The 72,089-nt window shown below is 39.3% G+C and overlaps 1 protein-coding gene and 1 long non-coding RNA gene across 2 annotated transcripts; both read right to left on the minus strand.

Moving 5' to 3' along the window:
• Nucleotides 1–9,015: 9,015 nt before the first annotated feature.
• LOC130922518 (uncharacterized) lies at nucleotides 9,016–29,721 on the minus strand. Its single transcript, XR_009064517.1, has 4 exons — nucleotides 29,605–29,721; nucleotides 29,162–29,392; nucleotides 25,680–25,778; nucleotides 9,016–9,353 (listed from the first exon to the last, which is right to left on the minus strand). It is a non-coding gene; the product is annotated as an uncharacterized LOC130922518 (long non-coding RNA).
• Nucleotides 29,722–44,800: 15,079 nt separating this feature from the next.
• On the minus strand, nucleotides 44,801–56,350 carry sall1a (spalt-like transcription factor 1a). The gene is made up of 3 exons (XM_057851274.1): nucleotides 55,561–56,350; nucleotides 48,086–51,489; nucleotides 44,801–46,039 (listed from the first exon to the last, which is right to left on the minus strand). Exons 1-3 carry the CDS (start codon nucleotides 55,631–55,633, stop codon nucleotides 45,590–45,592), a joined length of 3,927 nt encoding a protein of 1,308 aa, XP_057707257.1. The 5' UTR covers nucleotides 55,634–56,350; the 3' UTR covers nucleotides 44,801–45,589.
• Nucleotides 56,351–72,089: the final 15,739 nt, after the last annotated feature.

The following is a 72,089-nucleotide window of genomic DNA, read 5'->3' on the forward strand; positions in this document are numbered from 1 at the left end:
GAGGTTCGCCAAACTTTCACCCGACATTTAATAGACTCTTGGTGGCATCCAGACGGGCTTTCACCAGCTGTCCTCCCTTGTTCTCACAATTTCCGGAGATGGTGCTTGTCATTTTCTACCGGTAGCCAGGCCACAGGCTAACGCTAGCCGCTAACGCTAGCGGCCGCTAGCGGCTAACGCTACAAATGAACGTGATGGAGTCGGATAGCGGCTCTAACCTTGTCGAAACGGCTGAATTTAATGAGTGGATTGGGCATGGACTGCATCTAGCAATTACTATGTCGCGTTATTTTGTATCTCACTGTGTGTGATTTCTCTGATAGCTTTTGTGATGGTAAAGCATTCAGCATAAAGCACAAATGGCCCCAGCTATTTTTCTGTATGTGTTTAATTCTGTGTCATTATTGCTATCATAAAATCTTAAGTGTTTCATTTGCAGAAGATCAATATAGCTTTAATGTGTGTCTGTCTGTCTGTCTGTTTGGGGGTTCATGTATGTGTGCATTTATTAAAAAATGCACTGGGGGGGGGGGGGGGGACCCTGAAACCATAAAGTAAACACTTGTATTGAATAATTATGTCACAGCAGCCATTAACAATAAATTGTCTTTTTGAAGTGTACTGTTCGAGCTGCAAGTCATTTGTGTTACAATGACATGTTTGCACAGGCATATCGATTTTGACAATGTACATTGTTCAAACCATACACTCTGTTATAAATGCTCATACTTGAATTCTTATTGTTTGCAATTCATTTGTATAAACCTAATGTCTAGACTGCATGTACATTTGTTAAATATATCAAATTGAATGCTGGTAACTAAATCAACAAGAAACTGTTAATCTGTATTGCATGCATTGATTCAGATTTTCAAATTATATAACAGTCCGCTTGGACGACTTTATCGTCATTTATCGTTATCGAGATAAATCTGCTCCATTTATCGTGATACATGTTTAAGGCCATATCGCCCACCCCTACTCTGTATCCCAAAATGTTATCGATATGCTCCTGCCAAGAATCGAGATATCGTTTTAAAAATGTGTCAATATCTAAAAATAAATAAATAAATAAATAAAAAAGAACCAACAAGTTGATACCATAACCTTCCACCAGAATAGTGTCTCAGTTAACTCTAAGGCTGCATTGACGGTGCACGATGCCCAAACCTTTTAGACTAGGGGTTCAGGGCATTTACAGGTCACTTGTAGTTCATTTTAGGGCATTTATAGGTCACTTCCTGTTTAGTTTGAGTCACTGCCTATTCATTTGGGTGATTCCCAGGTCACTTCATGTTCTGTAACTCAAAATCAACAGGAAGTGATCCATAAAATACCCCAAAATCAACAGGAAGTAACTGAAGATCAACAGGTAAATGACCTTATATGGGCCCAAATTACCTCATTGCCTGGCATTGGCTGCCACTGACAGCCATAGACGTTCAATCAGTTTGACGTGGGAGGGGTGGCAGCGAATGAACGAATGTTCATTTGCTGCCAGCCTCCCATTTCAAATGGATTGGACGTCTACTAGTGATAAACTCATTCCAATTCACAGCAGAAGCTTGTTTTTCTGTTTATTAGTTGTTGGTCAGAAAATCATTCTAGGATATTCTACAAATGTATCGATAATCGTTGTATCGCCATATTGTCAGATCATCGTTATCGTGAACCTTGTATCGCAAATCGTATCGTATCGTGAGGTACCAAGAGGTTCCCACTCCTACCGTCTACACACCGCTTACTTCAACCGCACTTCATGCTGCTCAGTCTAAACCAGAAGTCCGTAGCAGAAAATGTCAAAGATGGCGCTGTCCATGTTATTTTCAACAAGCTTGTCTATAGAAGGGAAGAAAAAGACCTTTGGGGGCAGTCTCGGTTAAAACGTCAGGGCTCTGTAATCATCAGAACATTGGTGGAGGATACATGAAGAGAAAAGTAATTTAACACTAAAAAATCCAGATAGTCTTGATAAAATGAGTAATAATAAAAATAGAAATTTTAAATTAAATAAAATTAATTTCTAAATAAAATATATAAAAAAAGAATAAAGACATAAATTCAAGTAAGTGTGGCTTCATTTTGTTGTTTATTTATCACAATTCCACATTCTTTAGATTTTAATGGCTTTCTTCAGACTTCAGTCTTTAACCATTTAGTTTTATGGTCTCGTCGAGAATGGGAATGCGAGTTACAGGCCTGTCTGGAGATTTGGGAGGACTTCCAAAGCCCAGAAGGCCTGTGCTGTTGGACAACCAATTACAGACCTTTGTCTACAATGGAGGCTGAAGGGCCATTTAAATTAACTGTTTGGGTTCACCGCTATATTATGAAGCTCGTATTGCCAAAGAATTAAAATGATTTTCCGAAGATATAAAACAGAGCAACTGGCTGGTTTTCAATCTTGTTTGAATGCAAACAAGCTGTCACCCCCTCTTCTCTTCTCTAGCATTGTACCAGCAATCCACCTCTACTGTACCAGTTTAATAATGATTAAAAAAAAAAGAAAAATCCTTTGAGCCCCTTTGACCACATCTGCCCCTCATGTGTACAGCCTTTTCTCCCGCTGCCTCACATAAGAGATTGGCTTTCTCTCACAGGTCGTTTCATTCAAATGCGTGAATATAACTGTCCCTGATCGTTCCCTGCGTGCATTCATGCTCGACTTGGCCCACATAAAGAGTCTCCCAAACAAGACGGAGCTCCCAATCTGGTCGCTTCTATAGAAAACAGCCCCCTGCCCCATCATACAACTCTACATTTCCATTTAATGACACCCCACATATTAACCCTGGTCAGCATCCAATTACACAGAATAAGTGAATGATCTGTGCTAGCCAGTTGAACATGTTCATGAAACACAGGGGGAAAGGGCAGTAAGGGGGGGGGGGCTCTTTTTCATCAAACTAGCATTCATTAAAGTTCTTTGGAATCCATTAACTCTAAACACAGGTGATTCCCAGGCTCCCTCTTTTTGAACACAGTACCATCAAGATTCCCACTGACACCGTCTAACTAAACCAAACAAACTGACTGGGGGACCCATTTGAATCAAAATACAAGCATTATTTTTTTTTTTCCCCCTTTCACATCATTTATTTTCGGGGCTTAACTCAAATACATGACAGCAAGTCAGCAAAAAAAGCAGACATCTTTCCTTTAATAGCATGTAAATAACACCAGGTGGTGAATATTAAGTGTAAAGCTGTTTTCTGTGTGTGCGTCTGCGTGTGTATGGCGAGGGGTTAATCGGGATGAAAGGCGATCAAGTCTATACATATTAAGAATGTCACGTCATTCCCATTCAAGTGAAAGGTGAATTACTTTTAACATTATTCTTTTGGCCTTTTTTCCCTTTTCCCCAATTGACGGTAAACATTGTTCAATGCAAAAACAGAAAAACGCTGAACTTTTATTACAAGGTGATGTCAGTTGGAATCAGGCTTGAATGTAAGTCACCATCAGGTAAATCCACATAAAGCCGTATCGACTTATACTAACGTAAAAACATCTTTGTCAGGGAATAACAAAAAAATAAAAAAAATAAAAATGGAGTCATCCTTTAGGTAAAACCACTGCTTTTGTCCACAAGCACAGACAAACTCAACAAAAAATTAAAGCTCCTGTGGGTTGCTTTAGGACCACATAAATAAAATAAAAAGTAAAATTGGGGAGAAGAGAGTAAAACTCTGTTCACTACATTTCTTACAGTTTAATTAATGTTAATAGTAGAAAACACATGCAGGAGGACACTTCTAAGCAGCTGCCTACTCGAGTTTTGCAGGTTAGCAAAATAACAGTTTAATGTTATGCTCTTATACAGGTCGGATTTTCAGTAGCAAAATTAGTGGTGTGTTCCCCACAACATTGACGTCTATTTACATTACTTACAGTGGCTCCTGCTGCTGGCCGAAAAAAAATGTGTAATATCCCTAATATCTAATGTCTGTGTGTGTGTGTGTTGGGGGGTAATCAAGTCATCAGCCAATCAAATGTGCGTTTAGGAGGGAAAAAAATGGACCGACACATTCAGCAAGCAATAAGAGGTACATGTAAATCTCAACCTAATGAAAATAATTCACTTAATAATGGTGGGGTCAATTACAACAATTAAAACATATAGGAGGACAATCTAAATTACCTATATAACTGAGGTCATTATATAATGTAAATGAGGTTGCTTAAATGTTGGTGGGGACAATTTGAGCATCCTGAAAAGTTGGTAGTGTTTTGTCCCTTCATTCCTATGCAAAACTACGCCCTTGAGTATGATATAATGTAATTGATCAAACCACGTTTCTTTATTAGTATTTTCATAATAATGGGCTTCAAAATGTCTCTGGACTCCCAACTTAGGTGGTTTAAATTTTGCACAAAACACTGTCAAGATAGAAAAAACACTGTCAAGATATAAAGTGGGCAGGTTAAGTCAAAGTAGCTACTGATGTATGACAGTTCTGTAATTTAGTACCCTTTCCCATATGTCACACACACAAAATTACCATTAACCGACACCATAAAGTAGTAAAATTAACGCATGTAAGGCATGAAAGAATCTGGATCTATGATAATTTAACTTTTCCAAATGCAACCGTAAAACTGTCAATCACAGGTGTAGAATGATAAATGAAAAACGGTAAAATAAATACCTTGAAGCTATAGAAGCATGTATCTGGCCATAAAAGGGTTTTATGATTTACTGTTAAAAAATCAAAAGGTATATTCTCCTCCACCCCAACACCAATAAAACTACAAAAGCACCCTTCATTTTGTAGTTTTGTTGAGTGACAACTACTATTAAGTCCTTTGCAATCGTTTTAGTTTTACAGGGAATTGACTCAATTTTGAGTGACTCAGACTTCACTATCAGTTGATGGGACTGGGGACCGATCCGTAGAGGGCCTATTTTCAAAAACTTAAAATGAAAACATTTTCAAAACCAAAGCTGCTAGTAACCTAAAACCAAAACAGGCACTTCCCTTAGGGATATATGAGTCTCCATGAGCAGCGACATCAAAAAATTAAAAGTCGTTCTCTAATAAAATCTCGATTAATTATTTTTATAAAGGTATAACAAAAGTTAAAATGGCTATAAAATATTCAAATTTTACTCTAGATGCTCAAAAGTCACCACATGCAGAGATAATCACCTATATTTTCAGGATCAATAGCAATATTTAACAAATCATATAGGTTTTTGCCCAAAATAGCAACTTATTTTTATTTAGTTTTCAACAGCTAATAAATGACTCAATTTTCACATCTGAAACTTAATACTTGAGGAAAGCATAAAGAATCATCTTAATTTTACTCAACAAAAACAAAAGTTGCATTTTTCTATATACAATCACAACTTATTTTGGTTGAATTCCGATGTTACTATTGCCTCAGCACGTCTTGCTGGCTATCTGGCCCTCGTCGTTTTTAGATTGAAATGTTACATTAAATAAAACATGTAAAAGGTGAATTTTTTGTATGGATGCAGAAATGTCTAAATTACAACTTTTTTGCCAAAAAATGGGCAGTTGGCCAAAAATTACCTTATCATTTGTTCATTCAAAGTTACGCTACTGTGTATTAAGGGTGTAACGGTACACGTATTTGTATTGAACCGTTTCGGTTCGGGGTCATCGGTTCGGAACAGAGGCGTACCGAACGAGTTTCTAACGTAATGTAACCCTTACTTTTCGAGGCTGTGAGTCGATCGGGTTACAGTTTCTTTGTGTAGATTATATTTACTCCGTCTTCGCTACTATAATGAGGACCAACATGGTAGGACAGTATAAGAAACGTCAACGGCGCGACAACGTGGCCACCGTGAGAACGCAGCGAAACGCGGCCGTTAAAGTCAATCAGCCAATGCACACCAGTAGACGCGGCGCTCCTGCGTCAATACATACTACTAGCTAGCATCGGGCAGACCGGAAGTCACTCGTGTAAAAACACGGTGGATCCGGTCGATTTTCAAACTAATATGCAATCGTAACTCACTTTTTTGAGTCCATCAGATCTCTTGAGTGGTAGATCGGGGCACAGTTGACTTGTCTTTGTTGATTTACTGCTGTCTTCTCTGCTATAATAATAACTAACACGGCCCCGTGTTCAATACAAAACCCTCCGATCACTACAAAACAAGTAGGAACTAATATTCATATAGGAACTAAAGTTATACAACATAAAATATATCAATGAACACTACATCACAGTTGTAAAATATAAACATATAATAAAATAAATAATAGCCCATTTAAATAAAATAAATTGAAATGAGCAAAAACACCTGTAATTAAGTAATAAGATCCTGCTTACACAATTTATTAATTTCTGTGTGGCGCTTTGAGAAAATCCACCAATAAAGCTTTCGAAAACCGTTCATAAAAAAAAAAAAATTCATTGAGGCATTTCATTTGTAAAATACATGTTAAAATCTGTCATTGGGATTGGTTTTCTCTTTAGCACAGGACTTTTTTTTTCTTCTTTCTTTCAGAAACAAAGCTGACCAATACGCGGGGTCTGAAAGGCAAATTGTTGTTGTATTATTATCTTTAAATACCTGCTACTTTTTGAGCAGAATTCTAGCTTTGTATAGGCTAATGTTCCTATTGTTGAAAGCACAAAAGTGTGTAATAAACAACTAGCACATTTAAATTTTGCATTTTTTTTTCTTACTGTACCGAAAATGAACTGAACGGTTTTCCAGCGCACCGATATACATAATCCATTCCAGTTTTTGCTTCGGTTTCCCTAAAATCCGGTCCGCATTTTAAGGCACACCTTCAACACACTACATTACCATCTCCCAATTTACCGAGAGACTTTATCTGTAAAAATGTCAGCTGTGTGGGATTATTTCACCTTAAAGGACGGACAAAGACGAAGAGGCAGAGTGCAACATATGCCACAATAAAGCCAAGCGTGGTGGTAAAGCTATAAGAAGTTTTAATACAACCAACCTAATCAAGCATTTAGCGACATACACATGCATTGAAAACTAGGTGCGTTAGTAAACAGCCGCCATCTTAAAGCAGGAGACTTCCCTTGTAAGCTGTTGTAGTTAACCTTCCAAGCGAACCTAATTAACTTTTTTATCTAAAATACTCCTTGTTCTGCCCTTCATTTCGCGATGTGCATTTTTCGTTCCTGCTTTTATTTTGACAGCCGTCCGACAGGAAAGAAGTAGCGCGGCGGCCATGTTTGTAGTCGTTTCGTCAGTCCGCCGTTTTACGAGAGCTGGGCAGCATTGTTTACTGTGCTCACGCTATCCTAAACTTGTCGTGTTGTTTGCGCCTTCGAAGGCATCGTCTGTAAGTACAACATTTTTTATATATAGTATTTAGCGATTTATGTGCCATATTTGGAGCGTTTTAACCACTTTGTAAACTTTGGCACCTGCTGCATGCTTCATTTGCATATTAGAATATTGAGAGGCATTGTATGGGAATTGGCTTCGTATATATTTGACATATATAGCATATGGATAGTCAAACCTGTCAATCATTTTCGTTCTGTACATTCTATTTGTTTTAGTTTCACCTGGGTTCATTTTTGGATGTGACAGTGCAGCTAAATAAAAGCACCTGGAGGTTGGATGCTACTTCCTGACTCCCGCGTTCATTTTTGAATGGAGTTTGGCTTGCTGCGAACTTGTGTCCGCTTACACACACAAGGGGAGCAGTATACTCCTAAATCGGCAAAATCTTGACTTGAATATTCGCAAAATTAATTTAATTGAATGTAGTTCAAAGCTGCTGATACAGAATGGGGACTGGAGTATTTTATTTACTGTTTTACTGAAATAGTCGTTTATTTAAACCTGAGAGGCTTTTTATACAATTTTTGTAACTAATGCACGAAACATTAAAAACATCTAATAGCTTGGGGGGTTTGTGGGATTTTCCACTGACAGTTTACAGATTATTTGCACGTTTTACTGACTGACTATGCCATTTCTGTTTGTCATTTATAATGTTTTGTGTTTGTCACTGACTAAACAGGTCAGTTTCTTGTTACCAACCATTGTGTGTTATTCAAACTCACCTAATTCAGCTGGCTAGTTGTTATCAAGAGTACTAAAACCCTTTTCAACATGAGTCTGACAACTAAGTAAGGAGGCTAAATAACTTTAAACTTTAATACATGCTCAGATAGGCCGGTATCGGTATCGGCCAGTATCGGTATCGGATCGGAAGTGCAAAACAATATCGGATCGGAAGTGCAAAAACCTGGATCGGGACATCCCTAACCCCTACTGTGTATGAATACAACATGGCGGCCATCAAAAACAGAGTTTTTTAGGTTGATAATTCTTGTAAAAAAATGAGTACTTCCGAGAATTTCTATAAATATGAACATAGAACATCTGGATTCTTGGTAAAAGCAAAAAACGGGCAGTTATCATTCATTTTACGTAAACATTTCAAGCTAAAATTACGCGAGTTTTCTATGCATTTTTTTCACAACGTTTCAAAGTGCATTAATGGGGGTATTTTATATAATAATTACATTGAATCCTCGACTAAATCACGTATTAGACACTCCTGCCTGCTTGTATGCAGTAAAACATTTGTCCTTTTTCCACCTAAATCTGGCGTTTGAACGCTGCGTGTCTGAGTTTATCACAGTGAAAGACAAACGCTCTGCCTTGGTCAGCCCACAATGAGAAGGCGTGGTGCATTGTTTGTGGGAGCTGCTCTTGTCAACTGATGGTAAAGTCGATGAGTGACTTAGTACCCATACCATTGTTGTAAATTATTTGTTGATGTCAACAATGTTCGTCTACATCTCTCATCGCCGTTACAATAAATGTGCTAAAAAGACGTCCGACTCAACTTTTAATTGTCACTCAAATATGTTGTAGAGTGTTCAAATGTCAATCAATGTGAGCCACAGGCTGAATAACAAGTTGCTGTGTTTAACACAGTTTACTACCGAAGTGTCTCTGTAGTGGACCCACACAAGATGCAAAAAGGAGTCAGTGATATTTTTTCCCAGAAAACTCAAACTTTACTTTAAAGGCTCAGCTCTAGTTTCGCATGTGAAGGTATAACAAGAGTCATTTAGCATAGCGTTATCACAAATATAAGACACACACACAGCACACACACACACACACACAATCAAAGTGCGTCATTATCTTGGCATGCTGGCGCCTGTCACTCAGTGGGGGTTCGAGGCTGCGCTGAGCGGCGGTCCATCGACAGGCGTCTGCGTCAATGGTTGACAAAGCTCCAGGCACCGCGGTGGCTGTAATTGGAAGGAGCGGCCTAATCCTCACATCAAGACGTGCTCATTGACAAACAGAGCGGGCAGACGTCCCGCCAGCGCCTTATTAGCAGAGCAGGTCGCTGATGTCCCTACACAAAAACTGTTTATTGTCAATGGCAAGAAAGCACAAAGTATTCAAAAATTTTGTTTTCCTTATTAATTTTTTGTAAAAATTCCACAAGTTGCTGGCAACACACGACATTTACTTGGCCTGAGCATGAAAACTGCAACATTTTTGCAAATAACAGGATAGTTTTTGCTCCCTCAAAAAATATGAAACTTCATTGCTTTGTACATGTCTGCTGTCGAAAACTAAAGCATTTGTACTGTATGTTCTAATACATTATATTAAAACATTAGTGACAAATAGGGTTGCAAACTCCCTGGAAAAAAAAAAAAAAAGGAACACCCCACTGGTAGAGCCGGCCAGCCGGCTGGCCAACCGGCCTGCACGGTAACCATCATCCTTTATTTTTGATTGATGATTTTTTTTTTTTTTTTTTTTTTTTTTAAGTATAACATGATGATTTTACTCAAAGCTGAATAGAATAGAATAGAGATGTATTGTCATTGTCAGCAAAACATTGTCAACAACGAAATTGGACTTTTCAGCAATGTATTTTTAAAACGAAATATACTATAATTAAAACTGTCCTGCTAAATTTAAAATTGTCTAATTTAACCCTTAGGCTCTTGAGCCTTTATATGTGTGTTTTTGGCTGTTTTCTTTAGGGACAAAAAAAAAAAAAAAAAAAGTTCATACAAACTCTTAGGTTAAGTTTTTCAATTTAGGTGCATTCAAAGTACCTGCAGCAATAACATTTTCCCAAATGAGTACCCGTAATTTTGGACTATAAGCCGCTACTTTTTTCCCTCATTTTGAATCCTGCAGTTTATAGTCCAGTGTGGCTTATTTGTTGATTTATTTGGGATAATAGGTAAACCTTCATTTGACAGCGGCGTCATAAGACTGCCATAAGACTGTCATAATTATGACATGACACTATCATGAGTATTAATAAAGGCTTATGACAGTTGTCATTCAGTGTCATCCGGTAAATTATGTCACTAACTCCATTTATGTCCAGCTGGGATCTTTTACATCCATTCAAAAGTGAGATATGTCATAACTATGATGGTCTTATGGTGCCACTGTCAAATAAGGTGTTACCAAATACCATAACTAGCAATTAATTAAACACCTGGAACAGTAACTGAATAATTAGTACAGAACATGAATTTAGATAGGTAATTTACATCTGTAGCGCTGCAACGCATGCTAGGAGACATGTTGGACGACAACTGCGTTGACAGCAAGTGGCAGCAGAGGTTGACCATTTCCCCCAAGGGAGCAGTGATGGCCAAATTAAGCTTCTTAAAGCAATGAAGCTTTGCTGCCAATTGGTTCAAAGCTTCTTGGGGTTCATTTGGTCTCATGCAGTCTTATGATAATGCTGTCAAATAAAGTGTTACCGGTTAATATCTTTTGGTGTAAATATCCAATGATACAGTGAGGACTGCTGCGGCTTATAGTCCAGTGCGGCTTATCTGTGAAAAAAATGCCATTTTCGTGTCAAATTTGGTGGGTGGCGGTTTACAGCCAGGTGCAGCTTATTGTCCGAAAATTACGGTACTCCAAACATAATGACTTTGACACAACACAAACATATAATACAATTAGTGAAAATAGAGTAGAAGGAGAAGACCATGGAAACATATTATCATTTTGAACATGCTTTTTACCCTTGCTTCACTCAAACCTCTTATCGCCCACACTCGTATGTTGTCTTCTGTTAGCGACAGTACCTCGACCAATGAGATGAGTGGGACTTGGTACTGTCATTGTTCCGTCACCTCATTGGTCAAAAAGCAGGATAGGCGGGAGACTGCGTTTGCCTGCATATTCCTCTAAAGCACCATACCAGTATTCGTTCGTTCGTTCGTTCTACAAACAACACACTATTTTTCAGTTTGGTGATAAGGGACAAAGCGTGTTCCTCAAGAGCTTAATAATGGACACATAATTTTGTTTCTGAATACGGGAAAATTCAATTTTTCAATGGACAGTTGGCAACCCTAGTGACAACATTGTTTGTGCTTATTTGGCTAAGCTAGCCTTGCTAGCTTGGCAACACTAAAAATGTTTGTGTACTTTTTCAAAATAGTGCACCATTATGCTAAAACAAATAGCATTCAAACATGTCCGCGACATTAAAATCACAACACAGACCACTTGTAAACATAGCTTGATTCTAATACACAATGGACTTTCATATTAATGGGCTAATTTATACTTAAAACTGCACGGATTATTAATACAACAAAACTACAGCTTTGATAACGGTAGCCTTTTTTCCCCACAGAGAAAGGAAGCATTACAAGGTAATGTTTGCCATCTGCTCCACGCTAAATCAATATGCGCTACAGGCCAGCAAGGAAGAGTCAAACAACAACGATAGACAAGTGACATTGACAAGCCTCTTGTGGGTAAGTGTTCAGATAGAACCTTGCAGTCGCTCTTTGTCTGGACAAATAGCTGTGGTGTTTGCTGGAAAATTGCACCGGCGACTTGTAATCTGCTATTGGACCAAAGGAGCTGTGTCGCCGAGGTCGGGGCTGACACCGTCTTGACACCTACCGAATCATGTGCTCACAAAGCCAATTTGTGTCCTTGTAGGAACTTCCCGAGTTTCTTGATGAGCGTGTCACAGGGATGGAAAACTGATCATACAACATGCACACTTGATGTAGTTTAATTATTCATTGAAATTTTTTGTCATAAGTCTACAGTCATTTGTAATAAAGTGAGAGCTTATAGAAAAAAAATAAATATATATACTTTCACGAGAAGGAAGTTGAACGTTTACACCAGAAAAAAATGTTAAAATACTAATGATTTACACAGGCATGAAAATGGGTCAGGGGTTAAAAAGGTGAGAAGGGTGTGGAGGAAATATGTACATTGTACAACCCAACAAAATATTGAGCTCTGTCGACCCATACTGTGTTTCAGCAGGGCCGTGCAAAGACCGGTGGAGGGGCGGGTGCTCGTAGATCAAAAGGGGCACATGAACAAGTATTTAATACACCTTAAAACAACATAACTTCAATTTTAACCAGCTTTAGATAATAATTGGCTGCGACTGTGACTTCCTCCCTCAACTTGTTCATCTGAGAACAAACCACATCAGATGGTCACTGAGTCACCAACAGCAGTTTTCTCAAAACCATTATTTCATTATTATCCATACTTAACAACTCTAGCACCTAATAATTGATAAAGCAATGACATAAAATCTTATAGAAAAATAACATTGTAATTGTGTTTATAATTGTATTTTATACCCGAATATCCTTGCAAACTTATTCTTACCAAGTGTGCTATTTACCCAGCTGATGAGGTATCCACTGCCTTTAGCAGCCTCATTCAACTCCTTTTTTTATCCCTCAATCTCCTTTCCTTACGAGGCATGTCTATATCATGAAATAGAAATCTTAAAATCAGACTCCCCGGAGGCTTTTACTTTTAAAGCTTTCTTAATTTCTGTCTGTCTCAATTTCTGTCTGTCTCAGTAACGATGGAGGTAGATTTGTTTCTTTATTATTCAATCAAAAAACAAAGTTGCTTCAATCAAAATATATATTTTTAATCCCAAAAAAAGTCACTTCAATAAAAAAAAGTTTTTGATTGCAAAAATAAATTTGAGACAAAAAAAGCATTTGAAAACTATTTTTCTTGATTGAAACAACTTTTTCCATTGAAGTAATGTTGTTTTGCGTTTGGGCCACATTTTGGCTAGGAGATTTGTGTCTTTATTATTCAATCAAAAAATAAGTTGCTTCAAACAAAACATTTTTTTTTAAATTCACTTAAAAAAATAATTCAATCACAGAATAGGTTTGCGCATGCGTCTATCATCGTTTAACAAAGTGAGCAGCTTGAGAATGTTTGAGTAGACTCACTATGAAGCATTTAATAAAGCCAAGCATTTTCTTACTACTTTATTCTTGTTTAAAAATAATTCAGTGGGGCAGTAACATTATTAAAACATCATAATTCTTACATTTTGAAGTGCTTAAAAAACATTTATAAATGATACTTTGGGGGGGGAGTGAAAAAACATGTCTAATATGTATATACTGTATGTATCTTTTTTCCAATGTAAAATCTGAATAAATACATTGAACACGCCCAAAAAAAAAAAAAAAAAAAAAAAATGAGGGGGAGGGGCTACTTCACGGTTTTCACTTATTACGACGGGTTCTGGGCCCCATTAACCGCGAAAAACGAGGGATCACTGTATTTCTGAAAAGCTTTAAGCAGCAAGAATCATTCCCACCACTCGTCAGGCCGGTGTTTTGCCGACACCGGCCATCAGCTCAAGTCCCAGCCGAAAATAACGCGTCTCAGGCCGACGACGGGAGCGATGCGATGCGAGGCGCCCCTCTCCATCCGACAACATGCCGCTTAATTTGACTCAACAGTGTGTTTCCTCGTTTATATTTCCGCTAAATACACAAGCTTGACGCCAATTTAACGGGAGCTATTTTTTCACGGGAGATTTGGTTAGCTCTGGCAGTGTTCAACGCAAGCTGCAACAAATGGCAGTAACTTTATTATATCGCAAAATATGAAAACAATTGAAACCATTACTCACCAAATTCAATCTGCTGGCAAATACAGGCAAGAGTGTATGCTGCGCTCTGGTCTGCCCCGGTGTGGATAATGCCTGCTTTTTCGCAGCTTTGCAATGCAACCAAAGACTCTCCAAGCACTCCATGTACACGTAAGGAGTGCGCGCGACTGGAATAATGGAACGCAGTTTGGGTCGATGATTGGTTCTCGTCAGCGAAGCATCTAGAAGGATTTGCTGACTGTCCAAGTGTCATTTTTTAAAGGACCGATTTCTGAAGTGCTCAGTTTACGTACTAAGTTAATCACATGATGATAATAATAATAATAAAATAAAATCTCCCGAACACCCCCCCCTCCCTCCCAAAAAGAATTTCTCCTCGGATCTACGCAATTCACGTAGGTCGCCCTTTTTGACTTCAAAACAGCGAATGTCGCCGAAAGGTGAGAGATTTCCATGCCTGTTTACAGCAGTGGTGTTACCAAGATGCCAGGTGTGGGTGGGCATTTGTCTTACGCGGGTAGGGGGGTGGGGGGGCTAAAGAAAAGCTACAATGCTCAAGTAGGTGGAAATCCAGCGTAGAGAGACTGCACCTTAAAACATGTTTTGTTTTCTCCTTGAGATAACTGTTGCTGTGATTTGGTCTAAACAAATAAAAGTTGATTTGATTTGATTTGACTCAGAACACATCCATAACTGACCAGTATGGACATGCAGGTGACAATGTTTTTTTAGGTAACCTATTGTGGTTCCTCGGTTTTATTATTATTATCATCTTTCTACAACTATCTTTGGTCCGCAGCCCCTTTGAGCTCAATTTGACCCCCTTAGAATGCTTCAAAATGCACCAAAATCGGCAGGCAGGTCAAGACAGGTGCAATCTTTGATACCGTGTAAAGAAAAATTCCAAATACACTATGTAGCGACCCCTAGCAGTCATTCTTTGTCCCGCCGACGCTTTGAGCCCTACTTTGACCCCCTCAAAATGCTTTAAAACTCACCAAACTACATCCAGTTTTCTTTGGGTGGGCAGAGCGTGTCCGTGGGTGGGCACTGCTACCCCCTGCCCCCCCGGTAACGCCCCTGATTTACAGTTGTTGAGTTTACAAAAATATTGTAATTATATTGTTAGGCTATAAATCAGAATCTACAGTTTTAAAAATGCATAATTTTATTTCAGTGTAAAGTCTGAAAATGATCATACAAGGGATTTAAATTGTTAAAGCGATCCTCGACCTTAAGTACATGTAGGCTCTATTTAACCACAATTGTTCTCTTGTACTAAGATATGTTGTTAGAAACACATAAAATGTTAAATCAATGGTAATATTTTATAATATTTATAACACATTTTGACCGATAGTTGGCGCCATGTTTTGCGGGCTCGCAGTGATGACGTAAATGGGATGTTTCCAAATGTATACAACAATTGCGTATTGCTGCCTAAACTCGCGAAGTAAAATGCCACGATGTGCTGCTTTTGGATGCAATTTCCAGTCAAATGGTAACAAGTGGAGTGATGTGAGTGGTCAATAGAGGTGTGCAAAATTTCCGATTCTTAGATTATTCGCGATTCGGCCGTGGAAAATTCGAGAACGATTCACAAACATCCAAATTCCGATTATTAAAATAGGCCAAGTAAAGCAGAAGTACGACACACTCAGCGCGCCGCGCGGTCTTCAGTACGCAATTAGGGACGGAGTGAGAGTAGCTAAACATCATGCTTCTCATTACCCGGCCCCTCGGGTAACGCCAATGCTCAACTCACGGCTCTAGCTCAACTCATGCCACGAGATAAAAAAAAAACAACAACAACATACCTGACTGCTGCCGAAAAGCTGCTACAAGCCACATTATGTTACGGTAGATATCATTTATATAGGACTAGATGCAATATAGCTTCGGTATCGTTACCAGCACATCTACAAAAAACTAGATGCAGGCGTTAGTAACGGCCGCCATCTTAAAGCAGTACACTTCCCTGCAAGGCTGTTGTTGCGAACCTTCCAAGCGAACCTAATTAACTTTTTATCTAAAATACTCCTAAATCGGTAAAATATTGACTTGAATCTATCTTTAAAATAGTTTTAAAACTTTTACATGTTGGAAGTAGACAAAAGAGAAATTATGGAATAACAGGAGCAATTTTAACAACTTTAACGGTTGATTCACAACATTAAATTAATTGAAAGTAGTTTAAAGCTGCTGATATAGAATGGGGACAGGAGTTTTTTAATTTACTGTTATTTTTGTATATTTGTTTACTGCTATATGTTAACTTGATACTGAAATAGTAGTTTGGTTTAGCCTGAGAGGATTTTTGAACAATTTTGGAACTAATGTACAAAACAAATTAAAAAAAAAATTAAAAAAATAAAAAATAAATAAAAAAAAGGAGTGGGGTGCATCAATAATCGTTTTATAATCGAATCGGCGCCTCTGAATCGTAATCGAATCGTTAGGTGCCCAAAGATTCCCAGCTCTAGTGGTCAAGGGGGAATTTTTTTGTTGTTGTTGTGAATAAATGTGCATAAGTGGAAGCTTCTCCCCTTTTTTGGTGCCCTACCTACCACACGTTACAACTGGTGCCCAGACATTTTTCCTGGATCCTCAGTCAAGTGAGGGATCTGTCTAATTTCTGGATCAGACGCTCCCACCGCGGCGGCAATATTGATTTCGGATCTGCCTGATTTCTGGATTTGTCGGTCCCACAGTGGCTTTTCAGATCGGTGTTTTTTGTGGATTCGACGGCCTGATCGTGGTTGCAACATTGCCATGAGATCGGTCTAATTCCTGAATCTTCGAGTGAGTGAAAAAACGCGGATTTGGATTACTATTGCTATCTTTTTTTGTCGACTATTCTTCATGGGAGTTTTCCCCAAATCATACCAAATAATTAAAGCACTATGGCCCGCTACAGTAACGACAGTGACTCTGACATGGACCTTACTTTTATGTTGGAGCTCGTCTGGGAACGCGTGTGTGCGTACCGCTGAGCTCCCGAGTGACGAGTGGTCAAGGTGAATTTTTTTTTTTTTAAATAAATGTGCATAAGTGGAAGCTTCTCCCCTTTTTGGTACTTTTATGCACGTATCCTTCCTACCACGCGTTACAATGTCAAAGACATGTATTACACTCGATTCCAGGATTTGTTCCCGTCAAACTGTTGGCTTGTACTGTATGTAAAGCATACGAAAGCTCTGGACACTAACAATCTACATAATTATACTGGGATATTCTTACCTTGAAGATATGACAACAAAAACCGAAGTTCCCAAGAGCGTACACTCTCTCGCTCCGTTGTCAATGAGACGCACTTGCAGCGAGTACATGACCAGTTTTGCCCAATTCTTCTCTTATTAGGTACTGTATTTCCTGTTCTCATTTTGCCTTTGATGCTCGTCTTGTGAACGACCGACTGTGCTGTCCTGCTCTTCACTTTTCCGATCTGGTTCAAATTGGAAGGGCAGAACCGACGACATGTTGGGGTAGCTAAGAGTGACACGCTGGAAGTTCGGCCCGGTGACGTCACGCACTGCGACGTAACAAGAATGGCGACCTATCACTTAAAATAATTTTACAAATTTTATCAAAACGAAAACATTAAGAGGGGTTTTAATATCAAATTATTATAACTCATACTAATATTAACTTTTAAGAATTACTTGTCATAAAGATCGAGGATCACTTTAAGACCTTTAGTGATCATTACAATATTTTGTATTTGCAGTGTTGTTCATTGTAAATTCTACATTATTATTGATATTGCGCTTTCCCATTATTCTTCATTTTTAAAATATTTATTTTTAAAGTACTTGCATTTTTAACACAACGCTATTCAAACACTATCACATTCGTGTGTTTTTTTTTTTCTCCCCCCCTTTTTTGGGGCTTGTTCTGTTTTTAATCCTCTACTGTATATTACTGTTATGACTACACATTTCAAAGAGGGAATGCACATATGGTAATTATTCATCATGATTGCGTTTAAAATCACAAAATGCTTTTGAGGTAGAAATGAACACACGATATTGCAATTAGTTGCTGATATCGCATCCTAGTGATTCTGCACAACCTTGTTTTTTGTGGGGAGGGAAAAAAAAGGTCCCAGGAAACTGCCTCCGTACAAACAGGCATGTCTGCAGAGTGTAACCGAGGCTGACTGTCTGACCTCAGACTGTGTGGGCCCTTTAGCAGCACATGAAGGAGCTTTTTCATTGACGCAAAGAACGGGAGGTATCGCCTTCCCCCTTTTGCGGCAGTGCTCATTCATTGCCAGACACAATGCATTATTATTGGTTTTGAATTGAAATGTTAATTTTGGTGCACCGGGCTTTTTCGTGACATTACTCGTTTTTCACTTGGCTGAGTGGTTAACCCTTTCCAGTTTGGGATTGGCACAGAATGAGACTCATTTGTGGCTTGACAATAAATTTCAAGTCTAATTCAGAATCAGAATGCATTTATTGTCATTGAGCAAATAAAAACACAACTAAATTGATGCAGGAGCAGTGCTCAAGGACAATCCAAAGGAATTAGGGATTAAAATAAATGAAAATAACAAATTTAAAATTGTGAATGATAGGGCAAGGCAGTGACAACTATAGCGTAGAAACTTCCTGAGTCTGTCAGTTCTTGCTTTAAGTGCACTGAACTGTCTACTTGACGGGAGTCCATGTCCAGGGAGTGAGGAGTCCTTGATGATGCTTTGAGCTCTCATGAGGCAGCGGGTGACGAAAACGTCCGCCAGAGATGTAAGAAGGTGGCCAGTTAGTCGCTCAACAGTCTTAATGACCCTCTAAAGCTGCTTAGGGCACTTTCACACTAGACCAAGAGGACCAGGGTCCGGTTGGAGAGCTACCTCGCAGCAACATTTGCAAATGAGTTCCTGAGAGAGTTCAGCATTCACACTGCGCCAATTGAACTTTCCGAGTAGCATCATGTGGACGACAGACGTACTCATTGATTGTACAAATAGATGAGGAAATACCTCCCTCATGGGAGGGGAGGGATTGTGGAGCGTCACAGCGTGGAGCTGTGATGCTGCGCTAATGTAGCATAGCATTTATTGTTTTGAATGTTCTACACTTAATTATTTTTACTGTTTTTAGTTTTTAATTTGTCTAATTGTTTTTTAAAATAATTGTACGCCGACCTTGAGTGCCAGAAAGGCACCATCAAATAAACTATTATCATTATTTTTTTTTAACATGTTAAACTGTATGTAGGTTTTTATTACTGCCTTTTTTTTTTGCAATGATAATTTAACCGTGCATCTATGTGTCATTTTTGTCAACTGACTGTTTCGTGAAGCAGAAGTTTGTATACATGTAAGTTCAAATAAAAACAAAAACTAATGTAGCGTAGCATAGCATAGCATAGCAAAATACTTGTATAGCGCTTCTCCATCTTTCAAGGCGCTCAAAGCGCTTCACACTACATTGCCATCCACCAACTGGTGACGCAGCACCAGCAGCAATGTGGGGTTCAGTATCTTGCTCAAGGATACTTAGAGTTCATCAGGGCAGAGAATCCAACCCACAACCTCTGGGTTGGGGGACAACTACTCTACCACTGAGCCACGCCATCCCAGCAAATCGCCCCTGGGCAAGCAGCAGGGTTCCTCCCTCCCGACTCAATGCCGAGTGAACTGGAGTATATAAAAAATTCATAGGTGAAAATTACACCACGAAAGGGAACCGCGTGGTACCCCAAGTCATTCAGGCGCGCTTTCGCTCTCGCTTTTGTGACTGTCAAATTGTCGCCACTTCTATGAGAGCGAGACTCACCAAACGGCCGCCCCGAGAGGCTCCGTCCGTCTTGTCCAGTCTCACACGGTACGTTCAGCAACAGCATGCAAAAAACGGTCGCCTAATTAAAACCCGTTTCTGTGGATCAAATGCAACTGCTTAGCGCAGCAAAACATTTGGCCATGGCTAATTGTCAGTCCCTCTTGTCATTGTTGATTTTGAATAGCGTCCGCATTGTACTTCCGCTTTCAAGGATGCCCTGCGTGTACTGTCACAGCCTAGAGTATCACAGCACCACGCTGTGATGCTAAATTGGCAAAGCGCACCCTGCTCCGGTTGCATTCACAAGTGAAGCAGGGTCCGCTTAAAGCAGACAGAGACCCACAATTTTTGACCGGACCAGAGTTGGGTTGTTTGGTCCGAACTAGAGTTCGGATACGCGTTCACATTTACAAAACGAAGCGGACTGTCTGAGAAAAAGAACCCTGCTCTGTTTAAAAACAGACCGAACAGTGCTAGGGTGAAAGCGCTTACTCTCTACCACAGTGCAGCTTGAAAACCCCAGCGAGATGCCGTGGCTCACCACCGACTCCACCAAGCAGCGGTTGAAGGACACCAGGAGCTTAGATTTGAAATTATTTTTTTCCAAGAATGTTTCTTCTTCAAGAAAGATGTGGAGATGTAAGTAATGTAAATTGCCAGAACCCATCTCCAATGTAGGACCTTTCAATTAGCTTTTGTTTGTATGTTGGTAGAAAGAGGTGAGTTCTGCAAGACACAACTCCACACCCATCCATTGATCCGGTGACCACAGAATGAGAAACAAGCACTTTCAAGGCTGGCGATGCTGCACTATCCCCCCACCGATCCTCAAGAAGCAAGTGCCTGCGCATATCCCCGCCGATCTATATATATGACAGAAATTAAACGGCATAATCAAATTGTTTGCGCAACCATTTAGCATCTCATTGGCCGGCTCGCCCCGGGCCAAAGTGACCACTGGAGACCGGCCGTCCGGCAGCCGCTAACAAAGTAGGGCAATAACTAACAGCGATTAAGGCCATATTGATGGCCTGTGACACACGGCGCTCCAAAAGATGCCGCACGGTCAAATAGCTGCAATAATTAAGTATATGAGGGTCAGTCAATTTTATCTGCTGCTTTTATTTGGATCGATTCTTTCAGGAAAGAAAAAAATAGGCTTAAGGGAGCGTTATTATTGGGTAGGTGGAGTGTTGACGGTATGTACATAGAGGTATCAAAAGCTGTTAAAAACATGACAGCAACAAGAAAGAAAAAAAATGTCATATGGAATGTAAACACTAGCAACAACATTGGTTGTAATGTGTGTTTCCGTCTTGTTGACTTTACTTATCTTCACGAACAAGGCAAATGTATGAAGTTGATTTTCAAGACAGGGTTTTCTGTCTAACAATTCTTAACATATGCTAATCCCTAACTGATTGGAAAATAATAGTAAATATCAGTATTAAAAAATATTGTTTTGCATAAATTTTGCTGTACTGTAGTGTGAAATTACTACTTTATTCTCATAAAATTACAACTACTTTGTGATGAGCAAATCAGGATTTTTATTTTGTTTACTTTTTTTAACTAGTTGGCTAGTACTGACTGCATAAGACATCCAATCCATTCTGTTTTTTTCTTTCCTTCTAGCCCCTCTCGGTCAAAATCAAGGGACAAAATTATTTGAATTCCCACCAGAAGGATGAAAAGAGCCATACGCGGCTCTGGATCCGCAGAGTACAGGCCAACTATTTAATGTCTACCGTTGTCAAAGGCACTGAAAGAATTCTTGTAAAATTGTGACAATTGAATAACTTTTTATTTTTCAAACAATTGTATCTTAATTCTGCAGATGAATGTTAGCTGACTAAGAGCTTGCAAAATTATAACAGTATGCTCATGAAATTTCAACAAATTTAGAATTGTAATTCAATTATTACAGTGATCCCTCGCTATATTGAGCTTCAAACATCATGCCCTCAGTCCATCGCAGAATTCATATATACCGTACTGGCCCGAATATAAGACGCCCCTGATTATAAGACGACCCCCTCTTTTTTAAGACTCAAGTTTGAAAAAAAAAAAAACTTTTTGTACACCAAATTATTTTTTATACAGAAAATAATTACAGTACATCCGAAACAAATGATTATAACAATATATTTGAGAGAAAAAAGCATGTTATTTTGCCTCATTCAAATCTTAATATCTGATAATTTAAATATGTAAATTAAAGTGCAATCACATTCGTAAATGAATGGCTTCTGGTTTTTGAAATGTAAATAAACTAATCTATTGTGATAAAACAACAAAATTGCAATAACTGCATTAACCATCAAATTGAAGTCTAACTGTAACTGTAGTCTTGAAACAAATGTGAACAAGGAAAAACATTGTCATAAAATAATGCAAACTGGTTAAACTAAAAAGAGTAGCTGAGATCTGTCATGACAGAACATCGCTTCAATGATATCTGGCGCCATCTAGCGTCGCGAATGGGGAGAGTAGCTGAGATCTGTCATGACAGAACATCTCTTGAATGATATCTGGCGCCATCTAGCATCGTGAATGGGTATAATGTCTAGACCGCGAATATAAGACGACCCCCTCTTTTTCAGTGTTATTTCAATGCAAAAAACACCGTCTTATATTTGGGCCAATACGGTATACATATGTCTATCTCATTGATATCATAATTATTTAATTTGCAGTGCTTAAAAACCATTTATTAAAATGCAGTGGTACCTCAACATACAGTACGATTGCTTCGGCACACGATCTTTTCGACATCCGACGTAAAATTTGACTCGCAATTTGTTTCAAAATCCGACGACATCCTCGAAATATGGCGATTTATGACAGTTTCTTTGTTTTCCCGAAAGACGGCTGCACGGTGGATTTTCTCGTGAGGGAAATCAATATGGGTTCCAAGAAGGTTACTACAGGTGGCGAAAAAAGCAAAAAGGCTTACAACTGAAATGAAGATGGAAATGATAGAAAAATATGAGTGTGGGGCGCGCGTCCGTAAACTGGCTGGACAATACGGCTGTAGAATGTCTACGATCTCGACGGTCCTCCTGCGCCAATGAGTACCTCCATTTGCCAGTCTTTATTAGTTAATGTGACAATTATTATTGGGGTAAAATCTCCCCAAAAAATCGCCAGCTTTGTGAGGTTTTTAATCATTTATTTCAGAACTTTTGCAACACATCATGCCTACTGTCATCCGCAGCTGAACAAAGTGAATGTAAAAAGTCCGTCTCTCACTCTTTCAAGTCAGCCATGCGGTGCGTTCAGGTACACCAGGCAAAACACATCCGCCACATTACAACGATTACACATTAGATTCGTTACATTATTAGTTATTATTATTCCTATTATTACATTATTATCCCGATTTTTATTTTGCTCTGTGCAATTGCTATTTGCAATCCTTCCAGCACCATTTATTAAGGATTTAGTGTCGGGTTTTGGCTGTGGAACGAATTAATGAAATTATAAGGTATTTTTATAGGAAAATCATGCTCGACATATGACCATTTCTACTTACAAAAAAGGTCCTGGAACGAATTAACTTCATATGTAGAAGTACCACTGTATACATGTACAATACATGTAAGAATTTATTTTTGTTTGTTTGTTTTAATTATATTTTGGGGGGAAAAGGAAATAAACTTGTGTTACATGTATCTCTTTCTAATGCTGTTAAATCTGAATAAATATACTGAACACGCTCCAAATCTTGTTTTAATCAGGGTCCCCCCAGAATTGATCAATCTAAATTCAAGACTTTTAAGACCTTTTTTAATGCCATTTCAACTGAAAATTAATACTTTTCTTGCACCCATTATTTAGATAATATTGAATCATATTAAAAAAATAAAGCACTGAACATCAAATTTAACCTCAATTACTATGTGTGTTTGACAAAAGAATGCACATTTATTGAACATACAATTAAAACAAAAAGTTTTGTGCCTTATTAAAATGTTGTAATAATAATCGTGCTGTCAAGCGATTAATTTTTTAAAATCGCGACTAATAGCATGCTGTCAATAGTAAACTTGCGCCTTTTTAAAATGCATAAATTATATATTTCAATTTTTAAATACACCTGTTAGCACAGGAGTTCATCAAATTTAAGTCTCATTAGAAACAAGAAAATAGTTTTCCTTTACACTTGTAAAGATTAATCAAATATGAATTTTCCACAAATAACTTGTAAAAAGGGAGGCACCGAAGAAGAGCATGTCTACTGTCTGACAGTTCTGAGATCAAGGGCTCAAGCGCGGGTTCTGTGTGAAGTTACCATTTTATTTTTGGGATACTAGCTATAATTTTATCTTACATTAGACTGACTTTTTAAAGAATGAGAAACCTTTTGCAGGTGTTTTGAATTACACATGTGGCAAGTGTGTACAAAACTGAAGCTTTTCATCATATTCATTCTTTTTTGGTTTGTGGTACATGCAAATTGACATACTCAATTTTGTTGGTTTAATCTACCAAAATAAAATACCTTTTACTTGATATTCAGAATTTTGGGGGCATACTGTATATAGTTTAAATTTAAAAAAAAAAATCATTACTTACGAGTGTTTTCCTATTATTCATGACATAAAATTACCGCAATTAAAAGTGAAAGATTGAATGATTGATTGAAAGAATAATTGAACTCACCAAAACGGCTGTCTCCCAATGCACTTATACAGTCAGACACCTGTGTATTTCAGGGTAGTTCACACTCATCAGTCCACCTCAGAGTGCAATGTTTTGGGTTAAAATGCCCAACTTATGTTTTGCCTAAGAACGTGGATTTCACCCCAATCCTCCGTCTTTGTGCCCAAAAATAGTACTGAGAGCCTCCATGGTGGAAGTTTTAGTGATGCTCTCATTAAAATTATTTCATTCTGCATGTTCATTTACGGTTTATCGCTGTACTTTTATCCAAACATGCTCAAAAACAACGATAATGGGTCGCGCCAACAGCCAGACGGGTTCACGCTCGTCATGATGCCTCAACGTGCCCCATTTCGGCCATTAAAACCCAAAATTAAGCTTTTCAAGAATCAAGTCAACAGGATGATATCATGATACTCTTTCACAGAGGCAGAGCTGGCGGCATTGGAGAATAAGGGAGCCTGTTGCGGGGTATCAAATTTCAAACTACGGAATGCTAGAAGGGCCACAATTTATCGCGCAAAGCGGGTTGCGTGATGCTGTTCATAAATAGTTTAACTGAAAACTTCATTAAAAATGTGTATTACGACCAGCCCAAACGTCAGGCCGGCCCACCGGGAACTGTCCCGGTTCTCCCGATTAGTCACTCCGGGCCTGGTACTGTGCGATTGCCTGCTGTTATGATGTTGATGCTAATGATGCTAACGGCGCGCATGCACAAAGTGCAGTGCATCGTAAAAATTCTACGCGTCATCTTCGTTATGGGTTAAAAAAAAAAAACAAAAAAAAAACTTTGTCACAGATATAATTTAGGTTGCACTGAGATGTTCTTGAAAATTAAAACCACGGTGAAAAAATTCCAGACTTACGACAGCTAATTTAATACTTTTAATACCTTTAATAATGAAAAACTAAATTCAATGCCTTTTTAATATTTTTAACAACCCGCGGGTACCCTGTTAATGTATATAGACTCTAATTCGCGGAGATGTTCCCCATGTACTGTGAAAAACGAGGGTTCACTGTATTACTTACTATATTGTAATTCTGTATATGTTAAATACAGTGACAGTGCAAAACAGAAACATGATGCCTATTTAAATGTGATTTAACTGGCCTCGGTGGATTTAACATTAAACACTGGATAATAGTTTGCTTATTTCTCTTTCTCATAGGTGGCGGCAACTTAACTGCATGAGGAAGACATGCGCACATGCGCACACTGCTCCAAGCAGCACAATGTGGGAATTGCCATGACCTAATACGTCTTATCTAACATTAGATTAGACATTTCACAGAGGAAACCAAGTCAGAGAGATCCTACCTATCAGGTCTTTACTTGTGTTCCCACACAGCAAAGTACAGGAAGTCATCACACTCCAGTGAGATCACAGCAGAGTCTGCATTGGTGGGGACCAGCTTCCTGCTGACAAAAATGACTTTTTTTAAAATCAAATTTAAACTTTTTTCTTGCAAAAATTAGGACAGCATTCCTTAAAAGTTTGATAATATTATTTCTTTTACTTTCAATATTGTTATTTCCTAAATGACTGCTGGATCATTGTATTATAATATTACTATTTACTCTGATTAAATGACATTACTTCATTATCTCCCACTTAGTTTTAATTTATTTCGGGGGGGGGGGGTGTATATATTTTCACATTTTAGTCGTTATATTTGTGACTGTTTCTTCCTCAAGATTAGAAATTTTCCTCTAAAATCACCACTTTTTTTGCGTAAAATTGACGCTGCCAACAACAAGTCTGGAATGCAAACTACAGTAATTTCAGTTGTTTTTGCAAGTGCTATACAGTGGGGAGAACAAGTATTTGATACACTGCCAATGGGTTGGCAGTGTATCAAATACTTGTTCTCCCCACTGTATATGGCATTGTTATGACAGACATACTCAAAAACAATGGTATGTTTACTTTTGTGCCTGTTGGACTTTTAAAAATAAAGATTTTTTGTTGTTGTCTTTTCCTCGTTGCAGTATGTTTGACTATCTTGAAATTACAACCAAACCAATAATATTTATCCAAGATTATAGTTTTCTTGTTTTGTAAGCATTGTTTTCGTCAACAATGACGATAATAAAAATATTTTGTCGACAAACAATTTTTTTCATAACAATGACGTGACAATGATGAGCTAAAAACGTGGCTTGACAGACTAGAACATGATGAGATGAGAAAGCTACATAATGTAGTTTCTGTCATATGTTCATAATGCTTGACATTTTCATACTGTACGAGGAGTACGTCAGCTTGCATTGTAGCAGTGTTTGGGCCATGTCACTCGTGAGATGTGCCGAACCTCACCCTCTTCACCGGAGTTTAGGATGTGTATCAAGCTAGGCCATCTTGCTTGTTTTGTAACACATGGTAAGATTGTTTTTCTTATCTTGGCAACGGAGAATATGCATTGTTGCTTTAGCCTTTAGAGGTCTGTGCTGAGTGAGCATCACACATTGAATGCAACTTGTTGCGTTAGCATAGCATTCGCGTTAGCATTAGCATCAACTTTAGCATGGCGAGCATCCTCTTAAGCGCTCAGACAACTTTTTGTTACATACAGTTCGTTGCTTCTAGGTGGGTTTAATTGAATATAATGTACCGCTTTTCCTGCTTAATGTGTATTATCATCAGGAAGTTGGCGTTGTCCTAGTAGGTACTACAAAATGTGCTCGTCAGTCTATGTTTATTTGAAATTGTAGGAAACCTTTATTTACTGTATGTTTGGACTAAAATTTTTTACAGACGAAAACATTTTGAGTAACTGTCGACTAAACTCGATGAAATGTGTATGAGATTTTTTATAGTGAACCTAGACACATTTAACGATTCAAATATGACTGGGACTAATTATTAAAATAAGTATTTTCGTCCAAAAGACTAAGGCACAAATTAACAACGCTGGCAAAAACAGCACTGATAAGGATAAAGAAGTTTCTATCATGAATTATGCTTTAAAGAAAAAATAATATAACATAGTAACCAGTGTTGTTTTCGTGAACGATGGCTATAATTTTTTCATGATGATGATGAGACGATAACAAGCAAAAAAAAAGAAGTGTTTTGGGAGACTAAAATGTAAGGAGACTAATGTCAATTTTTGTCTAACGAGAACGAGATTACAATAGGCAATAGTTTTTGTCACATGTTCGCAATGTGTGACACTTTATGTGTAGTTAGCCTGCATCGTAGCAGTGTCTGGTTGCGTCACTCGTGATGTGCTAACCCCCCACACCCCATCTTGGACAGAGAGAAAATGCAGTGTCGCTTGAGCCTTTAGAGGTATGTGCTGAGTGATCGTCACACACTAAATGTAATTTGTAGGTTTGGCATAGCATTCGCGTTAGCCTAATGCTAACAGCTAGCGTCCTCTTAAACTCTCTGTCAAGTTTTTTTTAACCTACATGTAGCCCCTACCCTCGTGACACGCTGGGCGGGCTCTGGGTTCGAATTTTGGTGTTATGTTATGTAAGTGTTGCCGTTTCTAGAATATATAAAATATGGAAAAACGACCTAAATGGTTTGGTGCCTCCACTTAGCAGAATTTTTAATATATTTACTAGAGGCGTGCGAAATTTCCGATTCTTAGATTATTCGCGATACGGCCGTGGAAGATTCAAGAACGATTCACATATATCCAAATTCCGATTATTGAATTAGAACTAGTAAAGCGGAAGTAAAACACAGTCAGCGCGGTCTTTGGGACGCAATGAGGAACGGACCGAGAGTAAATATCATGTTCAACTCATGCCGCTAGATAAAAAAACAATCATACCTGACTGCGGCTGACAGCCGCTACAAACAACGCCCAGTTGCTAGTTGCTACAAACATACGGCTACAGTAGATATCATATATATGTAGAACTAGAGGCAAAATGACAGACGACGTCGGTGTTAGAATATGTATTATTGAACAGAGATGCAAAATCACAGACTTTCCGGCGTAAGTAAACAGCCGCCATCTTAAAGCAGTAGACCTCTCTAGAAGGCTCTGTTGTAGCGAACCTAATTAACTTTTTATCTAAAATACTCCTAAATCGACAGAATCTTGTCATGAATCTATCTTTAAATGATGAAATAGTTTTAAAACTTTGACAAAAGTAGACAGAAGGGAAATTATGGAATAACGGGAGCAATTTGAACAACTGTAACAGTTGATTCACAACATTAAATTAATTGAATGTAGTTTAAAGCTGCTGATACAGAATGGGGACAGGAGTTTTTTATTTACTGTTATTTTTGTATATTTGTTTACTGTTATATGTTAACTTGATACTGAAATAGTAGTTTGGTTTAGCCTGAGAGGATTTTTGAACAATTTTGGAACTAATGTACATTTAAAAAAAAAAAAAAAAAAGGGGGGGGGGGCGGTTGTGCATCAATAATCATCATCAATGCATCGTTTTATAATCGAATCGGAGCCTCTGAATCGTGATCGTAATCGAATCGTTAGGTGCCCAAAGATTCCCAGCTCTAATATTTACCCTACTAAGAAATAATAATAAGGTTTCAGTCTTTCATTAAATTAAAAATGTGTATTTTCTTTTATACTCACACAACAGAAATACTTCAAACTTGTCATTCACTCATATATAAACACAGGAAATCAAATAATGTATAAAGGGAAAAAAAACTTCCCACCAAAAAAAAAAAAAAAAAAAAAAAAAAAAAAAAACCGTTGCAGGCCTGAGTAGTTGCTGGTGAACGTTGAGGTCATAAACTTAGTGACCGTTTCGCTTTAACAGCAAACAAAATAATATGTGCACTTTCTGTTTGTCTCAGTACTCACAGTGAGATGATTTTCTTGAGGGGGGCCGGGTAGATATAGCCAAGTTGGAAACAAGAAGAAAAAGATGACAGATGGGCTCTAGTTGATGGCAAAATGGCTGATGACCGTTGAGAACGCTAAGAAGACGACGCAGCCCGACACGCCGTCGACGCCCGGTTTTTCCCCTCTGGTTGTCCTCAAGCAAATTATCCAAATAACGAAAAAGGTCCAAGGACCACGCACGTCGTGTCCCTTGACAAACAGATATCTACACTTAGCCAGCATAAAATAATCAGTGCCTATTTGAAGTCTTTGTGTGTTCAAAAACGGCAAAATGTACACACACTATTACAAGGAAATAAAGTTTGCACTCGCGCTAGCACGTTAGCACGCGCTAATCGTTAATAACGGTTAGCTTTTAGCAAATAAAAGCAACATGAGTTACATTGCGCCTTTTAATTTACCTCCGTGAGGTTTTAATGTCCACACAATGTAGATAAACTCTGCATTTATCGTTGTGTGACGATTAAAAAAAAAAAACTCCAGGACAGACGTTTTTCGCTCGTCCATTTGCCTCGTTCTACGTAAATCCCTCCCCCTTGTCGGTTTTCCCGTTGGAATACAACATCAGGCCACGTACAAATAACCAATCAACAGGTTCATATAAGATGAATGACAGTTGGAAAGAAGAAGAAAAAAACATTGCTCTCGAACTAATTTGCTTAAAACACTTCTGTTCAACAATATGACATCATCATAGTGGAAATAGATTATAATCAACATTTTAACATTCATGAACAACATTTTAGAACATATTTATTTTTTAATAACTACTTAATTTGTATGCTGCTGTATTTATATCTTAACTATTTATTCATTTATTAACTAATTATTGAAATAGTGTAGTGTTTTTTACCTTGGGTTACATACATTTCGTGGCGTCCAAGTGTTTAAAATTAATTGAAAATAATGTTCTTTCTTCCTGCTGTGTGTGTATTATCACCAATTTGACGTTGTCATTGTAGATGCCACAATATGTGCTTGTCTGTCAATTCGAAATAGTTGGAAAACTTTACTTATTTATTTTTGGATTAAAAAAAAGATTACAGACGAAAACATTTTTAGTAAACGTCGATTACAACTAGACGAAATTAGTCTTGAGTTTTCGTTAACAAAAGCTAGACAAAGGCACACACATTTTGAGATGACTAAAATATGACTATGGCGAGGTTCATACTGCACATCTTAATGCACAAATCCGATTTTTTCATGTTTTTCCAGCTCGAGTGAGGCATTAACTTGACAGTATCAATGGGAGAAGTCGTATAAAAGTGGACCATTCCGAATGCAATCTAGGTCACGTTTGTATGTGGTTAAATTTTGATCTGTGCCACATTTTTCCAAAATGTGGCTGCAGTCTGAACCGTCAAGTCTCCCAAATCGGCAATGCAGCAATTACGTCAGCAAAGAGTGAGAGGCACGGAGGACGGCAGCGTTAGAGCTGTACATTAGCGCTAGCGCCTAGCTTAAATTCGGTTGTTTGGGAAGAGGCGGGATTGACAACAGTCATAAAAAAATAAAAGGGGCTGAAAAAGGATAAGCCTGAGAATGCTCGGTTTTCTTTCTGTGCTCCAAATTAGCAATATTTCAAGACTGCTTACACAGCTGAGAATTGGGGCAAACTGCCCGTATGTGTGCGTGTCATTAATATAAGACTACAGGGATTATTTATGTCTGTTATCTTTGTCCTCTTTTTGGAAATTAAAATATGATCACCCTGGAATGATGTTGAGCTAGTACGTGTACTCTTTTGTTTTGATGCTCCTGCGCATGCGGGTCAGTTGGCTCAGCGCATCTCGAACTGCGAATTAGTGCGCATGCGTAACACTTTAACGGGCTGAATGGACAAAGGCAATCTGAACGGGCATGCAAAAAAAAAACAGATAGGACAAAAAATCGGAATTATGCATTAAGCATTATGCATTGTATGTAGGTATGAACCTAGCCTAAGACTAATTAGTTTTATCATCCAAAAGTCTAAGACTAATATGAAAATGATATGGGCTGCCAAAAAAACAACACTAATAATAACAATATCATACTGCTATTGAATTCCTCTCAAATATTTTATTTTTTTTCACTGATAAACTCAAGGCCTCATTCTAGTAAAAGTATAACAATTGTAATGTTTTTCTTGTGACATCACCAACTACAGTTCCAGAATGCATCTTGCCGGTCCTTGTGACCAGTGTCGTTAATCTTACTTTAAAAAAGTAATTAATTACAGTTACAAACTACTTCTCCCAAAAAGTAATTGCGTTAGTAACTCAGTTACCTGAATGTAAGAGTAATTAGTTACTTGGAAAAGTAACTGGTGATAGTTTTCTTTTTTTTTTTTCTCAAAAAAAAAAAAAAAAAAAATAGGTCACATAATGTGAAGTTTAAAGGTTTTTTGGGACAATTGGCCCTAGCCCAATTCTTTACCCTAAACTTAACTACACGCAGATACTGCCATAACTAGATTGTAACCTTTGCTATGTGTGGAAGTCATTTAATGTTGTGAATCAAACGTTAAAGTTGTTAAAATTGCTCCCGTTATTGCATTAGTTCCCTTCTGTCTATTTTCGACTTATGTAAGTTTTAAAACTTTCATCATTTAAAGATGGATTAAAGTTAAGTTTTGCCGATTTAGGAGCATTTTAGATAAAAAGTTACTTCGGTTCGCTAGGAAGGTTCTCTACAACAGAGCCTGAGAAGTCTACTGCTTTAAGATGGCGGCTGTTTACTAACGCATCTAGTTCTTTATTATACATGTTGCTAATGCCGTTGTATCTGTCATTTGCATCTAATTCTGTATATATGTGAACCGAAGCATCATGTGGGCGTAGTTTGTAGGCTATCGGCTACAGTCAGGTATTATTGGAGCCACCTAGCACAGTAGCATCGCGTTTGCAATGGCGTCACAATCCCTTGCCTCCTCCCCACTCCTGCTCTGCTCTCTCGTCTCCATGAGTCTGTCTTTTTCAGACTTTTCTCGCGTCAGTCTGCCTACATCGTAATGCATAGTAACACACGCTTTTCCCGCTTTAGTAACGGTAACGACGATGCCAAGATGAGAAAAGTAATTAACTAGATTACTCACTACTGAACAAAACAACTCTGTTATAGTCTAACGCCGTTATAAACAACACTGCCTCTGACCCCGCTGATTGTTTTCCGGTTGATGAAAACATTCTCTAAATCTAAACGAAAGTTCTCCTTTCATGCCTGGTTGACTTTTCATGTGCCCGAGGAAGCTTTTAGGAAGACAAACTTTTACACCGGTCCTCTGACAGTTGATGGACTGCTTTCAAAAGTCAAGAAATAAATATTTAGAAAGCGCTTGAGGGTTGTCCCCGCACATCAACTGTCATCATGTCATGCGGGTGGCGGTTCAAGAATGGATGGAGGGGCATGGGTTGCGGTGGTCTTCACAGGTGCCCCTCTGCCCCCCCAGGGGGGTCCGAAAATGACAAATTCAATAAAGTCAAGACGTGTCTCTGCGTCACCTTATGGAATCAAAGGCACCTGACAAGGCAGCTGAAGGGTATCAAAATCTATCCTCCTCGGGCTTTGAATATGTTGCCACTGCGCCACAGTGAATATGTGTCAGAGGTTTTGGGACGGCAGGAAATTGGATCTGCGAGATGACATTAACAGAGAGAGTCCCCCCACAACTTAAGTGTTTTAAGTACCACAAAAGCAGACCGGGTCTCTGGTTTCCAGCCTTAATTCGGACACTGAAAAGAGCCTCATCGTAATCTTCAAGCCGTTCTCTTAAAACTGCCCCGAGAAAGATGATCCGTCTCCTTTCTGCTCGTACACAACAAGGAAACATGTGATTTGTCCTAAAAGGGAAATGCACATTAAATTCAATTTTGCCAGGGAGGACTCAACTCGTGACATGGGCAGGTTTTCATCTCCTGGGATGACAGCAACAAGAAAAAATACGACTTGTGCTTTGTCTCGGCCAAAAAAGTTGAAGAACAGACCGTGAACTTGGAAAATTAGCATGACAACAGTTTGTCACGGAAGCTCCTGTAATTTCAGTGGCAGTGATAGTGTGAGAGGCCACCATACGCTAGACAAACGCGGACTGTGTCTTCGTCAGCTTCACCCAATATTCCCATCAGAATTAGCTCGGTTAAATGGTGTATAGTTTACGTCTTTCAAAATTAAAGTTTGGACAATGATATTGGCCCTAAAATTGTTGACTAAAAGTGTGTACAGTGGGGCAAATGAGTATTTAGTCAACCACCAATTGTGCAAGTTCTCCTATTTGAAAAGATTAGACTAGAGAGACCTGTAGTTGTCAACATGGGTAAAACTCAACCATGAGAGACAGAATGTGGAAAAAAAAAACAGAAAATCACATTGTTTGATTTATAAAAGAATTTATTTCCAAATTAGAGTGGAAAAAGTATTTAGTCACCTACAAACAGGCAAGATTTCTGGCTGTCAAAGAGGTCTAACTTCTTCTAACGAGGTCTAACGAAGCTCCACTCATTACCTGTGTTAATGGCACCTGGTTTAACTAATTATCCGTATAAAAGACACCTGTCCACAATCTCAGTCAGTCACACTCCAAACTCCACTATGGCCAAGACCAAAGAGCTGTCGAAGGACACCAGAGACAAAATTGTAGACCTGCACCAGGCTGGGAAGACTGAATCTGCAATAGGTAAAATGCTTGGTGTAAAGAAATCAACTGTGGGAGCAATTATTAGAAAATGGAAGACATACAAGACCACTGATCATCTCCCTCAATCATCTCCAAGATCTCACCCCGTGGCATCAAAATAATAACAAGAACAGTGAGCAAAAATCCCAGAACCATACGGGGGGACCGAGTGAATGACCTACAGAGAGCTGGGACCACAGTAACAAAGGCTACTATCAGTAACACAATGCGCCGCCAGGGACTCTAATCCTGCACTGCCAGACATGTACCCCTGCTGAAGCCAGTACACGTCAAGGCCCATCTGCGGTGGCTACAGAGCATTTGGATGATCCAGAAGAGAACTGGGAGAATGTGTTATGGTCAGATTAAACCAAAGCAGAACTTTTTGGTAGAAACAAAGGTTCTCGTGTTTGGAGGAGAAAGAATACTGAAGTGCATCCGAAGAACACCATACCCACTGTGAAGCATGGGGGTGGAAACATCATGCTTTGGGGCTGTTTTTCTGCAAAGGTACCAGGACGACTGATCTTTGTAAAGGAAAGAATGAATGGGGCCATGTATCGAGAGATTTTGAGTGAAAATCTCCTTCCATCAGCAAGGGCATTGAAGATGTGACGTGACTGGGTCTTTCAGCATGACAATGATCCCAAACACACAGACAGGGCAACGAAGGAGTGGCTTCGTAAGAAGCATTTCAAGGTCCTGGAGTGGCCTAGCCATTCTCCAGATCCTAACCCCATAGAAAATTTGTGGAGGGAGTTGAAAGCCCGTGTTGCTAAACGACAGCCCCAAAACATCACTGCTCTAGAGGAGATCTGCATGGGGCAAAATACCATCAAGAGTGTGTGAAAAGCTTGTGAAGAGTTACAGAAAACGTTTGGCCTCCGTTACTGCCAACAAAGGGTACATAACAAAGTATTGAGATGATTTTTTGGTATTGACGAAATAATTTTTTCCACCATGATTTGCAAATTAATTCTTTAAAAATCAAGCAATGTGATATTCAGTTTTTTTTTCTCCATATTCTGTCTCTCATTGTTGAGGTTTACCTATGTTGACAATTACAGGCCTCTCTAATATTTTCAAGTTGGAGAACTTGCACAATTAGCGGTTGACTAAATACTTATTTGCTCCACTGTACTTGCTAAATCTTTATGTGAATGTACTCAAACCTACCAACATTCACTTGCAAAGAGTATTTAGCTAAAAGGGGCTAATATGAAAATTAAAAAAAAAAAAACCTTTGTTTACTCTTTTGTTGAGAATTGTTTTGCGCCGCAGCTGTTGTTCAACGGCTCTATCATTCCAACTCAGTTGTCGCTTAGTCTATGGAAAACTGAAAATGTTTTTCAATTCACTCCGTTTTGTAGTGATCTGGCAAAATCTCACCGACAACCATTTTCGACATTGCCAAAATGATCTTAACCTGTTCAGGGACAGTAGACATTTATTCAAAAGTTACCATGTGCTTAACTCATTCACTGCCAGCCTAGGTAACAGAATAATGTATGTGTCATGGTATTAACAAAAGAGGCTTGATGATTCAATCGCAGACATCAAGGAGTGGTCGAGATGTTCTTTTTCATATATTTACCCTTTTAAACGTTTGTTTTCAATTTTTGTTTTGTTTTGTTTGGATCGATTATTTATCATCTAACATATCGGAGAAAATGCGACAGTAACAAATAAAAAACAATTAAGCGATAGTTATGAGGTAGATATCCGTGACTTTTTTACAGACGCCATTTTTTTCATTGTGATGTCATTTGTTTAAAAGTTTAAAATATGCGAAGAATAATTTTTTAAGTTCCTTTTTTTTTAACGAAACATTAGACATCAATTAATGATTCTAAGCTAAAAATGACAGACATTTTGAATAATAGATATAATCAATTTCCTTCGTTTTATGGCTGGGTCGAAACAAAAATAGTTGCGCGACGTCTGTAAATGGGGGTTTCCAGGGTAAAAGAGACAAATTAAAATTAGTTCGGGGGCTTAATGCGCTATGAATCTGCGATGGCAACATATAGACATATTGTTCTGTCAAAAACAACAGTCGTTTTATCTTAAAATACAGCAGTTTCTTTTAAAGAGGAGTGCAAGAGCAGAAGCTGCTTTTTCAGTCTTGTCTGTGTTTTCCGCCATATATTTTGCACATCAAAAAATACACGCGGACAACACTAATTTTACAATTATATGGCGTAAAACATATATGCTATATGTCAAACTGGCCTACAAAATATTGTCCCTAAGGCCACAATTGGGCCTGGGGCTGAAAATGTAGGACTCCTTTCCAATTTGAATGGAGAAAAAAAAAAAAAAAATCTTAATTTGTGCATGTAAGGGCTAAAATTACTGTTCCAAACCAACATGGCTGACATCCTACATGTTTTCCGTGATTGTTTTTGGGAGATTTTTTGTTGGTGGGATGTTACATAATAATAATTTTCTTGCAATACAACAACCCTGATATAGTTTAGATTTAATAACATCGAACAGAATCTTTTTTTTTTTTTTTTTTTTACACGGGCTTTAGATTTTGTAGCAATCCGGCAAAATCTCTAGGACAGTCTCCACATGGGCCAAATAAACTTAAGATGACAGACTTGCTGTTTTTATTTCCTAGCATGGCTTCTTGAGTGTTTTTGTTGTACCAGACATGATAACAAAAATGCCAGACTTGTCTTTTTTTTTTAAACAAGGTTTTTTTATGTGTTTGCCCATGGTAGACATTCCAATCAAATTTAGTGTTGCAAAGTGAACCTGCCTATTTCTCGTCGCTCCTTGAATTTAGATTTGGAACTCCACCAATTCACTTTGGAGGTGAACAATGGGACCCACTCGAGTAGGTGGAAAAGAGTTGACATTTGCTCTCCACCTGTTTGCCAAACACAATAGGAGAGGAAACATGAGCTCTCTTTTGGACTGAACTTCTAGTAAGACCGCAGAGCGCCTGATACGTGACCTCAGATGTATGCGGATGCTCTCCAGACGGTGGCGGCGTTAAAACAGAAAGCCTCAAAAGAGCGAACGACGGGAAAGAAACGTCTGCAGAATATCGGCCGCATGCTCGAGGCCTCACACGTGTGAAGTTACAATGTCGGAGGTCCGCTTGAGACTCCGAAGTTTAAGAACCCCTGTGAGGCCGGTCCGTCACCTGCGTGTGATTGACGGCACATCCGGGCGGGAAAAGAGAAGCGGCCTTTGATCCCCCGCCGCTGGTCCAGAAAGATCTGTGGGGAGCCTGAGCTGTGCCGGAACCCCAGGCGACAGTTTGTATCCACTCAAGGTTTGATACTAGAAAGAGTGGGTGTGTAGGGAGGGGGCTTCTTGATGATGACCAAGGCTTTATTGAGTCATAATGATAGTGTACAATATTTGTGATATCAGTGGTGTCAAAACTTTTCTCTGAGGGCCGCTTTCAGAAAAATCAAAGGATGAAAGAGCCAAAATGAAATCATTTCACTTTCATTTGTTAAACAGAAAATCGGGATCTCGTAAAAATGATCAGGTTTTTATGATGCATGTACTTTTAAGTATTAACTCATTGACTGTTATTAACATCGAAAGACATCCAATCCATTTCGACAGGGATTGGCAGTGAAACATGATCACTCAATACCAGCCTTTCCATTTGAAATGGTTTTGATGTCCATGACTGTCAATGGCAGTGGATGAGTTTAGGGCTACAAGCGACAATATACTATATACCAGGGCTGGGCAAACCGGTCCTCGAGGGCCGCAGTGGGTCCTGGTCTTTGTTCCAACTGACCCAGCACAGATAGTTTAACCAATGCGGTTTCAGCAGAAATGAGAAGCACCTGACTGCAATCGACTGATTGCACTTGTAAAACAGCAGATTGGTGAAAAGGTGTCCTCTTAATGGGTTGCAACAAAAACCCGCACCCACTGCGGCCCTTTGTGGAATTAATTGCCCACCCCTGCTATATACTGTATATATACATATATATATATATATACATATATATACACACACACACACACATATATATATATACATATATATATATATATATATATATATATATATATATATATATATATATATATATATATATATATATATATATATATATATATATATATATATATATATATATATGGAGAGAGAGAGAGAGAGAGAGAGAGAGAGAGAGAGAGAGAGAGAGAGAGATGTCTTGATGCTGCTATAGCAGATTCATGGCGCATTAAGCCCCAAACTTTTTTTTTTTTTTAAATTAACTTTGTATATAATTATAATAATTATAATAATATTATAAATATTTTTAATTTGTCCGTTTTACCCTGGAAACCCCCGTTTACAGACGTCGCGCAACCGCTTTTGTTTCAACCTAGCCATAAAACGAAGGTAATTAATTATATTTATTATTCAAAATGTCATTTTTAGCTTAGAATCATTAATTGATGTCTAATATTTCATTAAAAAAAAAAAACTTTAAAAAATTATTCACTCGTATATTTTAAACTTTTAAACAAATTACCTCACAATGAAAAAAATGGTTTCTGTAAAAAAGTCACAGATATCTACCTCATAACTATCGGTTAATTGTATTTTGTTTTGTTACCGTCACATTTTCTCCAATATGTCAGTTGATAAATACCGTAATTTCCCGATTATAAGGCACACCCGTGTATAATGCGCACCCCAAATTTACTTGTAAAATCTAGGGAAAATTATTGTACCCGTTTATAACGCGCACCCTAATTTTAGCACCAATAAATAGAAGAATACAAGAAAACAGAACTCGTGTACAGATACAGAAATGTCATTTACTGACTGGTGAAACACAGCACAAGCATAGCACATCGGTAGTTCAAAACATTACCATAAACTGACAATATTTACGGTAATAATATGATTTGACAACTTCTCCAACTTACCAGAATCTAGGAGAAAACAAAACAGATGTGACTTTTCTTTTAAAGGCTGCTGTATAACTTGCTCGTTTCATCATGATGAATAAATGTTTCTTCCATGGATTGATACAGTAAAATGAAAGTGAGAACGTATGTCGGAAATCCGTGAGAGCTCATCGCTGTCAACACGACAGTAACAATAGGAACTATTGTTATTTGGGTTTGAGTTTCCCGAGGAACAGATATAGTTGACGGACACAGGAAGTGTGTGCTTACAGTTGTTATGGTCCGAGTTGCGGAGCTGCAATAAACGTTGACTCAAATGAGTTCAAGAAACTAAATTCTGTGCTTTACGAAGAGTGAAAAAAAGCAGAATTTAACACAGACGAAATCATTCGGCTGATTCAATTTAGCTCCAAAGCACAAAGCTGAAATCCATTTTTAAAGCAATAAAACTGGCCACTGGAGGGCAGTTGCGCATTTGATAAGACCTGCAACCCAATTCAACGGCAACGAACGGCCGGGCCGCATGGCCGGGGCGCCGGCAGAAGACGACCGAATGGAGAACAACCTAGAGGACACCCGGGATGCCAGGCGCTGGACAACTGAGCAGCACGACCAGGACCACCAGTGCAGCGGACGATGCCATTGAGTCTGTGCTGCTCGCCGAGCAGACTCCACAGAGACTCAAAAAAAAAAAAAAAAAAAAAATTAATCTATATGAGACAGGTGACGATGAGGGAAAAGTTTACTCGGCTGTCGCAGCCACAACAGCATCATCTCTCAGTTATGTGTAAATAAATTGTTACTTTGCTATCAAAAGCTCTATTTGTCTTGTTGTTGATGTTATTTTGTAAAACGAAAACATTACTCAGATGTTTGGGATGTAACTAAAGCAAAAAATAGCTGTGTTAAAGTCAGTTATGTTTGAAATCTATGCTTTCACTAAAGCTCAATGTCTCTGTTTTTTCATCAGAAATTGGAAAATTGCTCAAATTAAGCTATTTTCTAATGCTGATTTCTAAAGAATGGAAAAAGATATGAACTTACTTTTTCTAATCTTTCTTTTGGTGGGTTCCATGTTTACATAGCAATAGGACAGCATTTTCTGTGGGCCTTGCAAAATCAGTCAAAATCCAGTAAAACGGCCTGGAGCGAAGGGGGTTGCACCAGTGAAAATGGCTGGAAGTGAATGAGTTAAGCTTCTTGTGCGGGCAGTATTGAATTATATTTTCATATCGGGCCAATTAAAACTGGGCAGAGGGCCACAGTTGGCCCGGGGCCCATAATTTGAACATCACTATTTTCTAAGAAGAAGAAGAAGAACAACAAAAAAACATTGCACCACCATATGACAATACCACAACAAATATATATGTACAAACATAAAGAACTTGGCTCAATGATAATGATAGATTTGTAGCAGATAATTTTCAGACCAATAGACTGTCAAACAAACAAAAGGGAACTCAGTTGTCAAAAAACCTGTCAAATGCGCACATAATATCATACAAAATTGATCAAAGGCCTTTGAATTAAATCAAATTGAATTGTGGCAGATATTAGTAACGTCGGCAAAAATCATATCTTATCGTCATGAAATTAGTGATTTACACCCCTAGCACCAATACAATAACATAGCTTTCTGGGTGTGCTGCAACTCACAACAAGGGTGTGAAGTTTAACACCCAAAGCTCACTTCTCTCACCCTGTTGCTGTTAATTTTACATCTCCCGTATTCCAGTGCTGGGCACGGTGCGGAGTTGTTAGCACATCAGCCTCTGCTTTAAGGTCACAGGTTCGAAACCAAACTCTAGCATTTCCCGCGTGGAGTTTTAAGACCCCAATCACAAACAAACGTCTACACATACTGTACATAAACTCGTGATGCATTAAATGAATTTATGACCAGACCAAAAAACATTTGATGACTGCTTCATTATCAGGAATCCGATTAAAAGTGACATAAGAACTATCTTGGAAGATTTCCACACACACAACAGATTCTCACCCCCTGAGATGATAAATGTCTCAGTATGCGTGCATACATCTCCCCGTCTATCCTGCATTTGGGCTGTGAGAGAGAAAGAGAAAGGTGGGCCAAGCTCCAGTTATTCTTTTGCTGGGCCTTCTTTCCCACTATTATTTATTTGCTCCCACGTGCACTTCCTGTTGCTCACCACATCCCATGACCGAACCTTTTTAGCTACATGAGCTAATACTTTCTAGCACTCTAAACTCACATGTGTTGAACAAAGCCTTCACTTGTAAACAATACTTTGTATTCTAGCAGCATATAGTGCCAGTTGCGCTCATTCATTTTCAGGGCCGGTGGATTGGATAATACATGATGGATTACATAATACAGTATGCTTATTTAGGAAAATATTTTGACCATGGATTTCTACATTATGTATTAGTAGTACTCATACAAACACAATACAATATAATACTATTCGAATAACACAATTACATAATTACGTATGTATAATGTATGTATGTATAATTTTCTAAACTAGCAGCCATGTAGGCTACATATTCAATTCCATATTTTTAAAATAATAGTTAAACATTACGTACAGTATTTCAGGCCAATTAAGTGTAAAGTATCTGTCATTATTGAATTATTATTATTAGGTTTCCTTTGTACATTTTAATGTGCTACTCTCTGAAATAAATGAGTTTTTTAAAGGCTAACAAAAATGAAAGAAAAACAAATTCATTTTAAATGTAAAACTTGAGTTAGATCCATACCGTTGCAGTTTTTATATTTTTATATAAAAAGTAAATACAATGGTAACACTTTACAATTAGGATCATTTAATTAACATTAGTTAATGTTTGAAATCTATGCTTTCTATGCTATGCTTAATTAGTAAAATGTAAATCGATCCAAATTAATCAGTGTAATAGTACGTTTCTAAACAAACAGCAACGCCTTGGTAGTTCATGCATTTTAGACAAAAACTAATGTTTAAGTAACATAATAATTCATATAATCCCTTATCTAACATTTATTAATATATTAACTGCTACTCAAGGGTTACATATGGTCCATTTTACATTAAGGGTCCAAAAAGCATTCAGTAATGGTTAATCATTGTTAAGGTGAGGCACTTATGCATAAAAAAATAAAAAAATAAATAAAAATAAATCTTAGTTAAGGGAAACATGGGCTACACTTCACAATAAGGGTACAAACAGTTATGAGGCACCTGTACGCATATTTTAAGATTCATATTAGGCAATAAACGTTAAATAACAACGTACTTAAATTTAGCAATGTTTCCCAATTTGGAAGAATATTTTTCACTTACTCGCATTAATAACTGTGTAATAACACGCTAATAGATATTTGAATTAATGTTAAATATTGCATTATATCAAATTTTCTAATGGTACATAACCATTAGTTCCTGGTTGTAGTTACTGTCTGGCTATGCATTAACAAATGTTCATTCATCTATTAATTAATGTTAGATAATAGATTTGTGAATTATTATAATGCAAACGTTATAGTCTAAAAATGCATTAACTAATTTTAATGAAGGGACCCTTATTGTAAAGTGTTATCAGTACAGTATATGAATATATAAAAAGCTTCCCACTGTTAAAATGAGTATATCATATTTGAAAATTTGCACTATACTTACGTTATAAAATAGTAGTAGAAGTGAGATAGACAGCAAACAATACAGGGAAAAATAAACCATGCAAAGAACAACATTTTAAAATGTAAATCGATCCAAATTCATCAGTATAATAGTACATGTTTCTAAACAAACAGCAACGCCTTCAGATTAAAAAGAAACTAATATGTGTATTAGATTATGTACTAAATCGAAGCTTGCTGTAATTACCTGAGAAATATTTTATTTTAAAGCATTCACTGATCATATCGCGCATCACATGACTCAGTGGAGGGGAAAAAAAGACTGATTTAGCGCAGCATCGCGTCCAGTCCAAACAAATGCTAAGTTATGAGAGGATGGACGCTCATAAAGGCAACATTTGATGCGCCGCGACACGCGGCTGTCGGCGCACAAAAGGCAAAGGCAGCCTCTAAAATAGTCCTTTTCAATGGCGACTACAAAAAGAAAGAAAGGAAAGAAGGCGAGACGACGAACGCCTTTTTAATCCGGATCACGCCACGCTGCCGTCTTTTTTGACAACTTGATTTAAAACAAAACTGCCTTGGATTGTCCGTTTGACAACTTTATTTACTTATTGTCACACACGCACGAGGCATCCGCTACTTGTTTAATGGAGCAAAAAGGCAAAAAAATATATATATTGCCATGTATTACCTCAAATAAATTGCCTACGGTTATTGTTTTTTTGAATGGAATAGAAATTAAAATTTTCTTTATAAATAAAGCATCACTTGAATATGTGTAAACTTGAGAAGCATTTGTTTTATGGCAAAAAAAACAAAAAAACAAACAAACAAAAAAAAAAAAAACAGGTGTCCTAACGCTATGGGCATTTATTTAAATATTCAATTTAACTTGTGATTTGTTTTTAAAAGTATAATACTTTTAAAAAGCATTTCTTGGCATAATTAATTTATTCACTGCCATTGACAACAATAGATGTCCATTTTGACCCTCCCAGCACAAGAATCTGATGTCAATCACCATCAGTTACTGAGTTAAAAATCAACATTAAATCATAAATTTACTAATTAGCTGCCATTCATTGCCATCACTGCAATAGCGCTAGATGTCCAAACGATTTGAAGTGGGAGAGCTGACAGCGAATGAATGCTCCCACTTCAAATGGATTGGGCGTCTACTAAACTAATTTAAATGCACAGCAGAAGGATGAAAACAGCCACATGATTGGACATGAGTTAAAAATCAGCTTCCACTTCAAATGGATTGGACGTCGACTAGTGATAAACTAATTTAAATACACAGAAGTAAGAAAGCAGCGACATGATTGGACATCGATCCCCGTCAATGGCAACCAATGAGTTAAAATTCAACAATAAATAAAATCCCAGATAGCGGACCGACATTGAATAAACATTGATTTTCCATCAAAATCATCAGTACGGTTGACATCGAAATTTTCGACGTCAAGTGACGCTGAAACAACGTTGTTCTATGGTATGTCAGGCGATGGTTGGGTTAACATTGTTTTATAGTTGATGAACTAATGTTGACAAATAGTTGATTTATGATTGATCGGGAAATAGGTTTGAAAAGTCATTTAATTATGGATGAGCGGGCGTTTTGGTCGAAAACATAACATTGATTCAGCCTTGTTCCAATATTATTAATAATCGAAATGACGTTTAGGTTTTGTAAGGATTTCAACGTTGAAACAACATTAATTGAGGGTGCAAAAGTGACGTTGATTCGACGATATATGATCGACAGCGGAATGTTGATCCAACGTCTTTTCAACGTCGGTCTGCTATCTGGGATATGCTATCTGGGTCTGGACGTCTTGAGTTAATATCCCAGATAGCAGACCGACATTGAAAAGATGTTGTATCAACATTCCGCTGTCAATTTTATATTGTCGAATCAACCTCACTTTTGCTCCCTCAGTTAATGTTTTTTCAACGTTGAAATCCTGACAAAACCTAAACTTCATTTCGATTATTAATAACATTGGAACAACCCTGAATCACTGTTATGTTTTCAAATTTTTCAAATCAACTACTTGTCAACATTAGTTCATCAACTATAAAACAAAGTTAACCCAACCATCGCCTGACATACTATAGAACAACGTTGTTTCAACGTCAATTGACGTTGAAAATTTCGATGTCAACCATATTGATGATTTTGATGGAAAATCAACGTTTATTCAATATCTGTCTGCTATCTGGGAAACCTTCGTTTGCTGCCAAACTCCCAGTTTAAATGGATTTGACGACTACTACTAATACTCTAATGTAAATTTACAGGATAAAAACAGCCACATAATTGGACATCTATAGCCGTCAATGGCAGCCAATGAGCTAACAAAATGTTGTGACGAAATTTAAAAAACAACCTCAATTTTACCTCACCAATAGTTACATAATAAAAAGCACACAAACACTGAACTCATTTGGAAAACTGATGTATTTGATTATTACTCGAGTAAAGAATTACAGTATCTTAGAGTTTTTGTTAGTAGGTATTAAAGTGTAGAGAAACTGGACCCATTAAACATTTTCTACCTTTCCGAGAAAGTGCATGTAACAGTCCGAAAGGTTTGTCAAACCCCAATATAATATTTATATTTATATATATATAAAAAAAGACAACAACACTATCAGTCCTTTTTGAGTGTCCACTGGACTTCTTCTCGACATGTATGTGCATCATCTTCTTTTGGGGGTGGGGCTTCAACACGTCACGTTAGCAGCACTGCGGAGAACAATTGGTTGTCTCAGTTCCAAATATGGGGGCGAGGGGTGGAGGAGTATGGAAGTAAACAATCATAAAAAGTAGCAAGAAACACCTAAACGTCCATGTTTCATCTTCCTTAAATAAAATAAAATGTGGGGGGAGTCTTGAACACACATCAGACTGTCTACAAGAAGATCAGTGTACAATATTTACAGCGTTTTTGCATCTTACAGGCAGACGTCATAGCTATGTAACACTACAAGGGGGACACGGAAATAACTTAATGCCAAGGTCAGAATATCTATCACACGTCGTCTTTAGAAGAAGCGCACACGCTCGCACACGCACACACATCTGATCTAACTGTTATAATGCTTCCACTGCGTCTCAAGCACGGTTATAGCCACTAATAAATAAGCTCCCGGGAACTATAACATGTACATTGTACAAAAGAAAAAAACTCCAACAGACTTGTCTTCACAGTTCTGGTTGTGTCTCTGTTTAATTAGTGACGATTTCTTTATTGTCCTCCATGAATCGCGTGAACCTGAAATGGGCGCCGTTCTCCGCGCCGGCCATCCGCTCCAGGCCGGCCAGGGCGGCGTTGGGTTCGGCGCTGTGGAGTTTGTCCAGGCTGCCCGTTAGGCCGCCGACGGGCGAGCTGCCTCCGTTGCCCATGCCGGCGCCCGACATGGGCGGCAGGCCGCCGCCCTGGATGACGGAGATCTCGTTGGCCTTCATGGCCAGGCCGCTAGAGAAGGCGGCGGCGTACTGGTTCCAGAAGCTGGCCGGGTCGCCGGCGCCAGCCCGTGACACCGCAGCCGGGTCCTTCTGGAAGATCTCAGGGAACTTGACAGGGTTGGCGCCCAGGAAGGCCATGGGCCCGTCTACTGAAAGCCGGCGCCCTCGTCGAGCAGGGGCGCTGTTCCACATGTGGGTGCCCATGTGGACCTGCGAGGAAGAGCATAGGGATTAATTTATGAATAAAATATAGCCTTTTCAGTCAATATTTTCTAAAACGATTACTTTAGTTGCTGTTTTTAGACCTGCAACATAACATGAAGGCTAGATTTGGCCTTTTGTATGTTCAAAAGAAATACGGGGGTCATTCTTATCACTTATACATTTTTAAAAAGCTACTTTGTATAAATTTACGTGCAGAGCCACATTGATACAGTATATTTAAATATATGCGATACTATAAAATTTAGATTTTTAAACAGTCTACTTTGACCTGACATATAATAAGATATTGAATTTACCTCTCCTGTTATGTAATGTGTGATATTGACCCATAATAATTAAAAAAATATCTGTTAAGTAATGTGTAAGAATGACCCATAATAATAAAAAAAATATATATATTAAATTGATCAATAATTAAAAAAATATTTTCCACATGCCTCTCTTGTATGTGCCTGGTTAAACTGAGTTTGTATTACACACCAAAGCAGAACATGTGAAAAAACATTATATTAAGGGTCAAATTGACCTATTCATTAAGACATGTCCATGTCAACCTGCACTTCTCGCTCTCTTAAAAATAAATAAATAAATAAATAAATAAATAAACTTGTTCAATTGTCATGCAACATGACAGGGGATTAATTTCCACAAATTCTACAAATATCAAAACATTTCATTTAAAACAAAATATGGCATTATTTTCTTTTTTTATATTGACAAAATTGTACAAACAATTTACAAACACCCACCCACGGCGTTTTTTCCCCCCCTCATTTATGTGTGTACTCATGTGGACATACACAGAGGCAGAGGAGGTAGTTTAGGAATGCAAATGAGAGATGATGCAATGGAAAAATATAATAATGATACTGCGCGCCACATGAAAATAGCTTCACACCCTGGTTGCACCGAGACAGTTAGCCGCATGTTGTGGTAAACATCTTATTTACACCAAGACCAAATATGCCTGTCTCGCACGGGACTTGAAGGCCTGAGGGTACAAAATGACTGTCCGTTTTCATCGTGTTTGTTCATCACCAAGTTTTCTCTAGTTCTGACTCAACTAATTTTGCATGTTGCGAAAAATAACAAACCTTCATGATAACATTACATTTGAGAGAACTCACTTTTTATGTTTATTACTTTGCCACACAACAAAAGTTTAGGAGTCAATGTAACCCACTGTTGAATCGTGAATGATTTTTTTTGTAAATTGACTTGATTGTAATTGATTTGATTTTTTTCTATTTGAAAACATCCTACAGGAGTTAAATAAACACTTCTTCATTTGGCAAAAATAACACTGTATGCTTATTCTTACAGTTCAAACCTTTTTTACCAACGCTTTTTAACATGCACTCTTATATCTATTTCATCTACAATATTTCTTGAGCGGAAGCAAGTTTGTACAAAAATATTGACAGAATAGTAACGGTGCAGCACTGTGTTCTGTTGTTTGTTTGGGAAGATTAAACATGCAGTGGGTCAGACTGACCAACGGACATTCCTGGTGTAGCAAAGAAACAAACATAACATGGGGGTTTAAATGTGTAAGCGTCCCCAATTCCCATTAGTCATTTGGCTTGAGCCCATTCCTTTTTTTTGACCTCATCATTGCTGATGTTCTTGGACTAATATTTTATCTAGTCAGTTCTTACATTTCATTTCACTAAACTCTGGGAAGCTGAGGGTAGTAGTGAGTTACGCTGCAACATGCCAGGCAGAACTAAGGTCTACTGGAAGAGATCATGTGTAGTTAAGCGCAAGAGGAATAGAAACTTAAGAGGCTCCAGTAAAAATCATTGTTCCAAAAGGGGCAAAAGTACATTCTTTGGTTAAATATTTAGGCGTTTTTTGCTTAATTTTCTTTAGTTTCATGTGTAATTTTTACCGTAAAGCTCATTTTGAGTGGAAAACAACTTGAAGCAAGCAACCTGTGCTTATAATTTTGAGAAATGCATATATAATATGATTTTGGAACATATACCCCCGCATTAAATAATTAATCATACACAGTTTTTGTAATCGTACCTTGAGGTTTCCTTTGGTGGTGAATGCGCGGCCGCAGATGCTACAGGCGAAGGGCTTCTCGCCAGTGTGCGTACGCTCGTGGATCTGCAGGGCGCTGGATGAAGAGAAGCACTTGCCGCAGGTGTTACAGAAGTGCTGCTTGGGCGTCCGGCGGGGCGGTGCGGCTGACAGCACGGGTGATGTGGAGGCAGACGACGTGACCATGCCGGCAGTGGCTGCTGTTGCAGAAACAGCGGCGGTGGATGAGGAGGAGGAGGTGGGGTCCTTGCTCTCGGGGTGGAGGCTGTGCAGGAAGCCGTTGACCTCTGGCTTTCCGAGCGAGCCGACAGACAGCATGGAGGGTGTGGGGCTGGAGGACAGGCTGGTGTTAGAGGGCTCAAAGAGCTGCGAGGGAAGGTCTCGCATCTGATGGGTTAGCATATGCTGCTTGAGGTTGCCCTTGGTGGAGAATCCCCTGTTGCAGGCCGTGCAAATGAAAGGTCGCTCTTTGGTATGGCTTCGGTAGTGGATGTCCAAGGCACTCTGACATGCAAATGTTTTCCCGCAGATGTCACAAGATGTGTTCTTAGCTGTGCTGCGCTCACGGAAGGGGAACATCATGCCCAGGGTGTCCTTGGAGGGGTTGACCGACGTCAGGTCCAAGGCGCCGATGTTACAAGGGTGAGGCTGTAGCAGAGCGGTGTGCTCCATGGAGAATGCCCTCTGTTGCCTGTCTTCCAAACTTGGTGATTTGCGAGCCTGCTGCGGCATGCCCGCAGGGGACGGGGCTTGCATGGAGGAGGTAGATTCGGACACAGCTGGGCTCCCAGCACTTTGGCTTTCGATGTCCCCGCCAAGAGATGAGGAATCGTTGGTGAGACAATCGCCCTCTCCTAAGCCGTTAGACACACCTTTGAGTTCTCGTAGCTCCTCCGCATCCACACCCTGGACGTGCTCACGTCCGTCGTCGTCAAGGGCAACCGGGGAGTCGCACAGGCTGTCGTGCGAAGCGTCTGCTGACCTGGGCGTGTCGGGAACGCTGCTGTCGGGGCCTTCCTCCGTCCCCTCCATATTGTCGTCAGAGAAGTTATCTAGGTCATCAAAGTTTCTCTCGTCAAACGAGCCGGTGTCAGAGACCATGGACTCTGGGTAGTTCTCGGGCAAAGGATTGTTGGGGATCTGTCCACCCATGTGCATGCGGATGTGCTGCTGTAGCACCACGGCGTTGGTAAATTTCTTTTGACATATCGGGCATGAGTGCTGAACTCGAAGAGGAGGCATGGCTCTGTGGACACTGTAGTGGGTCTTTAGATTCCCCTTGGTGGTAAAAGCTCGGCCGCAAATCTTGCACTTGAAGGGTCTCTCCCCGGTGTGAGTACGATAGTGCATTTTCAGTGCGCTCTGACAACTCAGTACTCGGTGGCAGATGACGCACTCGTTGGGGTCTGTCACCTTCCTGTCGATGTTCTCCACAAGCTGCTGCAGCTTTGAAGTCTCAGAGCCGTGGAGGGGATCCAGGATTCCTCCAAAGGGGAATTTTGCCTTGAACTGGTCTGACATGAGGGGCATAAGCGGATTGGTCAACATGGGCGGGCTGTTTGATGTGGCGTACTCGGTGGCACTCTCAGCAGCTGAGCTGACACTGGTCACAAAGCCTGAGGAATGGCTACCTTCTTCAGTTTTCCCATTTGAGGTAGGCAGAGTTGCACCTTCGCCCTCTTCAGATGCTCTGCTACTTTTAGTTGAAGGCTCAGAAGCACCTGAGTCATTTGTAGTGGAAGGAACCGGAAGGTTAGTTATGGCTATCGAGTGATCTTCCTTTTTGATGAAATGGGGAAGGCTGGGCATGGTCGGCGGAAGCAGCATACCGACCGAGGAAGTCAGAGTGGGCATGATAGGTTTGCTATCCAGCCAACTGGTGACCGGCTTCTCAGGGGGCATTGACATACCGTAGGGAATGCCAGTGCTCGTCGGTATATTGTCCAAATGCTCGGGAACGGGGTACGGGTTCATCTGGATGTGTGGGTACTTTTCTTTATGACGCTGAAAGTGCACCTTCAGGTTGCCACGGGTGGAGAACCGGTTGCCGCAGATGTTGCACTTGTACGGCCTCTCGCCGGTGTGGGAGCGCAGGTGGATCTGCAAGGCACTGTCGCTACCAAACACCTTGCCGCAAAACCTGCACTTATGTTTGAAGAACGCCTCTTCCGAGCTGCTCTTGGTCTCAAACGATGCAACGTTGGGCACCTTGCCTTTCCGCTGCTGCACCAGAGTTGCTAGAGAGTTGAGGTCCTCAACAGTGGTGCCGACGCTCGGAAGCGAACTGGAGAACATGGGGTTTCCTGGCGGGGGTTGAGGTAGAAGGGGATTCACCGCTGAGCTTAGCAAACTACTGATTCCGAACACCGGCGTGGTGGACTTTGCCATTGGGGTGTTAGTGACGTGGCAAGGCCTTTTCTCTGGGGGTTGGGCATTGCTGGTAGACGGGCCCACGTTGCTAATGCTCTGAGATGTCTCACTGCTGCTCTCTCTGTTTGACTGAGGTAGCTGTGCCGCAGCAGCGAGCTGCTTTAGGCTGCTAATGCTGGCCGACTGACTGGCCAGATTCTGTGCGAGGCCTGCGGCTGCAGCCAGCTGTTGCGAGAGATGGGAGCTTAACGTAGCCAGCGGGCTGGCAGTGGCGGGCCCCATCGCTCCTGGAGCTGAGGTCGTTGGAACCTGCATTTCTGGGGACTGGGAGGCCAGACGTAATATTTGGTGACGAATTTGCTCTATAAGTTGCAGCTGGTGGATTTGCTGTTGCTGCAGAGCAAGGAGCTGTTCCATCAGAGCAGGCACCGCCACCCGGGGTCCCCCGGAAGTACGTGCCTCCTGGGAGAACTGAGCCACAGCCACTTTGGTGCTCTGCAGGTTTTCGATAATGACGTTGCTGTTGATCATGGAAAAGTTTCCAAGCTCGGCCAGGTTGCTGAGTTGAGGGAGGGGGGCAGAAATAGCAGAAGTACCAACCGCAGGCCCGGCCGTGCCCTTGCCACTCAGGCTTCCCACTGTATCGCTGGGGCTCCCACTCTCCACATGACCGCCTTCCTCTTCGTGGCCGCTGCTCATCCCTGAGACGTCCACATCCATGGATTCGTCTTTTTCCAGCGCGCAGGGCTCAGAAAGGTCGCCGCACTCCGCCTGATCAGTGGTATTAGCGGTGTCATTCATCTGGTCGTCGGAATTAACGGGAGGGGACCCGGGCGAGAAGGTTCCAGCGGGGGAGGCTGGACTTTCATTCACAATCAGGACTAGCTGATTTTTAGTGCAATTTTTCTGGTGCTCCTCGAGCTCGCACAGTTCAAAGAACTCGGCACAACATCTGTTGCAGACGTGGGCGTCCGACTCCTTGCAAGGGGGGTCCTCAGAGCAAAGTTCAGTGTGCCCTGCAAAAAAAATAAAAGGAGGAGGAAACAGAGGATTAGTGATTAGAAATGTTTTGCAGTCAAAGAGGCACTTTTATCGCTTACGCTTCCATTGTTACTAATCTTGAATTTAATCAGTATTACACCTAACGCCTTGATGTGTTCACAAAAAAAAACAAAAAAAAAAAAAAACATAATGATCGAAAAAGCAAAAATAAGTCAGGAGGAACAAGCAACAAGGCCAGATTCGGTGCAGTGGCCTCTGAAACAAGATAAGAGGGGAAACAAAATCAATTGGAACTACTCACATATCACTTAAAAGTGATCTTTGAAGAGGTACATCAGGCCAAAGCAAAGGTAATCATTTTCTCCAGATAATCCATCAAAAAAATATATAGAACAGAGTGAAGCTGGGACATGTCTAGGACCCTTTAATGAAATTTCATAGAAACTCATTGATTTCCTATACAACTCTTCAAAGTCTGCTTGTCCACTCGGTGCAAATCAAGCATTGGATGGACTTATTAGACTTTCAATTTGCTGTCAACTTTGCTCATTTTCAGCCCGCAGACGCCATCTCGGACAGGTTATCGGCACGGCTAAACTCATTTAAGAAGATTGAGGCTGAACAAGGAAAAAGCAAGGAATGGGGGAGAATAACAACACACAGTATATTGTAATACTGTTAAATACTTGGAGGGGGTATGATTGAATTACCTAGACCGGTAAAACATGTCGTCTGAGGAATCACAAGACATGTGTCACATGAAGGATGATCAAACTACAGAAAAAGAAATTTATATCGACAAATAAAAAAACGTTATTAAACCCAAAAGTTTGAAAAAAGTGATGCATTTAAATGTGCAATTCATAAGAATTTGAAAAAATCACTTTGCATTCTTTGCTCACTTTTGTTAAATGTCTCCGTTTGACAAACAAGTTGATTTACAAATTGCATTTTTCTATGAATCCCTTTCATTGTGACTACACATCCCCCCTTGCCTTGCACCCTCCTCGCTTCCATTCTAAGGACTTTCATCAGGGCCAAGAATTCATTTGCAAATGAAACCCTACAAAAGTGAAGCCCCCCTGCCCCACAGTGAGACAGGATGCCTCCCCATTGTTCACGCAGCATGGGAGCGGCGGGGATGGTCGGAAGGCCGGTCGGTCGGGACTCGCTCCCCCGAGCTCATCCCCGGGGCCGGGTACCACTCTGAAGCGCACTCAAAGGGATTATATCTTCGCTTGGTGTTCTTCCGCACCGCCAGACGCCAGATAACCCCAAAGTTGCCATGACAGTAAACCCCCCGGCCCTCACGCCGACCAACTATGCAAGCACACATTACTTTTCACGGGAAAGCTCCCACTTTTCAAAAGCAGAAACGGATCTTTGCATTTAAGTTATATTTAACGGGCTAAAAACAAAGAAAAAGAGCCACGTAAATAATACAAAAATTCAGCAAAAAACGTGACATTTCAAGAAGCTGCATAAAAGCCATTATGTGTGCATGGGTAAAAAAGACGAGATTATATGTATAGATAATGTGCTTAAATAAATGAATCCTTTTCCGATCAAAACTTAAACCGGAGCCACTGCATGTTTAAAGAATTTTACACATTCGTTTAAATTATGTGGGGGTAAAAGTTTGTGTAAATGTCATTCTTATTAACAGCTCACAAAAAATACACAAACAAAATAAATAATCTTTTGCAACCTATTTTTAAAATATCTTTTTAAGTTTCTTCCTTATTTTTGAACAAGTTATTAAAAGTTACAAGGAACAAAACTCTATGTAATCATTTCATTGAAGTAAATATTAAGTACATTACATTAAAATCAGAATACAAGGAACTAAAAACATGTTTTTCTGTTTCCCAAAAACATTAGGCCATGTTTAATTTTTACAATGCATCAACGGAGCCTCCTAGATTGCAACTTTACAATATACTTCAATTAAGAATTGACGAAAAAAGAGAAACTTTAAGGTTTCTGTTCCATTAACAGCCTCATGTTTTCTTTATCTTTTATAATGAAAGCATGCAGAGTTTTGTCTACACTTTGTGCCCAAACTGTGCTTCTTTTACAGCAGCAAACAAAGATTTGTGCAAACTGTTTTAAGACAAAAAAAAAAAAAATCAATGCTAAAGCACAGGACATGGCGCAGATGCTAGCATTAGGCTTAATTCCCAAAATAGCAGGGATTAAGTACGAATTAAAATTAAGAATCAAGCCAAAGCTGCTGCGAAGAGGATGTGCTGCTAACATATGAATCATAGTCTAGAAGGCCTCAAAACAAGAAGACGAAGAGAAGATTTTAAGCAGGCAAAAATCCTACATTGTGTGTTTTTAGGGGCGGGTTCGGAGCTCCACATCGCACTCAACACCAGATGGGGGTCCGGCAAAAACCACCTTGGTCTAGTCTGGCCATGCAGGAGGACACTGGCGGAGCTGTGGTCCGGTGTCATGCTTAAGGCAAAGGGAGGAAGGGAGGGTTTGGGCTAGCACCCTCAACCAAATGACAGACACTTTGTTTGCAGGGGCACAAAAAAAGAGAACAGGAGGGTGGAGGGCTGCCCTTGCCAATTTCCCCCAGGGGGGCCACTTTGATAGGGGCTAAATATTGATAAGGGCCTCACTTAAACGCTTAATAGACGGGGGTAGAGGGAAAAAAAGAGAATGTCAAGGCCTGGCTCGGGCCGCCTGCGGTTTGGACTAGTCGGGTCAATGGTGGCGTGAAGTGGATCTCACTGGGCCCTGAACCCTAAGCACCCTGTCCCTCTTTCACACACACAAGTGGACACGGGCCCTGAACTCTGGTCAACCCTCATGTAGGGAGACACTGGAAAAGGTTAAAAAAGCACAGTGCAAGCACACACACACGACCACTCACACACACACACACGAACACGTCCTGATTCCTGATACTCCTATTTAAAAAAAAAAAAAAAAAAAGTGGAAAAAAAACCTAAGTCATTCCTTAAAAAAAAAAAAAAAAAGAAAAAAAAAAAGAAACACTTATAAAATATATATAGCCCTGAAAAGTTGATTTTAGGTGGTTATACTCTAGCATGTTATTAATGACTCAAATAAGTATAAAAACACTACAATTAAAAGGTAACAAGAATCATAGTTTGGGCAGAATAGTTGATGAATTTCATTGAACGTAAATGTGCACAAGAAGCAACTCCAGAAATATGATAATCATACAATGTTTCAACTATCACTTTTAAATGTACACATTTTACATGTAAGGCTTTTTAATTACGCTTATAAATTACATTTCAACAGCATGAATTTGGAGAACTTATCCCTAGTATTAATAAAAGTCCATTACCAAACAATGCTTTCACACTTTATTCGTTTTAGCCCCACAATTTTTTTGCCCTTTTATCCAACTGCAAACTACAAGAATTGTTTAAGTCTAACACTAAAAGAAAAATACTGTGATTCTTATCACGTATTTTTGCGACCTGAACGCAACATTTGACACTTTATTTCCCGATGATGTCTTAAATCACGTCCCAATAAAACCCCATTGTTTTCTTATTTTGTCAAAGTTGCTTTACTTTGACTAAAACTACTGTTAGTTGAGTCACCACAATTTATTTAACGATGTCTGAGCGTATTGTGTGCGTGTGTGACTCATGATGAGTAATATTTTTTTACATCTTGAAAGCACGATAAGCAAACTAAAGCGATCTTATGTTATCACGATTAATACGAACGTGCGGAATACGACAGTTTTGCACGATTTTAAACCGACAAAGTTACTTTACTTTTTGAACGTGTGTGTGTGTGGTGTGTGTGTGTGAGTTCGGTCGGGGTGGTCCGTGCCGATTGGAAAATGGCTCATTTTGAAACCCAAATATGAAAAGTTTTATTTATTTTTGTGTTTTAATTAGGCACGTTAAATCGCACAAAATAACGCAAAAACGCAAAGAAGTGGATAAACAAAAGAAAGATCATTAATAAGTTAATACGCGAGGAAAACATGCATTTAAATTTAAATTTAAAAAAAAAAAAAAAAAAGTGACTATTTGAAAGTGTGAGGGATGTTGATGGAAAGAAGAAGTGGGGCCGGTGGTACTCACCATTGTGGCCGGCTCCGGGTAGCAGAGGGTCGGACTGAAAGTGTTGCGGCTTGGCTTGTTTCCTCCGCGACATGCTGGCTGGCACATGGGGCAAACACCAAGCGAAGAAGAGGCGAACAAGACGAAGAAGAAAAAAATGAAACGAGAGGCCCCTCAAAATTTCACGCGCATCGAGCCCATCCAACGCGCATGTGCCACGTTATGATTATCAATAATGCCTCGCGATTAATCATACGGGCAGGGAAGGGAGGGAGGGAGGTGGACGAGGAGGGGCTGGGAAGGGAGGAGGAGAAGGGGGGTTCTTTGAAAGGCGATTGGCACCTCGCCAGCCCCCCTCCTATTCAAATGAAGTCTCTTTAATCAATTAGCTCCTGATTTGCTTTGCTGGAAGGAGGGACACTGGGGGTCTTCTTCGTCTTCTCCTCTCCCAGCCCCGAGGTTCCCAAACGCCGCTTGAGGGAGGAAGGAAGCCCCCTCCTCTTTTGGTCACCTTGGTCGTGTCCCAAGTGATAAATGTTCCAGAACTTTCTCCTCCTCTCGCTCCTCAAGCAGGTAGGATAGTCCGTCCCCCCCCCAAAAAAATCGAGCCTTAAAATCACCTTTTAGGTAAGACGAAAGCGGCAGCCGGATCGCGCGTGCCTTCCCGACTGTAAAAGTCCACGCGTGGCTCCGTCCACTTCACTTGAATGCAGTCATTTTTTGTTTCGAAGGGTCTATTTTCGGGGAGGTGGTTTTAACACGCGAGCACGTTGTCATTACACACCGCATCGGCGAATAAACAAACTTTTCGAGAGGGCCCCGCGCGGCAACGGGACAGCCGGAAAGCTCCGCCCATTAACTCGCTGATTGGCCAGTTGGATGCTCAGTCACAATATTAGACCCCGCCTCGTTACCGCCCCCTTTTGCCTCTCCACGTCTCCTCGTGGTGACCAACAGTTTGGATGAACAGAGCAGAGAACATCGGCGACAGTTAATTTGTTATTCAAAACGAAAAGAAAAAACATTTTTGTTAAAGTAAAGAAAGTCAGTCATAATAACAATGGGTAATACATTACTGTACACTGAAAAATGCACAGTAATTCATTCATCGGTCAAATTAGTTTGTACTTAAATCTAACTGTCTCAAGTCACTATTTTTGGTCATAAAAAAAAAAAAAAAAAGCTTAAAATAAAGACCTGGAATCCACATATTTAGAACATTTTGTATACAAGGGTCGTCTACATGATTCAAAATAAAAATTACGATGTCCACACATGGACGCTAGCTGTCAATTATAATATATGTAAATATATATATACTTTTTGAAATTATTGTTCATTATTGTATATTTTTTAAAAATATATATGTATATATTTATGAAAATATAAAGCGATGCATTAAAAAAGTTCATTAAAAATTAATAAACTACAATAAATAAAAAAATAAATAAATAAATTATGGCCCCAATAACATTTTTAGAGTTGATTTGGTTTTCTTTTTAAAATTTATAGTAGTTACCCTTTCAGAGCAGTGTTTTTTCTGCTGGGCAAAAAAAAAAAAAAAAAAAAAAAAAAAAATCTGAGGATATTTAATGCTTTTATTGATTATTTTTAATGTTAATGGTTTTTTTTTAAAATGAGAAATGAGGACTTTACCATATACTTTTTGAAGTTGCGTTTAGTCAGCCATTTTCAAAGAGTCAAAAATAGCAAAGAGGGCGTGCCAAACCTCATGATTTGGTTTTGATGGGTAAAGTTTCATCCAGTAATCTACCAGAAGTGGCAACAGCAACTAAATTCAGTGTATTTAATGGTTTAGAGACGCGAACACATCACGTCCCTCAGCAGCATGCCTAGGTCTGAAGGGGTTAACTCATTGCTTGCTATTGATGACAAGAGATGTCCAATTTATTTAAAGTGAGAGGACCGGCTGTGAACACTCATCTTTCAGTGCCATTGACGGCACTGAAAGATTCCAATCAATCCCATTTTGGGATCGTGGCAGCGATCATTCGCTGACAAATGAATTTCACACCTAGCGCCATCAATGGCAGCCAATGAGTTACATGAGTGCCCTATAAAGGGTTAATAGCACATTTATTAGAATTAATTAAATATAGAAATACAGAAATTTGCTGCAGGACAGCATTTAACTCAAAGCAAAACATCCAACAACTCTTAATATGGTTGTTTAAAAAATAAATAAATAAATAAATAATACCAAATCTGGATGCTTTAAGGGGTGTTGAGGTGTACAGAGGGGGTGAAACAAGACAAACGGAGCACCTCTCTCGCTCGTACTGATGTTGAGAAATGAAGATAATAACGTTTCGAAGGCTGATGCCATTATTTTGCTCTGAATTTTTAAAGAGCAGCTGCGGGGCCAGGATGGATGTGCTCCCCCGGCTTGTCAGCTATCTTTTAGTTTCGACCAGAGTCTTTACTTATTCATGAATTAAAAGGAAAAAAAAAAAGAAAAAGAAAGAAAAGGAACTGCCACAGAAATGCAGCTTAAAATACGCTTTGTAAATTGCAAAATTATTAAAAAGATATTTATGGATTGGCCTTTAATTGGTGCGCTTGTGCAATAATGGCAAAGTTAACGTTGCAAAAGAGTTCAAGCCGGGAGTGTTCTGCAATATTGTAATGTCCCAGGCGGGGAAATCAATGTGCAGTTAATTGATGTGAGTGTTGGTGTGAGATTGTAAACAAGGTGATTTGCAGCCTGGTCTAGCCGAGGGAGGGACGCGTACGTGCGTGTGTGTGTGTGTTTTTTAAGGTGCAGGATTGACAGATAAAATGCATGAAATGTTACAAAAATGATTCAAATATGTTTTTAAAACCTCTACAGACATACATACATATAGATGACAGCCTCGGAAAGCTATATCACATGTATTTTATATTTTGTACACTAACAAGTTGCTAAGGCTGATGTGCTTTTTTGTTTATCTGATTTTAACACCAATGGTCAAATTGATTAAAATATTACAAAAAAACAACAACATTTCTACACTATTGACATTAACAGTCTAAACTACGCGCTAATGATACATAACACAAATTTGTTATCCTAAGTCCAAGAAACCCCGCTTGTGAGAACGTAATAAAATGCCTCAAGAACCTCATTAGTCTCTTCAATGCAAAGAAAAGTTTTTTTGTTTGTCTTTTCTAAAGCACAAACAGTAAATCATGACCTCCTACAATGCATCCAATGTTGACTAAAAGATGTGAACCCCTCAAACCGGACCCCCATCCCTCCCATTCGTCCATCTTGCTATTGTTTCTAACTGGAAATCCTCATTTTCCCCTCCTGTGTGATGCCGCATTCAACACGTGGTGGGCTTTCTCTTTTAATGCAACCCCTCTCTCTTTATCTCAACCATGCCTGCTGAATTAGAACGAGCTGGAGCAGACCCTCATCTGGGTCAGCTGTGTGTGTGAGAGTGAGAGAGCAAGAGCGAGAGTGAGTGTGTGTGCCTGCATGCGTGTTTGTGTGTGTGTGTGATACCGGCAGCCAAGGCGAAAAAGAAAGTTGAGGCTGTTGTCCCCCTAAAAAGAAAAGAAAAACATATGAAAATCATCACATTTCAGCTTCCTCCCATGTTTTTCAGTACGGTCTACGGTAAAGCCTTGATGTACTGAATCCGGAAATAACAGCTTTAAGATTCAACGGACAGCATCATCGACGCAAAGTCTGTTGGTTCCAGAATGGGCCGCTGTTGTTTACTGACACGATCAAAAGACTGAGCCTGCTACTGTTGTTCCACTGCTGGACGTGCTGGGATAGCTTTTAAATGTCTTGTTAAGACTCGATGACAATAAGGGGGCTCTAGTCACCAGCTTGCCCTCTGTCCCCATGACAGCGCTCCCCAGCCGGTGTGTCTTTACATGAGCATTCATGTTTGTCTCTCTAACATTCTATAATGAGTTTGGTATATAAACTATACGCTTTGAAATGGAGACAAGGGAGGTATGTAGTAGAATACTTTAGTGCAGGGCAACGACACTTAAGCGCAGGCTCCCCAAGGAAGAAGCACATGTCTCGTTCACTTTTACGCATTCAACCCCAATCTCGAGGCACTCACCTAGGATTTCCGAGTTCATCATTGGCAGCTGCCCAGAGAAGCAAAATTTGTTGAAGATTGTAGTAAAAAATGCACGAAACACAACTATTGTATTTTCAAGACTATAAGTTGCACTTTTTTTTATAATTTGGCTCGGCCTGCGCCTTACATGTTCATACTTATACTCGAGGCTTGCCCTCTACTTTGAGTTGGTGCAGTTGTTCGAAAGTGATACTGAAGATTAAGACTTGAACGGATTTGGTATTGATATGGGGTGAAATCGAGAGTTTGTTTCATTTATCATTTTCTGAATAACTTAATATGTAAACAGATACCCATTTAGCACTTTGTTCTCTGTTTTATTGCTATTATATAATCATCAAGGCAAGGCAGGGTGTGTGGGAACTCAAAATGCTTTATAAATAGCTAACAAAAATACAAAGTTCAAAACAAAAGGCCAAGGGATTAAATGAAAAGGTAACAAAACTTAATTGTTAGAGGAATTTGAACACGAGGGCTTGGACGTACAAGTGGACAATTGCCACGTTTACATGGAGCCAAATATTCCAATTACAATCGGAATATTTGTTCAAACCGAATAAATGTGTTCCATATAAACACCTCATTCAGAATGAACAGGCCCAAACCGAATGGAATTTCGTTCCGATTTACAGGGGTGGAATATTCCTTTTCCCAAACCGATTAGAAGTAAAATTATATCATGTAAACAGGGAAGCGGAATGGTGTCTGGTTGCGTTCTTTCTGCGCATGCTCCGTACTGACGTGGTGACGTCACTCGGTGACGTAAGTAACGTCACTTGCAACATGGCTTCCAAGCACACGCACAGCGCACCCACACAACTTTTTAAATGAACGGCGTATCATTCTGAAGTTTTGTTTCCACTCGAAAAGTTAAAACAGCAGCTGATCTGACGATCGATCTCCATGTTTTGCAACGTGACGCTTTGTTTTGATTAATCTGCGCATGTCAGACGGCAGTTGTCAAACGTCCTTTCGGAATAAAGGCAGTCACATGTAAACGCTGGATCGGAATAGATGAAGTGACATGTAAACAGCTGATGTGAAATTTCCATTCGGAATGATTTGAATCGGTATGAATAAAAGTCAGCATGTAAACGTGGCTAATGACGCAACAGGAACAGACAGCGCATGGGCAACTTAAATACAGACATGGGGTAACGAAACAATGAGGCACAGGTGGGTGACACAAGAGGCAGCGGATTGGTCAACACACAAGGAGCATGCACAACAGGTGAAATCAATGGGTAATCACGGGGACAAGTCACACTAGGAGGAAACAAACCCTAACACAGGCATGAAAATGGGTCAGGTGTTAAAAAGGTGAGAAGGGTGTGGAGGAAATATGTTCCAGTACACTGTACACCCCAACAAAATATTGAGCTCTGTCGACCCACACTGTGTTTCAGCAGGGCCATGCAGAGACCGGTGGAGGGGTGGGTGCTCGTAGATCAAAAGGGGCACATGAACAAGTATTTAATACACCTTAAAACAACATAACTTCAATTTTAACCAGCTTTAGATAATAATTGGCTGCGACTGTGACATACTTGAATTGGGAGGGGGCAACAGTGAATAGAAATCAAAACTGTCATCAACACTTTCTGGCTGTGACTCAGTCAGTCTGCCTCTTTTCTTCCTTCAACCTCTGCATCAAAACTTCCTCCCTCAACTTGTTCATCTGAGAACAAACCACATCAGATGGTCACTGAGCCACCAACAGCACAGTTTTCTTAAAACTATTATTTCATTATTATCCATACTTAACAACTCTAGCACCTAATGATTAATAAAGCAATGACATAAAAATCTTATAGAAAAATAACATTGTAATTGTGTTTATAATTGTATTTAATACCCGACTATCCTTGCAAACTTGTTCTTACCAGGTCCGCTATTCACCCAGCTGATGAGGTATCCACTGCCTTTAGCAGCCTCATCTAACTGCTTTTTTCATCCCTCAATCTCCCTTCCCTACGACGCATGTCTATGTAATGAAATATAAATATTTAAAAAAACAAAAAAACAGACTCCCCGGTGGCTTTTAGTTTTAAAACTTTCTTAATTTCTTTCTCTCTCAATAACGATGGAGGTAGAGTTGTGTTTTTATTATTCAATCAAAAAACAAAGTTACTTCTATCAAAAACAAAGTTGCTTCAATCAAAATACAGTATATACTTTTAATCCCCAAAAAGTCACTTCAATAAAAAAAAAAAGTTTTTGATTGCAAAAATAAATTCGAGACAAAAAAAGCATTTGAAAACTATTTTTCTTGATTGAAACAAATTTTTCCATTGAAATAATGTTGTTTTGCGTTTGGGCCACATTTTGGCTAGGACATTTGTGTCTTTATTATTCAATCAAATAAGTTGCTTCAAACAAAAAAATATATATAAAAAGAAAAACTTTGCACATGTGTCAATCACCGTTTACCAAAGCCTGAGAGGGTTTGAGTAGACTCACTATGAAGCATTTAATAAAGCCAAACATTTTCTTACTACTTTATTCTTGTTTAAAAATAATTCGGTGGGGCAGTAACATGTTTAAAACTTATCATAATTTTTACATTTTGAAGTGCTTGAAAACCATTTATAAATGATACTTTGGTGAAAAAAGTGAAAAAACATGTCTTATATATATGTATCTTTTTTCCAATGTAAAATCTGAATAAATGCATTGAACACGCACAAAAAAATGGGGGGGCGCGGTGCTACTTCGCAGTTTTCACTTATTGCGGCGGGTTCTGGTCCCCATTAACCACGAAAAACGACGGATCCCTGTATTTCTGAAAAGCTTTAAGAAGCAGGACTCATTCCCACCACTCGTCAGGCCGGTGTTGTGCCGACACCGGCCGTCAGCTCAAATCCAAGCCGAAAATAACGCGTCTCCGGCGGACGACGGGAGCGATGTGAGGCGCCCCCTCCATCCGAGAGCATGCCGCTTAATTTGACTCAACAGTGTGTTTCTTCGTTTATATTACCGCTAAATACACAAGCTTGACGCCAATTTAACGGGAGCTATTTTTTTTTCATGGGAGATTTGGCTAGCTCTGGCAGTGTTCAATGCAAGCTGCAACGAATGGCAGTAACTTTTTTATATCGCAAAATGTGAAAACGATTGAAACCATTACTCACCAAATTCAATCTGCTGGCAAATACGAGCAAGTGTGTATGCTGCGCTCTGGTCTGCCCCGGTGTGGATAAGGCCTGCTTTTTGTTTTCGCAGCTTTGCAATGCAACCAAAGGCTCTCCGAGCACTCCATGTACAGGGAGTGCGCGCGTTTGGAATAATGGAACGCAGCTTGGGCCGATGATTGGTTCTCGTCAGCGAAGCATCTAGAAGGATTTGCTGACTGTGCTCAGTTTACGTACTAAGTTAATCACATGATGATAATAATAATAATAATATTTAAATAAAACCCAAACCCCCCCCCCCCCAAAAGAATTTCTCCTCGGATCTACGCAATTCACGTAGGTCGCCCTTTTTTGACTTCAAAACGATGAATTTCGCCGAAAGGTGAGAGATTTTCATGCCTGCTAACAACTTATACCACGGTATGGCTTAAATATGTTTTTTTCCCTCTTCACTGTGCATTCTTTGGCTGGTGCGACTTATAGTCCGAACCTCGAAACTGGATGTACGGCATGATGACAACGCTTTGTTAGATGGGAGTATCATGTCAAAACAGCCACAAAAGCACTACACTTTGGCTACGGTCAGACCGTAGCTTGAAGTAACCCAAATTCGGTTCTTGGAAATTCAAAAGCAACTTGAGATATCCCACCCCTTGAGGTCATCTTGATGAGTGGATACTGGCCTGACCTCACTTTTAGGGCCACTATGTATGAACGGCAGTCCGAATAGCCACACAAAAATAATGGATTTATGCGGCTAAAAAGTCGTCTTTAGCATACAAATGTAACAGAGGTAAAAAAAAAAGAATAAGTACTGTAATTAAGAAGAATGAAAGGACGATTCTACAGTTTTACCGTTCGAGATTTGACCTTTGGAAATAAAAAAAAAGATTGTGACAGCTTGACGCCAGAATTAAATTATTTCCCGTCTGGGAAATACAGCATTATTTGAATAGCTATAAGCACATCTGCCGCGTAGTTCTGAGGTTGGGGGTTTATATCTTGGCTCTGGCCATCCATTTATGTTAGCTCAATTGAAGACTGTAAATTGTGCATACACTTGGTGTAAACGTGTGTGCCAATATTTGTTTGGATATATGTCCCAGAATGGAGTGTGTGGTACTTTAGTGCAGTCTTTCCTAACCTTTATTTAGCCAAGGCATTACATCATAAAAACTTCACAGTAGAGCTGCACAACTCTTTTCTGACAAATATTGCAATTCCATTTTCGATTTGTACATTTCATACTTTTAAATGCATAGAACCAGAATTCTGAATGTTAGAATTCATTACTTCTACAACTGTCTTGCATAAAATATGTCAACAAACATAAGAAAATCTGACAGGTCACAGCTCCAATGTGACGGGTTGGCCACATTGGCACGTGGCATTTTGAAACACTACACCGCTGATGCTTCAAAGCATCACGCACGCTCAGGTAGATTACGAGAGTGTACTTTTATGACAGTTTTTTCTTCAGGCCTTCAACACAGTGCAAGAGGACTAATGGTGGAATTGTGTTTGGTCTTAGGGATTTGGCATTTCACATTGTTTTCGCTTCTTCTTAAAATAACGTCTGCATTAATAAAACAACAGTGTGATATCAAAGTGATAGATGATATAGTGTAATAATATTTTCCACATAATCTATTTTATTAAACCAAACAGCATGACAGATTAAACAAAACTCTCATCCACAGAGTGTCCCTGAACGAACCGCATGTCATCGAAACATAGCTAGCTGCTCAGTGCGCTCACGATCAGAGCACACAACAAGTACACAAACAAGTGAATATGAAAGAATGCTAAATTAACATTGAAACGCACAATACTGAGTTAGATGCCCACAAACGCAAAGCGCACTGCCTTACCTGCCCTGGACGAGTGACAAGACTCTCAAATGTTTTTAATTTCAAATTTTTTATGTGAACATTTTAATACAACTTACTTTCTATGAGTGGCAGATGCTGATCTTTCAATGAGGGGAAGCTCAAACTGTGTGCTTTGTGACAGTGGTGGGGAACAGCTGCAACCACTGCTCGGTAGGGAAAGAAACTAAAGTGCCAGAAGTCAAGTCTCCAAACACAAACAGCTACAATAGAAAAAATACACCAGAAATTAGCTCGATTTTTTTGGGAGTCGTTTTTAACAAAGCAAGTGTCGCTAGGAAGATTATGAAAGTCTCTGGTTCAACTCAGAACAACGGAATAAAAATTTTTTCAATGCCACTTGCAGATGTTAATACGACAAGATCACTGATTTGCTCATTTCGGTGTCAATCAAACAGGGATTCAGCCTCAGACAAATCATCCTGCATGCAGAGCACCATACACTGCTGGCCAAAAGTATTGGCACCCCTGCAATTCTGTCAGATAATGCTCAATTTCTCCCAGAAAATGATTGCAATTACAAATGCTTTGGTAGTAATATCTTCATTTATTTTGCTTGCAATGAAAAACCATAAAAGACTATGAATACAAAAAATTAAATCAGTATCATTCATATCAACTCTAAAAATCGGCCGGACAAATGTATTGGCACCCTCAGCCCCATACTTAGTAGCACAACCTTTAGACAAAACAACTGCGAACAACCGCTTCCGGAATCCATCAATGAGATTCTTACAATGCTCTGCTGGAATTTTAGACCATTCTTCTTTGGCCAACTGCTCCAGGTCTCTGAAATTTGCCTTCTCCAAACTGCCATGTTCAGATCTCTCCACAGGTGTCCTATGGGATTCAGGTCTGGACTAATTGCTGGCCACTTTAGAAGTCTCCAATGCTTTCTCTCAAACCATTTTCCAGTGCTTTTTGAAATGTGTTTTGGGTCATTGTCCTGCTGGAAGACCCATGACCTCTGAGGGGGACCCAGCTTTCTCACACTGGGCCCTACATTATGCTGCAAAATTTGTTGGTAGTCTTCAGACTTCATAATGCCATGCACACGGTCAAGCAGTCCAGTGCCAGAGGCAGCAAAGCAACCCCAAAACATCAGGGAACCTCCGCCATGTTTAACTGTGGGGACCGTGTTCTTTTCTTTGAAGGCCTCGCTTTTTTCCCTGAAAACTCTATGTTGATGCATTTTCCAAAAGCTCTACTTTTGTCTCATCTGACCAGAAAACAGTCTTCCAAAAATGTTTTTGGCTTTCTCAGGTAAGTTTTGGCAAACTCCAGTCTGACTTTTTTATGTCTCTGGGTCAGAAATGGGGTCTTGCTGGGTATCCTACCATAAAGTCCCTTTTCATTCAGACGCCGACGAATAGTACGGATTGACTCTGTTGTACCCTCGGACTGCAGGACAGCTTGAACTTGTTTGGATGTTAGTCGAGGTTCTTTATCCACCACCCGCACAATCTTTTGTTGAAATCTCTCGTCAATTTTTCTTTTCCGCCCACATCTAGGGAGGTTAGTCACAGTGCCATGGGCTTTACACTTATTGATGACACTGCGCACAGTAGACACAGGAACATTCAGGTCTTTGGAGATGGACTTGTAGCCTTGAGATTGCCCGTGCTTCCTCACAATTTTGCTTCTCAAGTTTTCAGACAGTTCTTTGGTCTTCTTTCTTTACTCCATGCTCTGTGTGGTACATACAAGGACATGGGAAAGAGGTTGAGTCAACTGCAACAACAGCAGTATACATTGAATCACTTATTTTTTACATTTTCATCACGTGTCTCTCAAGTTTTCCACCAACCAATCCATAGACTACAGTACATGCATTCCAAACTGTGAAAAATCAGCTTCATGAGGTTAGATTATCACAGCAGCAAAAAAAACCCCGCAATGTTGATGTGATGTAGTTTAATCATTCAGCTCTATCTTACGCCACACAGGGAATATTGAATTATAAATGATCTTGAGAAATTGTTGCCGTTTCGTTGAACTCAAAACTTTTCTTTTGTGCTATAAGGCAACAGGTGGCTATCAACAGTAGGTTCATAGGACCTGCTTCCATGTTGGGGAAGAGCATTTTCATGTTCGGCCTGCAACTATATGTACATCGCTGACACAGCTCGATGAACAAAGCTTTATTTTCTGAAGAAAATAAAGTGAATTTGGATGAATCCATGCAATGATTTCTTAAAGGGCAGTTGCAGTGAATAACTTCATCAGTGTATAAAACAATTGTTTTGTAGTTGTTGTTGAGGCTCTGTCATGTTAATCCAGTAAAGCAGAGGCCTCTGACTCTTCAAGTATGCCTCCTGACAAATATGAAGCATAGCACGGGCCTCTGTCCAGACGTCCTGCACCAGGATTAGGAGCTTGATTAAAGGGATTTTCATAAGACGCCCTCCTGCTCCTAGACATGGAGAAAAGTGCATGACATCATCCAGTCACACTCCATGTTTGTCAAGTTATCAAATGAATGGTGTTTTTTTTTCTTTCTTATCCTACAGGTGAACACAGCGTTGAAAAATGACCCATGTTAAAATTCACAACCTGTAGTGTTGATAGAGAATAGACACCATTAATTAAGAGATCAAGCCGCTCTATTGTCCTTGAGCGTCGCCTCCCCTCTTACACCACCTCACCCCATTAACCCTCCCTTACAAGACCCCTATTGTGCCCCTTGACAACTTCCTGCAGCATCACCTGATATCAATGGCATCACTGGTCCCTGTTTGTTGTTACATGATCTCCACCGCCGTTCCAGACGCCCAGTTCACCCACCCCCCTTTACTTTCAGTACGGCTTGTTTGAGGGAAAACAAGTTGAGAGGTGTCACAGAGGTGTTACAGGTCACAACCACACACAAACCACCACGCTGGGACCCACACACAGAGACACACACTTAGCATGCAAACGATAAAGTATGGCCGACCTGCTATAACTACTTATGCACCACGCTGCCACAGGACAATTTAGAATTTTGAAAATATGAAAGGACACTAGTGGAAAAGAGGCAAAGTCCATGGATTTAAGGACGGCATCAACTCTCCTTTCGAATGTTCCGCCATTCTCTAAATTAGTCTATTTCGGGACAAAGAGAGCTACAAAATGCGACGCCGTTTGTAATTGCTCTTATAAAAAAGCAACATACACGTACACATACGCACAGCCGGTGTGCAGACACAGTGTGAGGTCCTCATGTGCGTTCTTCACATCCTGGTGGCCACACACACTCAAACGAGCCGTAACTGTACATTTGGCAGAGTGAGGGAGTCTCTGCGTGCGTCTCTGTTTTTGCTAAAGTGTGTTATTTAGGTGACCGCGGCATGTAAAAGCTAGGAAGGGGGAGATAAATATGTCAGGAGTGCAAAGAAAAGACAACGATAATGGTTCAACAAACTTTAGGGAGGTGCAAATGAAGCTAGTTGTGTTTATAACGACAGCCGTGTGGTTAAAAAGGGAATATGTATTTCATATAGATTTTATATCCATTATATATTCTATTTCAAGTAAAATAAAAAATATTTGGTTGAGAAAGAAATCACATTGACTTTTTCTACACAGAAAAAGACGAAAAAAAAAAAAGTAAGATTTTGCATTTCTGTGATTTACTGAACTAATATGGAGTGAGGAAGAGAATTGTTTAAAATATAATATATCAAGAGTTTTCTTGTCTGTGAATCTCTTGACTCATTATCAGATCCACTTCCCCTTCTTTTTTAATCTGCAAAATCAAGTGGCATAGGTAGAATATAAGGCTATAGGTTCATACTGCAGGTCTTAATGCCCAATTCCGATTTTTTTTTCAAATCTGTTTTTTTGCCGTGCCCATTCAGACAGCCTTTGTCCATTGAGCCCGCTCACGTATTGCGTATGCGCACTAATTCATAGTCCGACACGCGCTGAGTAAACTGATCCGCATGCGCAGAAGCATCAAAACAAATTGCTACACATGCTGGCGGTACGTCATTCCAAGGTGATCATATTTTGATTTCTAAAAAGAAGACACAAATAACAGACATGAATAATCCTTGTTTAGTCTTATATTCAAAGTTTATATGAAATTATAGAACACATGCATGTCAGTTTGCCCGACTCGCCAATGTAAGGAATACTGAAATATTGCTTATTTAGTGCACAGAAAGAAAACAGAGAATTATACGTCTTATCCTTTTCTTCATTTTATTTTTTTAATGACTGTGGTCAAGCCCACCTCCTGCGTAAAAGCTGAGTTCAAGCTAGGCGCTTACGCTAATGCACAGCTAACACGCCGTCCTGCCTTCCAATCTCTTTCTTTGCTGACATAATTGCTGCATGAATTCCGATATGGGAAACTTGACAGTTAAGACCGCTGCCACATTCTGGAAAAATGTGGCCCATATCGACTTTAAACCACCCACGAAAGTGACCGAAATTGTCCACTTCTATGCGAATTGTCCCGTTCAGACCATCAACTTCGACAAGTTTCATATCATAACCAGTTCACAATATGGCTTCAGGAGGAAGAATTCAACATGCATGGCCATTCTAGATCTTGTTGAAAAAATTAATGATTCCTTTGAGCAGGGCAAGTGCGGAGTGGGCATTTTTTTGGACTTATCTAAGGCTTTTGACACCATTGACCATTATATTTTACTGGAGAAAATGCATCACTATGGTATTAGAGGAATAGCATACAACTGGTTCAGAAGTTACTTATTCAGGCGACAACAATATATTAGTGTTAAAAATCATGTTTCACAAAAAAAGGAAATAAAATATGGAGTCCCTCAGGGTTCAATTTTGGGCCCACTGCTTTTTCTTATCTACATTAATGACCTTGTTAATTCTTCTGACATACTACACATGATTTTGTTTGCTGATGACACCAATTTGTTTCTTTCACATAAAAACCCATTAAACCTACAGCGCATTTTAAACGCAGAGTTAATAAAAATAGGTAGCTGGCTCAGATGCAGCAAACTATGCCTCAACATCAACAAAACCAATTACATAATATTTAGATCAAATAAGGAAGCAATTGACACAAACAGGATTTGTCTGAAAGTAAACAACGACAATTTATCACAAGTCGATTCCACAAAGTTCCTGGGGGTCTTCATTGATAAGTCTCTCAATTTCAAATCCCATAGAGAACATCTTATATCAACACTATCCAAATATGTTGGTCTATTCTTCAAAATAAGACACCATCTCCCTTTAACCGCTCTTCTCTCTTTGTACAAAACCTTATTTGAACCCCATATCAACTACTGTAACATCATATGGTGCAACACGTTCCCCAGCCACCTAAAGAAATTGGAAACTCTACAAAAGAAGATGGTATGGGCCATGTCCTGGGCTAGTTTTAATGCCGCCACCAACTCCTTGTTTTATAGTTTACGCCTTCTTCGACTCACTGAGTTGAACACATTTCATAACGCAGGTATAATGTTCCAAATTGTAAATAATATGAATAGCAAGCTCTCTGAGCTCATTCCAGTCTGGACTCCTCTCCATACTCATAACACCAGAAACAAAGACCTCATCAGTGGAAAAAAGAGAAGACTTGTTAGCACCAGCCTGAGCATTGCAACTAGAGGTCCTAAGATTTGGAATGAGCTCGACGGAAATCTAAAAGTGTTGAAATCCATCTCCACCTTTAAAATGATGCTAAAAAGCATTCTGATCAACAAATACAACAACTCCAACATACGTAGGTTATAAATTCTTTTCTAGGGAAGTTTTTTTTTTTTATGTATGTATTTTTTTTTCTGTGTGTGTGTGTGTGTATATACAGTGTTTGTTATTGTCCATTAGTATGTTTCTGAATGAGAACACTGTGAAATGCGACAACTCACCCTTCTGCTCATCTGATCATTTTTTTCTTGTCTTGATGTACGCAGGCTCCTGACGATAAGCTTTTAGTAGCTTCTTAAGGAGACCTGACTCACACATAATCTTGGCTCAGCACTATGATATGATGTACAATTTGTAAATACGAATGTGTGTGAATAAATTGAAATTGAACTTAATGCCTCACTCGAGTCGGAAAAACACGAAAAAAATCGGATTCGTGCATTAAGACCTGCGGTCTGAACCTAGCCTAAGTTTACAATGATTGATAATTTGGCTTGCATATAAATCATTAAAATAATACTCAGTTCTACAAAGTACTTAAAAATATACTGTATATAACAATAATCATATTAAAAAAAATAAAGTATTTTGCACCCCAAAATCATTCCATGTACAAAGGTAGAACTTAATCAGCAAGCTAATTTAATTTTCAAATATATTTTATTACATTTTTTAATGTACATAAACAAATGAAAAATTACGAAATAATCCGAGAAGTAAGCAGAAGACTAAAAACCAAACAAAATCAGCAAGCTAAGAAACACAAACAGAAGTATTGTGTGTGTTAACCCTTGAGAGTCGAAGCACGTCGTCTTTGAAGCGCCCTCGCGTTTTAATTACGTCACCCACATGCCGTTGGTTGGTCTCGTTTTAAAGTGCGGAAGTTGCGGTTTACTCTCGTTGTTATTTGAAGTCAATCGACCAACTAAAACGTGAGATATTGTCATTTAAGTCTTATAGTTTTATTGTCCTCTCAAAAAAACACTAAAACGCTGCATAGATAATTTGTTTATGTCTATATTTCCATCATTTCTTGGCCTTTTTCAAAACGGAAGCTCCATAAAAAAAACACAAATCAAACGAACCCTTTCGAAGTCACAGTGGAAGCACAACATGCGTTTTTTTTTTTTTTTTAATTAAATATAACTGCCGTGCGAGGTTCCACCGAACGAGAGGGAGGAGTGTTCTGAAGCAGCGAGGTGGTGACCGACGGCCGTTTGAATCGAGCGAGCGAGCGACTTTGTGTGACTTTGAGAATGAACGGATAACTAAATTTAGCGCAAGCAATTGTGCTTTTTGATCAACGTGAGGAAGAGGATGGTCCAAATTCGTCATCATCGTCTTCTTCGGAAGAGTCCTCGAGTGAAGATAGTGACTGATTTGAACACGTGGGTGACGCCATCGACGAGCAGAGGTAAGCCAACCCACTTTTTTTTTTTTTTATGCTGCTGAAAAAGTTTCTTTTGAAAGTTTCTTTTGATATTGCAAGACAAAGTTAATTTTGATGCAATATAAGTGTGTGTTTGTGTATATAATAATAAAATGTGCAAATCGGATCAAAGTATAATTTGTGGTCTTCCTTCTATATGAAGATTAGGGATGTAGCACATATTCAGCTATGGTATTCTTTCTATTGTCATACATATAGATTTCCATTATTCTTTATTTCTGTATATATTTTTATTTTATACTTTATTATTTTCATAAATACTGACTTTTTTTTCATGTACATTTATAGTGACAATGAAAGTAAAGTGAAATGAAAATGGAAGGGTGGAAAGAGGACCGACACCCCATGG

Source organism: Corythoichthys intestinalis, chromosome 1, assembly GCF_030265065.1.
Source record: "Corythoichthys intestinalis isolate RoL2023-P3 chromosome 1, ASM3026506v1, whole genome shotgun sequence".
Classification (NCBI taxonomy): Eukaryota; Metazoa; Chordata; class Actinopteri; order Syngnathiformes; family Syngnathidae; genus Corythoichthys; species Corythoichthys intestinalis.

Coding starts and splice junctions, on each gene's coding strand:
- sall1a (XM_057851274.1), bottom strand. CDS start 55,633: ATGTCGCGGAGGAAACAAGCCAAGCCGCAACACTTTCAGTCCGACCCT. Junction 51,490..55,560: donor ACCCGGAGCCGGCCACAATG/GTGAGTACCACC, acceptor TTTTTTTTGCAG/GGCACACTGAACTTTGCTCT. Junction 46,040..48,085: donor CCACCAAAGGAAACCTCAAG/GTACGATTACAA, acceptor TCTTCCTCGCAG/GTCCACATGGGCACCCACAT.